At 47.2% G+C, this 68,779-nt stretch overlaps 6 protein-coding genes across 9 annotated transcripts in view; 4 read left to right on the top strand and 2 right to left on the bottom strand.

Annotated features, from left to right (window-relative positions):
• The window catches only part of RORC (RAR related orphan receptor C), a 22,347-nt gene extending 14,276 nt beyond the window's left edge, over positions 1-8,071 (top strand). Inside the window, exons 5-11 of one of the 2 annotated variants that reach the window (XM_032843676.1) lie at positions 994-1,506; positions 1,740-1,861; positions 2,771-2,903; positions 3,067-3,174; positions 3,360-3,470; positions 4,812-4,921; positions 7,793-8,071. In XM_032843676.1, coding sequence (XP_032699567.1) covers positions 994-1,506; positions 1,740-1,861; positions 2,771-2,903; positions 3,067-3,174; positions 3,360-3,470; positions 4,812-4,921; positions 7,793-7,954 — 1,259 coding nt within the window. In that variant the 3' untranslated portion in view covers positions 7,955-8,071. Of the gene's footprint in view, positions 1-993; positions 1,507-1,739; positions 1,862-2,770; positions 2,904-3,066; positions 3,175-3,359; positions 3,471-4,614; positions 4,695-4,811; positions 4,922-7,792 lie in introns of those variants that run through there. The other variant, XM_032843677.1, reaches the window with a different exon arrangement.
• Positions 8,072-9,995: 1,924 nt separating this feature from the next.
• On the top strand, positions 9,996-14,559 carry LINGO4 (leucine rich repeat and Ig domain containing 4). 2 transcript variants are annotated; one of them, XM_032843673.1, is made up of 2 exons: positions 9,996-10,148; positions 12,698-14,559. In XM_032843673.1, the coding sequence occupies exons 1-2, from the start codon at positions 10,084-10,086 to the stop codon at positions 14,490-14,492; spliced, it is 1,860 nt and encodes a 619-aa protein (XP_032699564.1). In that variant the 5' UTR covers positions 9,996-10,083; the 3' UTR covers positions 14,493-14,559. The 2 variants fall into 2 exon arrangements, with proteins under 2 accessions (XP_032699564.1, XP_032699563.1); XM_032843672.1 differs by having other exon boundaries at positions 12,623-14,559.
• Positions 14,560-22,470: 7,911 nt separating this feature from the next.
• TDRKH (tudor and KH domain containing) lies at positions 22,471-38,514 on the top strand. 2 transcript variants are annotated; one of them, XM_032843674.1, is made up of 17 exons: positions 22,471-22,593; positions 22,814-22,897; positions 23,116-23,196; positions 23,971-24,066; positions 31,207-31,355; positions 32,270-32,376; positions 32,989-33,178; positions 33,877-34,016; positions 34,117-34,441; positions 35,464-35,624; positions 35,811-35,983; positions 36,205-36,269; positions 36,531-36,682; positions 36,916-37,017; positions 37,283-37,379; positions 37,562-37,651; positions 37,815-38,514. In XM_032843674.1, the coding sequence occupies exons 5-16, from the start codon at positions 31,232-31,234 to the stop codon at positions 37,612-37,614; spliced, it is 1,689 nt and encodes a 562-aa protein (XP_032699565.1). In that variant the 5' UTR covers positions 22,471-22,593; positions 22,814-22,897; positions 23,116-23,196; positions 23,971-24,066; positions 31,207-31,231; the 3' UTR covers positions 37,615-37,651; positions 37,815-38,514. The 2 variants fall into 2 exon arrangements, with proteins under 2 accessions (XP_032699565.1, XP_032699566.1); XM_032843675.1 differs by lacking the exons at positions 22,471-22,593; positions 22,814-22,897; positions 23,116-23,196; positions 23,971-24,066; positions 31,207-31,355 and adding an exon at positions 23,298-23,443.
• Positions 38,515-40,223: 1,709 nt separating this feature from the next.
• On the bottom strand, positions 40,224-46,420 carry OAZ3 (ornithine decarboxylase antizyme 3). Its single transcript, XM_032843679.1, is given in 7 exon segments — positions 40,224-40,467; positions 41,204-41,289; positions 41,805-41,980; positions 42,709-42,783; positions 42,785-42,845; positions 43,133-43,285; positions 46,387-46,420. Coding segments are annotated over 6 exon segments (564 nt in total). The 5' UTR covers positions 43,156-43,285; positions 46,387-46,420; the 3' UTR covers positions 40,224-40,324.
• Positions 46,421-46,556: 136 nt separating this feature from the next.
• Positions 46,557-50,575, top strand: MRPL9 (mitochondrial ribosomal protein L9). The gene is made up of 7 exons (XM_032843678.1): positions 46,557-46,688; positions 46,851-47,007; positions 47,472-47,596; positions 47,809-47,859; positions 49,234-49,335; positions 49,845-49,928; positions 50,043-50,575. The coding sequence occupies exons 1-7, from the start codon at positions 46,572-46,574 to the stop codon at positions 50,175-50,177; spliced, it is 771 nt and encodes a 256-aa protein (XP_032699569.1). The 5' UTR covers positions 46,557-46,571; the 3' UTR covers positions 50,178-50,575.
• Positions 50,576-68,354: 17,779 nt separating this feature from the next.
• The window catches only part of RIIAD1 (regulatory subunit of type II PKA R-subunit domain containing 1), a 7,795-nt gene continuing 7,370 nt past the window's right edge, over positions 68,355-68,779 (bottom strand). The window contains exon 5 of the transcript XR_004381014.1: positions 68,355-68,477. The gene's annotated coding sequence lies outside the window, so the exon portion shown is untranslated. The remainder of the gene's footprint in view (positions 68,478-68,779) is intronic.

The following is a 68,779-nucleotide window of genomic DNA, read 5'->3' as shown; positions in this document are numbered from 1 at the left end:
CTAGGCTCCTCATTTCCTTCTTTCTGGGATGGATTCTCCTTACTTCCTTTGCCTGTGGCCCAGTTACCATCCAGCTTCCACACTCCCTCCTGCCCCATGGCTCCGGAACTAGCTCCATCCCCCCAGACCCCCATCCCCTTGCTAGGACACGACAGTGGCTAAAGACTGGAGCCAGAGTCAGCCTGAGAACCACCTGGAAGGCATGAGGGTGAGGGCTGTAGTTCCTGAGGCCTTTCTCCTCAGCCCTTGCCCACCACCTCAGTGCAGCCCCCCATCACCACCACAGAGGGAGCCCAGGGTGGGGTTGGGGGAGGCATGAGGTGAGGAGGAGCCAGAAAGAGGCTGTCAGCACTTTTCAGCGCCCAAAATAACAAAGTGAAAGGAAACACGCAGGGGTGCAAAGGGGCAGGCGGGGCGAGGGGCTGTGCCCCCACACCTGGGAGGGGTGTGGGGGGTAGTGAAAAGGCAGGAAAGAGAGAGCAGAAGAGGATGTTCAGAAACAAGCCGCGGAGCCTGGGTTGGGCTGTGGTGAGTATCTAGGTCACCAGGGAGCCTGCAGGCCTGACCACAGGGAGACCTGTGTTCTCAGCTCTCCTCTTCCTCCGACCCTCCTAGACAGGCGAGGTGACCCCAATACAGCTCGAGGCCCCCAACTCGACCACCCCCAGCCCCGACATCAGGAGGCCAGAGTCCTCAGTCCAGACTTGCTGCTTGAATTCTGCTACCAGCAGAAGCTGGTTTCCAGCTGGGAGAGTTTGCTTGGGAGACCGGGCTGGACACAGCCCGCGGCAAACACCTGCAAGAGGTGGAAGGGCTCTCAAGCAAAATTGGGGGTCCCCAGGGGAGGTTCTTAGGCCACACTGGAGAAGCTCTGCTTGGAGCCAGCTATTCAGGGACCAGCAAGTGAATTCTGTAATGATCAAAATGCCTGTCGATGCTGTCCTGTACCCCGAGCTCCTGCCTTGAGAACTCCTGATTCCCGACCTCTTTCAGCTGTCAAGTTCGGCCGCATGTCCAAGAAGCAGAGGGACAGCCTGCACGCCGAGGTGCAGAAACAGCTTCAGCGGCAGCAACAGCAGCAGCGGGGACAGGTGGCCAAGACCCCACCAGCGGGGGGCCAGGGGGCCGACCCCCTCGCCTGTCATATAGGGCTCCCTGATGGGCAGCTGCCCCTGGGCTCCTCACCTGACCTGCCTGAGGCCGCGGCCTGCCCCCCTGGCCTCCTGAGAGCCCCGGGCTCCGGGTCTTCCTACCCCAGCAGCTTGGCCAAGGCCGGGCCTGACGGGGCCTCATACCACCTGGAATACAGTCCTGAGCGGGGCAAGGCTGAGGCTGGCAAGGGCTTCTACAGCACAGGCAGCCAGCTGAGCCCTGACAGATGTGGACTTCGTTTTGAGGATGCTGGGCATCCTGGGCTTGAGGAACCTGGACGGGGCCTGGACAGCTACTGCAGCCTCAGTTTCCACAGCGCCCCAGAGGGGCCTTATGCCTCCCTGACAGAGACTGGTGAGCAATGGGGTGGCGGAGAGGGAAGGGATGATGAGGGAGGGGCTTCCAAGAGAGGGGCCCTAGTCAGCACCCTGTGTACACCAAACATGAGCCCCAGGGAGCTGAGGGACCGAGGGGTGGGAGGTAGAACAGGGGTGGGCCAGGCCAAGGATAGGCCAAGGTCATACCCAACGAGTATGGGTAGGGTCGCAGCTGGCTGAGATGAAGCCTGTGCCTTCCTCTGTCCCCAGAACACCTGGTGCAGAACGTTTGTAAGTCCTACCGAGAGACATGTCAGCTGCGGCTAGAGGACCTGCTACGGCAGCGCCCTAACATCTTCTCCCGGGAGGAGGTGGCCGGCTACCAGACGAAGGTGAGGCCAGGAGACCATGTGGGAGGGGTTGGGGGGAGGGTAAGAGATGGCTACTTGCACATGCAAGTGGACTGGGGCGAAGCAGACAGACACAAGTGTGTACCTGCTTTTAAGTCTGGGGTGTGTGTGTGCTTACGTGTCTATGTGTAGCAGATGGATAGATTTTCCTTTTCTCCTATTTATGTTTTGCCTGGACTTCATCCTACCTCTGCCAGCACCCAGACCTTGGTGTGTACAGCCCTCAGTACACTCTCCTTCCCCGTCCCCTCTGTGTGATAGCAGTAGTCAGAAACCTGATTCCCATTTGTTAAACACCCCTTCTCTGCCGGGCACTGTGCTAAATGCACGCTTCCCAGAAATGATCCTCCACCCTCACCACAGCAACCGAGGCTGGCATTTATTTCTGTATTTAACAGACTGGGAAACTGAGCTCGGGGAAGTCAACAGACTTACCGTAGGTCATAAAGTAGCAGAGCCACAGGCACACTGAGATCCACCGGGCTCCAAAGTTTATGCTCTTGCCTATCATACCTGTTCTAAAAAACACTCGTTGGGCATTCAGTTTTTCCTGCTCTACAGGTCTTTACGGGGAGAGGGGTCAGTATGTGCTTCTCACCTCAACAAAACACAAACCCTTTGAGGGCAAAGCTGCATCTCAGATTTTTTTTTCATTTCCCCACGACAGCTAACTTGGTGCCAGTGGCTGATGGGTGCTCAGTGAGTGGGACCAAATGACAGGAGTTGACCCGAGTGTGCATCTGTGCTGAGAATAGGCTGAAAATGCCAGAGTGGAGAGTGTGGGAGTTCTGAACCTCACGCCCGCAGTTTATCAGTCTGGGCTCCCAGGGGCGTGGGAGGGTGACAGGGTCATAAACGGGGCTACAGTGGGACCCTCCTCCTTCCTTGCAGTCCATGTGGGAGATGTGGGAACGCTGTGCCCACCGCCTCACCGAGGCCATTCAGTACGTGGTGGAGTTCGCTAAGAGGCTCTCGGGCTTTATGGAGCTCTGCCAGAATGACCAGATTGTGCTTCTCAAAGCAGGTGCCTGGAGACTGGGGGCAGGCTTGGAGGGAGGGGGAGAGAGCATGCAGTGGGGCTGGGCTGAGCAGAGGGAGGTGGCTTAGGGAAAGCAGGACCCTGGAGGGGCACCTAGCCAGCTCCCTGGCTCCGCCTGACTCCTGCCTGCCTGTCCCCCCCTCTCCAGGAGCAATGGAAGTGGTGCTGGTCAGGATGTGCCGGGCCTACAACGCTGACAACCACACGGTCTTTTTCGAAGGCAAATACGGTGGCATGGAGCTGTTCCGAGCCTTGGGTGAGGGGCAGGGGGAAATGAGAGAGACCAGAATTGGATAGCCAAGTCCATCTAAAGCTTCAAGACCCAGGCTCCCTCTTTTCAGGGCAAATCACCCCCCCTGCTCCCAACACCAAGAGGGCGGGTGTCCTCGGGTGCCATGGCCTCATCTACCTTGCTCATCCTTTGGTTTTTCCCTCTCTCAGGCTGCAGTGAGCTTATCAGCTCCATCTTCGACTTCTCCCGCTCCCTGAGCTCCTTGCGCTTTTCTGAGGACGAGATCGCTCTCTACACAGCACTAGTGCTCATCAATGCCAGTGAGTGTCGCTGGGCTTGCCTGAGGGACATGCAGGTGGCTGGAGCGAGACGGATGCTGAAGGGCCTGGACCTTCAAATGCGGTTAAATCTGGGAAATGGCTTTAAAGAGCAGAGAGTAGATTTCAGAGGAGCCTCAGGGAGGGAAACACCCTCCAAGATGGGCTTGGAGAAATGGGGAGCCGGGGAGCTGTTAGGAGGTGAGGAAGGGCGCCACTTCCCAGGGAGAGATTTGTCTGCTCCTGAGCTCTCATGTCAGTCAGTTCAGTGAGGCCACACACTGGAATGACCTGGAGATTTTAAAAAAGTGATTCTTCTCTGGGCTCCACTCCCAGAGACTCTGAGGTCATTGATCTGGGGAATAGCCAGAGCACCAGGATTTTTTATAGCCTCCCGCAGGAGATTGCCATATGCGTGGGGATCACTACTCTGTGTAAGCTGGGTTGAGGACTGTGCGCTGTCATGGCAGGACTCGGGGGGCCCACCCCCCGGAACAGAGCAGGCTGGGCTGAGCTGGGGAAGGCTAAGTATTTGGAGAACTCGGAGAAGTGGGTCGAGCTACTAACCTGAGTTTGCCCATCAAGATTATCTGTTGTCTGACTCTGCCAATGGGTAGAGACCTAAACACACCCTTCGAACTAGAGATAAAGACTTAAAAGATGACTTCTGGCCGTTTTATGAAGCCAGGGCAAAAGGTGGTTTGTCTGTTGAAATTAGCCCCAGATGGCTGCAGAGGCCCTGGTGCTGGCCTAGGGCTTCAGCAGGGCCACCTGCTGTCAGGCTCATCCTTAGCCAGGAGACAGGGCTCCCTCTCATTTTTCCCCCCATAGTGGAATCTGAGCATTGAATGGGCTATGTGAAATATCAGGGTACCAGGGAGAAGGCCGCTTGGAGTCAGGAGATTCAATGTCTTTACTTTTTTTTAAGGGTTTTATTTGAGAAAGAGAAGGCAAGAGAGAGAGAAGGAGCAGGGGGAGAGGCAGAGGGAGAGAGAGAACCAGGCTCCCCACTGAGCAGGGGGACAGATGCGTGGCCTGATCCCAGGACCTTGGATTATGACCTGAGCTGAAGGCAGATGCTTAACTGACTGAGCCACCCAGGCTCCCCAGGAGACTGGATGTCCTTATCCATTTCATCTCTCCCCAGCTTTCCCTGTAGACAGCTAGCCAAGCCCCAGGCTCCAGAGCTTCTCATGACCAAACCAGGATGCACATGCACGTGCGTACACATTCAGCCGAAAAGGCCACTATCCAGCACAGATGTCCAAACTGATACACCCTTCTGGGGGCCGTTAACGTCCGTGTTCTTTCTTGTTCTCACTATGGTCCCATGCCCTCCTTCAGACCGGCCAGGGCTCCAAGAGAAAAGGAAAGTAGAGCAGCTGCAGCACAACCTGGAGCTGGCTTTTCATCACCATCTCTGCAAGACTCACCGCCAAGGCATTCTGGCTAAGGTAGGAGCAGTCCCTGAGGTGGAGGAGGTCAGGTCCAGTGCAGGAGCAGGGCCCCCAGGACTGGCAAGGGCCAGGCTCCAAGGTTGTGGGTAGGAAGCCCTTGAGTGTCATGTTGTGTTAAGAGAGCTTGCAGCAGCTTGGGAACCAAGGGGATGAGACGTGCATACAGACGGAAGGTTAAGAGAACCTGGAATTGGGAGGGACTGCCAGGAAATAATTTGGTTTAATATAGCCAAGACTCACTCAGCACCTGTTTGTGTAAGGCACTGTGGAATGGCAAGATCCCAAGAGGCGGTCCTTGCCCTCACTGAGCATTTCTGGTCTGGTACAAAGAGGCTCGTGTACCAGTGACTCTAATATAGAGTAGCCTACGGTATGTGATACAGTAGTAATGCAATTAACAAGATGCTGCTGTCCCAGACGTGCAGTCATCCTAAGGGCAGCTTAGTCAATGGGACAGGTATTAAAACCTCCTTTTAGTGATGAAGAGACTTAAGCAACTAGTCCAAATTTGCACGATTGATAAGTAATAAATGTAAGATTTAATCCCAGGGCTCTCCTACCATATCCCTGCACCACTCATAGGTTACTTCAATAAGAGATAGTGGGGGAATGTTATTACAGCATAAAACAGGAATTAAAAATAATTCGGGGTAAAAGGAGTGGGTCATAAACGCTTCCTAGGAAGGTGGCATTTAAGGTTGGCAATGAAGTATGTCAGATTTTAACAGACATTCATGGGGGTAGGGCAAGCATTCCAGGCTGTGGGAACCATTGGCAAAAATAAGGAGGCAATATAGCACATATATGGGGAATAGCTCGTGGTACATTCTAACGTGTAAGATTGAGAGCTGGCATTGATGAGGGCAGGGAAGTAGCAGAAGACAGTCTTGAAATTAGGTCAGGTAACAAATCAGAGAGGACTTCCAGTGCCATATTAAAGAATGAAGGCTTTATTTCCAGGCAATGGAGAGCTCCGAAGGCTAGAGGAATGATATCATCAGAGCTATTATTTAGGCAATTTAATTTGGAACCCGCGTAGAGGAACCATTTATGTAATCGTTCAAGCAATGGGCCCTTGCTATGTGCCAGGCACAGTGAGTGCTAGGTGCTGAGGATAAAGAGATGACTTACACAACATTCTAAGTCCTAAAGAACTTCGAGTCCGGTCGGCTGGATTGGAAGGAGAGACTGAAGCCTGGGAGCGCAGCTGGAAAGCAGATCTGGTTGGCTCTACCTTCAGAATACAAACCCTCCACCATCACACTTAACCCCCAAGTGTTCTCTTGTGGCCTGTTAGGTCCCCCAGTCCTTGCTCGGCCATCCTGCAGGAGAGCCATTTAGCACAGGTTTCAGTCCTGCTGTAGCCACCCATCCTGCTGAGAGGCAACCCGAGAGTCTGTCATAGCTCACTGGCCTCATGCACGATATGACCCCAACTTCTTTTCTCACCTCCTCTCCTCCCACCGACCCCTCAGTCATCTGTTCCAGCAGCACTGGCCTCCTTGCCATTCCTTCAGCACATCACACACACGTGCCATCTCATGGCTTTTGTATCTGCTGTTCCCGCTGCCCGGAAAGTTCTTCCCCAGTCTTCCAAATGGCTCCATCTCTTCATTCTGGAGAGGTTTTCCCTGACCGCCTGAGGCAAAAAGCCCTCACCCGGCAGTACTGTTTTTTAAGAAATTCTCAAACTTATTATATATTTGTTTTCTGGATCCTTCATTAGAATATGCATTTAATAAAGCTAGATATTTTATTTTATTTTATTATACTTTATTTTATCCAGTGACCTATCACCGTAGCCCATCACAGTGCCTAGTTGAGTAGGTTCTCAACAGTTAGTGATGAACGGATGGCAGATGAAGCTACTGTGGCAATCCGGACAAACTCAGACTAAATCAGCAGAAATGAGAAGACAATGAATCCAAGAGATATCAAGAGATCTATGTGCCTGGTCTTCTCTGACTGCCCCTTTCCTAGGAAACTAAGTGGGGGGAAAAGGGAGCAGCTAGTGAGCGGTCTTTTCAAGCCCAGCTTAGTTATACAGGAAGCTGCAGAGGTTGAATGGTTTTTTCAGCCTTTCTCCAGCGAGGTCTCCCTGCCTGTGTCTCCTCATGGGTCTCTGGGCCTCTTTTGTTCCCCTCTGGCTGAGTATTGGTGGTGTTGGGTACCTGCTTGGAAACCATTTATAATTTAGAGAGGTATTGAGCATTTGTCATGTGCCAAGCATTATGACAGGAACAAAGGATACAGAGAGGGAAACGGAGAGAGGGAGACAAGGAGAGACCCTACCTAAGGAAATTAAACCTAGCTAGGGTGGGAAGGCAAACAAATTAGACCATTTTCCTAAAATGGGGTTTAAGTGCTACTACACAGAGGGAAGCCCAAAGGAAAGGCACCCCATGCAGGTTAGGGAAATATTCCCAGAGGAGGGGACACTTGAAAGTGAGGAATTATTAGCCAAGCAAAGAAGGATCGGAAAGGTATTCCAGGTGAGGAGAACAGCATCAAGGAAGGTCCCAGGGGCGTGTGACGGACTACAACAGAGCTGCAGGGCATCACTCTTCTAAGAGCAGAAAGTGCGAATTAGAGTACTCACCAGGGTGCATTTTAGGAATAGCAGGAATGTAATTGGGGGGGGGGGGGTTCACTCAGAAAACACACACCTGTCCTGCAGCAGCCCTCGTTTGCCTCCGGTTTCCTGAACACATAACCCCCCTGTGATGGACTCTTATCCAGCCCCTCTTCCAGTACCAAGTGCAGAGGGGAAAGCAAGGCAGGCTGCCCTAGCCCAGGAAGGAGAGGACATCTTTGCTCTGGGGAGAAGGCCAAAGTACTGACCCTCCTCCCCTGTTAACCCATCTCCAGCTGCCACCCAAGGGGAAACTTCGGAGCCTGTGTAGCCAGCATGTGGAAAAGCTGCAGACCTTCCAGCATCTCCACCCCATTGTGGTCCAAGCTGCTTTTCCTCCACTCTACAAGGAACTCTTCAGCACTGAAATTGAGTCACCTGAAGGCCTGTCTGAGTGACCTGGAGGAGGGACTCCTTTCCCTTCCCTACAGCCTACTGGCCTTCCTCCCCGGATCTCATCCCACCTTCACATATTTCTTACCTGTGCCCCCGGAGGGTGGTCCCTGCCTGTTCTTGAGGGGTGTGCAGTTGCTGAGACTGGTTTTCCCCCACAGGCTTGCCTGGCAGTGGGGCCAAGAGCCAGAGGGTGGCGATGAAGGAACACCATCTCCAGCCTCAGCTTTGTTGCATCTCCTTTCCCATGACCCTTCACCCCCAGCTTCTGAGAGGCCTTGGGTGGCACATAAGAACCTCTAGAAGGACCATGGTGTCCTCAGGACACTAGGCAGATCCAGGACACCCTGGATGAACAGAACTCACCTCTGGGCTCAGAAGCTAAGAATAGGACTTTAAAATACCTCATTGCATTTCCCCATGGGCTTTGGCTGGTGAAATATGTCAAGCTCAGAGACTGATGGCTGAAGCCCAGGAGAACCTGTACATAACATGAATCCAAATCTTTAGATTTTCTGTTTCCCCCTTCCTCTTAGCTCAGCAAGGAAATGGTTGGGCACCCTGCCCTTCTCCCAGGGTCTTTAAAACAAAAAACAAAAAATAACAACAAAATGGGATATGTGGAAAATATGGATGGAAGGGGGGTAAGGGGCTGGGATAATTTTTTTATGGCATTTGGGTACAGGGATAGGGTACAATTGGAGGCCAAGAACACCATAGATAGTTAGAACTCAAACCACTTCTGTGCACTTTAGAAATAGACTTCAGGCGTCAGCACAAATCTGAGGAGAGACACACATCCACATACAAGGAAAAACACACTCACAAACTCAAACTGCAATTCTGTACCTCTGTAGACACATTTAACCTAACATGATTTCTGTCTTCCTCGAGGTCACAGCTCAGAGGTACTTAGTGGCCTCAAGGAAAGAGTCCCAATCCTGAGGGACCCCAGAACATTCTCATGGTTTACCAGTCCACCAACCTTAGAGCTGGGGTGGCTCAAACTCAATCCCAGCCCCAGTTGTCAGCACAAGAAACCCCAAAAGAAGAAGAGATGATTGGATACTGGTCAGTCAGATGCCCACAGACGGACCCCTGGAAGAGTCATCCTTCATTGTGTGGAAAGGAAATAGACGTCATTTCATCCCGACTCCAGCAGGGTGGAGACCAGGGAACAGGACAGACACCTGTGTCTCTGGCTGTGATCATGCCCCAGAACTTCTCTTGGTTTTACAAATCACTGTGAGCCCTCTTCTGAGGGATAAACAGCCAGTGATGTGGGGGTGTTGTGTTCCTCTCAGGGGAGGGGTTTAGTCAGCTAAACATAAACCCCAACTTGTGCTATTCTTCATAAAACGACTTTAAAGCCCATAGGTATGTGTGGAAGGGACAGGGGCAGGGGTTCTTAAATCCGATTACAGACAAGCTGCTCTCCTGTCTCATTCCTGTGTGGAGACCCAGGTTTCTAACCCAGCGACCCATGAACATCATGAGGACTGCAGCCCCCACTCTGCACAGCCCTCCAGGGAGGCCTGGGAGCTGCTGCTCAGGAACCCCCACCGAAGGAGTCTCAAACAAAACCCCATGGGAGAGGTTCCAGACTGAGAACTTTCCCCACAAAAATGCTACCCCTGGGGGACATAAAGACTGAGAGGCTGCACAGACTCTCCCTGCATCTGGGAGACTAAAAGACAACCCTGAGGAGGGTGCTGAGCCTCAGAGCTCCCCAGGGGGGAGTCAGGATGTCCACAAGAGACCCTTTCGAGTTGTTGGCTGCCTCTACCTCCTGACCCCTACTAGACCCCAAAGTCTCCCTGTGCGTTCCCCTCCCCTTCACCTTCCTGTAGTGGCGCTTGCTGCAGCCCTCCTTGGTTGCTTTATTTATTTATTTTGCACCAACAGGGTTGCTGCAGACTCATTCTCGCCTGGTTTAAAAAGAGAGAGAGGAAAAAAAAAAAAAAGGAGAAATGCTTTCTGGCTCTTTTCTCTACCTCGGTCTTGGCAGCAGCGGCCGCAGCAGCAACAGCAGCCACAGTGGGCAGGCGGGCGGGCAGCGGGTGGCAGGCGGCGAGGAGTGAGACACACCCGGAGGTACAGCCAGCCCCCACCCCGGCCCTTGGGTGCAGCTTGAATGGGACGGCCCCCAGCCCCAGACAGATGCAGTGTCCAACTTGATGCCGCCCTCCAGCTTCTCCGGTAAGTGACCCTATCCCCTGTCCCAAGGCTGCAGCTGCCCTTCTCTATAGCATTCTCAGAGACATGGCTAGACCAACATGCCTGTCAGGCTGGAGGGTTTGTGCCCCTCTTGTCCCTCCCCACCAGCTGTCCCCAGCACCCCCTCCTGCCTCCCCTCCTGGCTCTGGCCAGCCATTGATCTTGGCCCCGCTGGACTTCAATGAAAACTAAAATGTCCCAGAGGCCCCTGTAGGGAAGGACTCTAAGGAGACCTCCGTCCATCTCCCCAGTGCTTCCTCTACCTCTGGGATGGGTTTTTCCCAGATTTCAGTGTGGAGATTCCAGAAATCTTTCCCCCAAGAGCCCTCTCCCCATGCAGGTCCCCACACCTCGGTCAGGTCTGCTTTAAAAGGGATAATCCAGGTTCAGATGTGTTTCTGGACTGCCACATAGACACAAGAAGAAAGCTTCCTGTTCCCTGAAGAGATGCTGCCCCAGACCCCACCCCATTTAGAGAAAGAAGTGGTTCTGACACCCATTTCTTCCTGCAAAAGTGGCTGGAAGCCAGTCCTGTAGCCATGGAGACTGGCAAGGGAAGTTTGTGATTAAATTAGCCACCTTAAAAATAAAGAAAAGGGGTTGTCCCCAGATCCCCCAGCCCCTGGCCCAGCAGGCTTTGGGGACCAAGAGGAAACTCACAGGAGTAGGAGAAAGGGAAGCTGGGTTACATGCTTCACTGCACTTTTGCTGAATGCACAGCGAAAAGGATGAGCAGGAACTGCAGCGGTTGTGATAAAGAGCTAGCTGTCGGGTGGACTTCCCAGAACAGGCACAGGGACAATGAGGGACACTGGGACACGTCTGTCCCATACCAGAAATACCTGCTAGGCTGGGCTGGGGACAAGAGGAGACTGAGCAGCAGCCTTGGCCTGCCCCGTGCCCTTCTCTCTCATCCCAAGCCTGGGGACGGTGTCCTGCCTCCCTCTGCCTCTCTGATCTTCAGTTTCCCACTACCACAGCAGGAGCGCCGCCAGAACAGCCATTCTAAAGGGGGGCTGTGGAGCCTCATTTCAATCAGGATCCAGGGATGTGATCCCCCCAAATGGGAAGAAGTCCTACCATCTCTTAAACTGCCTCTTCTAAGTTCCACATGGGAGAAAATGGGGCGTGTGGGAGAAAACTGACCCTGCAGGGCACAGACAGCCTGGAGCCCCAAAGGCCATCTGGATCCGCAGCTAGAAAGAAACCCAGGCAGCCTGACATCCAGGGAGCGTCCCTTGTCTCTAGTCCCATCTCTTTAGCCCTCACTTGCCAATTCCAATACCTCCCCTCCCTTGTTCAATGCCCTGTTGACATTGAACAGGGGAAGCTGAGGGTGAGTTCACCATCTACCAGGCCCCTTCTCCTCTAGCACCTTGATCACTCCCCAGTGGCCATTCTGCCCACCATCATCATGATTCTACCAAGGCCCTCGGTTCCCAGAAAACTCACTTGCAGTCCACAGGCTCTGCACACGGCCTCCCCCACAGAGATCGCTGTGCCAGCCAAGGGCTCTCATGCTCCCCACCCACAGCACCGAGCCGGGTGCTGTCTCTCACCTGTCTATGCATCCCTGGCTCACAGCCTGTCTCCTGTGTATCACTTGGACAGCTGAGCCCAAAGGGGACAAGAGAGCTCCCTCAGATTAACACCTTGGACTAAATCAAAAACACCATTGAGGAGGAATAGAAGAGAAGCCTGAGACTAAGGACTAAGCAACAACCTCAAAACTTGGGCATCCCTTGGGTCCCTCACATACCCCAGTGTCATCCACTAGGGGATCGCCCTTAGGGTTCTTGTGAGGGACTGCAACCTATACCCTGCAACCTATACCGTAGCTGAGGTGCTGGCTTGGCTGTTGTCCACATGGGCATTTCAGGGAGATTGGATCTTGCTCATTCAGGGCCCCAGGCCAGACTGGAGAAGGGCAGAGGGGCAGTAAGTGAAGCCTGGGGGAGCAGAGCTGAGCAGGTTTCCCAGCCTTGGAGGACTCAGTCAAGGTGAGGACCTCACTCCAATCTTAATCCAAGGATGTGATTCCCCCTGAGCTAGGGGGGAAAAGCTGGGGCAGATAACACAGGAGAACAAGGGTCAGCAGAGAGTGGGAGGGCAGGGCTTGGGAAGAACAAGTAGGGAGGAGGGAGAAGGGACAGAGGTATTCCTGGATCTCACAGATACAGGAAAAACCCAATACAGGAATACTCAGAGTTACTTCCTTGTTTCCTGTCCCATCCACAGGAAACTTTCCCCACTGGAGTCAGGCTCAACTAGGGTTCCATGAGCCAGTAAGCACTTGGCCTGGTGTCCAGGGCTAGGGGCAGGAAGAAAATAGAGATTCTCTGAAGAGGAGGCCCAGGAGGCGCCCAAGGAAGTGGTCCACCAGTGGTGCTTCCCAGGTCTCCACCCTACTCACTGGCAATGCTGAGACAGATAGCTCCATCTCTCTCTCCTCTAAGGAGGCCCAGGGAAGGCCGGGGTCACCATCACCTGAAGTCACTTTCCATAAAGGACCATGTCATCATCTATTCCAGGACTGAAGAGGGTATGGCCATGGCCACAGCTCCAAAGCGAGCCTGGCCCCCTTGGCCCCCTCTCCTGTTCCTGCTCCTTCTGCCCGGAGGGAGCTGTGGCGGGTGCCCTGCTGTCTGTGACTGCGCCTCACAGCCCCGGGCAGTGTTTTGTGCCCATCGGCGACTGGAGGCTGTGCCTGGAGGACTCCCACTGGACACTGAGCTCCTGGACCTGAGTGGGAATCGCCTGTGGGGGCTTCAGCGTGGCATGCTCTCCCGCCTGGGCCTGCTTCGGGAGCTGGACCTCAGCTACAACCAGCTGTCCAGCCTGGAACCCGGAGCCTTCCATGGCCTCCAAAGCCTACTCACCCTGAGGCTGCAGGGCAATCGGCTACGAATCATGGGGCCTGGGAGCTTCTCAGGCCTACCAGCCCTCAGGCTGCTGGACCTCCGCCTCAACCAGATTGTCCTATTCCTTGACGGAGCCTTTGGGGAGCTGGGCAGCCTTCAGCAGCTGGAGGTAGGGGACAACCACCTGGTGTTTGTGGCTCCAGGGGCCTTTGCAGGGCTGGCCAAGCTGAGCACCCTCACACTGGAGCGCTGTAACCTCAGCACGGTGCCCGGCCCAGCCCTGGCCCGCCTCCCGACACTGGTGGCTCTCAGGCTTCGAGAACTGGACATCGGGAGGCTGCCAGCCGGGGCACTCCGGGGCCTGGGGCAGCTCAAAGAGCTGGAGATCCACCAGTGGCCATCTCTAGAGGCCCTGGAGCCCGGGAGCCTGGCAGGGCTCAATCTTAGCAGCCTGGCCATCACCCGCTGCAATCTGAGCTCTGTGCCCTTCCAAGCACTCCATCACCTGAGCTTCCTGAAGGTCCTGGATCTATCTCAGAACCCCATCTCAGCCATCCCAGCCCGAAGGCTCAGTCCTCTGGTGCGGCTCCAGGAGCTCCGCATGTCTGGCGCATGCCTCACCTCCATCGCCGCCCACGCCTTCCACGGCCTGACCGCCTTCCACCTCCTGGATGTAGCAGATAACGCTCTTCAGACCCTAGAGGAGACAGCCTTCCCTGCTCCAGACAAACTGGTCACCCTGAGGCTGTCCGGCAACCCCCTGACCTGTGACTGTCGCCTCCTCTGGCTGCTACGGCTCCGCCGCCGCCTGGACTTTGGCGCATCGCCCCCAGCCTGTGCAGGGCCCCAGCATGTGCAGGGGAAGAGCCTGAGGGATTTTTCAGACATCCTACCTCCAGGGCACTTTACCTGCCAACCAGCCCTGATCCGAAAGTCCGGGCCGCGATGGGTCATCGCAGAGGAGGGGGGGCATGCTGTTTTCTCGTGCTCCGGAGACGGAGACCCAGCCCCGACTGTCTCCTGGATGAGGCCACAGGGGGCTTGGCTGGGAAGGGCTGGGAGAGTGAGGGTCCTAGAGGATGGGACGCTGGAGATCCGCTCAGTGCAGCTACAGGACAGGGGAGCCTACATCTGCGTGGTCAGCAATGTTGCTGGGAATGACTCCCTGAGGACCTGGCTAGAAGTAATCCAAGTGGAACCGCCAAACGGCACCCTCTCTGACCCCAATATCACCATGCCGTCTATCCCAGGGCCCTTCTTCCTAGACAGCAGGGGGGTCGCTATGGTGCTGGCAGTGGGATTCCTTCCCTTCCTCACCTCCGTGACCCTCTGCTTTGGCCTCATTGCCCTCTGGAGCAAGGGCAAAGGCCGGGTCAAACATCACATGACCTTTGACTTTGTGGCCCCTCGGCCCTCTGGGGATAAGAACTCTGGGGGTAACCGGGTCACTGCCAAGCTCTTCTGACCTTTCCTTCCATGGAATTCCAGCCAAGATATCAGAAGGGAAGAAAACCAAGGCTCCTTGGACCAGAAACTAGTCCCACACTCGTCTGCCTCTCCCTGCTTTTGCAGTTTGAGGGTCCCAGGGAGCAGAAGATACAGATCCACAGTCAGCCCAGCCCTCCCCAACCACCCTTCCCCCAACAAAGCAGGAAACATCCCCAAGGCTCCATCCAGTCTACTTGCTCGCACTTATGCCCTTAAACAATCACTACCAGCTGCCAACCACAGCTATAAGATTATTGCAGAGGTGGGGCTGGGAAGTGCCGCTTGCTTCTCAGTGTTTCTGCTCCTTAACCAGGCAGTCTCCCTCTTTTTTCTGCTCTGTCCCCTCCCCAGGCACAAGGAACTAGGGCCAAGGACCTCAGGGTAGGAAGATGTGAATGTGCGATAGCGGTGTGCAGGGGGTGGGGGGGCACACTACACATTGGCGCTATGTCTGCATGAGCCTCCAATACCTGTCCCATCTGTCACATCATTAAACTTGCTGCCAAATGGCCATGACAGTTGCAGCCTAAATGAAGTGTGATATCGGGAGTTTTATTTCACTCTTTTTCCCCCTTCATTGTTAGCAAATCTCTCCCTTCCGACCCTTTCTGCCTGCCCACTGAGCATGTATCCCAATGGGCTTGCCTGATATACAGGCTTGACACAGAAGGAGGCCCAGAGATGTTCTGGAGAGACTTCCATCTATTTCAGTTTCAGCTCTTTCCCTGTCCTCTGCATCTGTGCAGCTGGAGAAGGAGAGGTCCTCCACCTTCCAAGAGATCTGCTGCAGAAATACCAGCCTAAGACACCCAGCTCCTTCACTTCTTTCTCATTCTTATTGGGATCTCCTAATTATGATCTCCCAATCACAGATCCCTAGTGCCCTGGAGGAAAAGTATAAAGGGAACTCCTAGAAAATGCCCAAAGAAAGCAAGGATCTGCAGTTGTGCTAGGAGAGAGCCCATTGTGCTAGAAGAGAGTCCCAGAACCCAGCAGGACCAGGCTTGGAGAAAACAGGCAGGAAGGGGCACCACACACTGTAGTGAAAAGCAGAGGAAAGAGGCAGCAGCAGGTTCTGGCTGCCTAGTTAATTTCCACTACCTTTTTGCAGGTGCCCCTTGTTTTCCTGTTTAGTGCAGCCCCAGTGGGAAGCTGTCTCTGGATAGAGGTCACTACTGAATAGAGACCCCAGGTACAGAGGAGGGGTGGGAGGAGATGCTGACTGCCTTTGAGTGTGCTTCAAAGAGAAAGCAAGGCAGAACCAGAGAAAAGGAGAGATTCGAGAGGCAGCAGCACCAGCATCATCAGAAAGGGAGGAGTGAAGGGAGAGGAGGGGCAGGGAGGAGGGACTGAGAAGTGGGGAGTCATGTGGCCCTAAGGAGCCTCTCTCTGCAGCAGCATCTGCTCAGTGTCCTTAGCTCCCCTCTGCCCTCAAGAGCCCCCAACCACCCCACAATATGCAAGCATCATGAGCCTTCTAGCAATTCCTGCTGCTCGAGTCCTTGCTTCGAGGAGACTCCACTAATTAGAAGATTCCCAGCTCAAACTGTCCCTGACCAGAGAGGGGAGCAGGTGCCCTCCAGGAGGCAGCCAGACTTGACCGGCACGCAAGCTCTTCAGTAGGGCCCAATGAGGATATGAGAGTGGACCAGAGGTAAGAACCCAGCAGGCTGGGGAGTGAGGCTGGAAAATCCAACAATCTTGAGAAAACGGTAACCCTGAACTTCCAACCTCATCCCCCCAAACCCCAACCCAATTCTCTTACATCCTGGCAACTGCCCCTCTCCAGTTTGTAAGGCACCGGAAAGGTTTCCCTGGCACAGCCCTTTCCCCTCCGAAATCTTTCATGCACAGGTTAGTAGGTTGGGACTTGGGGGTCTAGTACTAGAGGTCCTCACTCTAGTTGCCCACTCTGCAATGCAAAAGAGGGCGGGAGCAGCATTGCTGCGCAGACAAATCTCTGGAAAGCTCCCAGAGGCAGTGGGGAACAGATGACATGCCCTAGAGCAGAGGATGCAGCTCCCCGGGTCCCACAGTCTCTACAACAGCACTGCCCAAAGGCAAGAGAATGTGAGTCACCCATGTAATTTCAGATGGTCTCGTATTACGTTGAAAAAGCAAAGAACCCAGAGATACCATAACATTTTGATACTATATTTTATTGAATCCAGGGCACCCAAACTATTATCATTTCAGCATGTTATCAATATGAAAATTAGTAATGAAATAGTTTACATTATTGTTTTCATATTACATGTTTGAAACTCAGTGTCTATTTTACACTTATAGCAAATCTCAATTCAATCACTAAATTTTCCCAGAAAGATGCGAGCTGTTCATAGGTTTCATAAAAATCATTGTTGAAAAAGGGGTTCCACACATCCACGTTGTTCCAAATATATTAAAAGTTTTCCAATAACTAAATCAAGTATCAGTTTTAATATTTAAATGTAGCCCTCGAGAAGCACATTCAGCCTAGGGAAAATGCCCGTGGAACTACCGCCCACTAACACCCCTTGTTTTCCCTACACAGTTTTTCCTAAAGCCCTTTGATGTGGCAAGGTCACTGTGATAAGCACTTCCACAGCTTGTCCAATCACCAGCAAGCCAGTTCCTTATCTTACCTGCCTAGGGAGGCTGCCCTCAGTCCAGGTGTGACTGTACAGGCTGTGTGTGTGTGTGTGTGTGTGTGTGTGTGTGTGTGTGAAGAAGCATGTAAATGCAACCAGGGACGCGTGCTAGTGGTGTGCGTGTATGTGCGGGGATGTTACTAAGGACCACATAGTCGGGGCAACCCAAAAGAGGCTCTCCGCAGGGTCAGATTGAGAAACTTGCTCAAGGACACACACTAGTTAGTGAGGCAGCTGTTTTTTAACTCGGGGTTGTTGGGAATCAAAACCCAAATGCTTCCCACCAAGTATGCTGCTTTAGTCATTGCCTGCTCCTTTGACCCCTCCCCAGGGCCTCTCCATGGAAGGGTCTGACCTGGCTCCTCTTCCACCCCACCACTCAGAACAAGTCCCTTAGGGGGACACAGCCAGCTGTTGGTCCTCCCCTGCCTTCAGGAACTAAGGCGCCTGACTCAAGAAGCTGGGGGTTATTTGGTTGGTTGTTACCCTTTCTTCTCAGTTCCCTCTCCAAATGTCCTTGCTGCCTCTGTTCCAGGGACTGGCAGACAGGGGCAGAAATTCCATGGATCAAATGGTCTGAACTGAAATCCTGGATGCCAGCAACAGAGCCTCTCACAATTTGGAGTCTTCAGACTTCCTCCTTTTCTGGGTTCTAATGTCAAAAACCTCTTAGGTTATAGAGAGGCTGCTCGGTAATTTCTAGTATGGTAGAACAACCAGAAGGCCTACCTTCTGCCCACCCCTGCTTGACAGAACCTTCCTGAGATTACCCCATCCTCCCACTCTCCTCTCCTCCATTTCAGACATGGTCTCACCTAAGCTGAGAGAAACTTGGGCCCCTAAATACTCGGGCAGCATTTGGGCACTCCCCATTTTGTCCCTGACAGATTCCAATTTCTCTATTTCCTATGCTATGCTGGATCCCGGATTCAAGGATGAAAGCCCTGCAAGGCAATGATCCACAGCTTTTTTGGAGTCACAGACCCCTCTGAGAATGCCTGGAGTGAGCTATGAACAAAAATGCTTATAGATTGTCCTCAGTCACCCTGAAACCATCACAGGCTCCATGGAAGGCAGGTGAAGAAGCTCTGCCATCAGAAGCAGGGGCGGGGAAGGCTGAGGACAAGCCTGTACTCTCTGGGGTCCATCATAGGCAAGGAGAAAAGGCTGGGAAGGACTATGGCACAGAATGGATGTTAGCACAGGTCAGAGCAGCTTCTCCCCTCCTTTGTTCCCCTCCTTCCACCAGCTTCCATCTCTCAGTGGGAGGCAAGAGAGTTCAGGGTGGGGAGGGAATTTTGCCCAAAGAAGAGAGTGTGGTGGTGATTCAGGATGGAGAGCATTTGATATCAGGGACTCCTGAGTCCTCTTTCTCCAAATTGCTCTGTAAGGAGAATTAAGTAGGAAGACGTAGAGCTGAGTGGTGGAGACCAGAGAAGTAGAGGACACCTGCCACAATCCATCCATCTGCTCTAAAGACTAAAGAGCAGCACAGCATAATTGGGGATACTTAGGCCCGCCCTCTGGGTTGCTGGTTTCGGATTCAGAGCCTTGAGTCATGGGGGAGGATAGGGTAACTCCTACAAAAGACAAAGGGAGAAATGAATGCTGTTTTCTAAAAACCCAGATGGCTGAATATTGTATGCCTGGATTATTTGCCTGTTGTCCAAGAGGGGAACTCTGTAAGCAGGAAAGGCTCTGGAACCAGGCTACTGCCTTTGAGAACCTCTCACTGCCCAGCCTTCTAGCTAAAGTCCACTTTCCTGCTTAGCTTATTGAATGGAAACACCTGCTCACTGAATGCTCTGGAAAACCCAGACCTTACGTTAATTGGTATCACCTACTCCTGCACCCTTCAAGGGAATACCCTTGAAGGGAAGAGGACAGACTCTTCAAAACTGAAGATAAGGACACAGAAATTGCAATTCATTCAATCCCAGCCTCATAACCCAATCTTTCAATCCTGACTCGGGCTCTTGGAGGGGTGCGTGAGATGACAAATCCCAAAAAGGATTTGAGAGTTTGGAATCCTCTCACCTAAACCTGTCCCTTCTACTGCCAACCTCTCTGTTCAGCCAATTAAAAGTTAATTAGAAGTCAACACTCCTTCAAAAAATTTCTGTGAAAACGGATTACACCTGGTTTTCTGCTGTTCTGATTAAGAAATTCCTCCTGTGGTTAATTTGTAATCCTCGTTTTTGGACTTCCACTTCATATCCTTTTTGCCTACGAACTAGAAGATAATGGGTCCATAAAGCAGGCCTGTACTTTTTATAGCAACAATGGTTATTCTTGCTTAGGTCTGAACTACTGGTTTACCTTTTAAAAAGTAAACGTGGCTACTGCAATCAAGGCAGTCAAATACTGAGGAATAATCTTAACAAGAAATATGTAAAGTCTGTATGACAAATACTTTGAAATGCTGCTGACAGAACACCAATGGCTTAGATGGGTATGTAGGAAGATTCTGTATGACAAATACAATTCTCCCTTGGGTAAACTAACAATATGTGGTTCCAATCAAAATAAAACTAACAGTACAATCACAAAGTATCTTGGGGTATATTCTCACAATATACTACACAGTAATGAGAATGAATGGACTAAAACTATACACAACAATATAGCTGAATCTCACAAAAATAATGCCAAACAAAAAAATCTAGACACAAATAAGTACATACTGTTTGATTCTCTTCACACAAAAAAACAAAAAGAGGCAAAACTAGTTTGTGCTATTAGAAATCAAAAGAGCCTTTTACTCTTGAGGGGAGTAGTGACTGAGAAGGAACACAAGGGTGGCTTTGAGTGGTAATGTTCTGTTTCTTGATCTGGTGTTGGTTACACAAATGTGTTACATTTTTGAAAATTCATCAAGATGTATTCTTTTCAGGGTGCCTGGGTGGCTCAGCTTTCAAGAGTCTGCCTTCGGCTCAGGTCATGATCCCAGCGTCCTGGGATCGAGCCCCATATCGGGCTCCTCCTTCTCCAGCTCCCCCATGCTGGTGTTCCCTCTCGCTATCTCTCTCTGCCATAAATAAAAATCTTAAAAAAAAAAATGTGTTCTTTTCATCTGTGCACTTTTCTATATGTATATTATACATCAATTTTTAAAATTTTGATGAGAAAATGCATAATGTACATTAATTTTAAAAAACCAGTATGGTGGGCGCCTGGGTGGCTCAGTGGGTTAAGCCGCTGCCTTCGGCTCAGGTCATGATCTCAGGGTCCTGGGATCGAGTCCCGCATCGGGCTCTCTGCTCAGCAGGGAGCCTGCTTCCCTCTCTCTCTCTCTCTCTGCCTGCCTCTCCATCTACTTGTGATCTCTGTCTGTCAAATAAATAAATAAACTCTTTAAAAAAAAAAAAAAACCAGTATGGTACTAGAATTGAAAAGAGATCAACAGAACACAAAAAATCCAGAAACAGACTTGAATATGTATGGCAATTTGGGTCTTATAAAGGTAGAATTCAAAAAAAAAAGGAGGAAATACGGGTTCATTCAGTAAGTAGAGACGAATAAAACAAAACTAAGTTGGTTATCTATCTCACACTTTTACACCAAAATAAATTCCAGGAGAATATTTACATACAAAAAAAGACACGATTAAAGTATTTTTTAAAAACACTGGAGAATTTCTTAATAATCTTGGTAGAAGGCTTTTCTAAATATTATAGGAAACTCAGAAGTTATTTAAAAATAGTGATAAATTCAAATACATAAAAATATTTGCCTAGCAAAAATACCACCATAAGCAAAGTAAAAAGACATAGGACAAACTGAGAAAAGGGAAAACTATTTTTAACTTATATATGAACAAAGAGCAAATAAGACCAATATAAATATGAAAAAAGCATATGAACAATTTAGAAAAAAAAATACAACTGCCACTTAAATGTACTAAAAGATGCTCAACCTGACTTAAAAGAAATGAAAATTAGGGGCTCTAGGGTAGCTCAGTCAGTTGAGTGTCCTACTCTTGATTTCAGCTTAAGTCATGATCTCAGGGTCCCAATGGAGCCCCACTGGGGCTCTACTCTCAGGGAGGTGTCTGCTTGAGATTTTCTCTCTCTCCCTCCGTCCCTCCCCCCTTTGCTCTCTCTCACATTCTCTCTAAAATAAATCTTTAAAGAAAATAAGAAATGGAAATTAAGATTACAATAAGAAACCATTTACACTATGAGACTGTCAAAAATTAGAAAGCATAAGTATGTTACCAAACGGGTCCTTTTCATACACTATTGATGGGAGAGAGAATTTAAAGCTTCAGTGGAAGGCAATTTGGCAATACATACTTTCTTTACCAAATTTTTTTCAAATTTCATTGCTGATGGAATGAAAATGAGAAAGGTCTTTGGGAATTTGCAAAATTATATCTATCCAAATGAAAAACAATGCACACACTTCTTTGACCTAGTATTCTGCTGTCCTGAGGATTTATTATACAGATAAATATCAGCCAGATGAAACCTACTTGGGTATCAATATAATGTGAAAGGACTGGTTAAGTATATCTTAATACATCCCTCAGTCTTACTGTGAAACTTACTATGAAGCACGTACATATGCTGTGCTGGTAAGCTATCTAGGCTATATAATGGCAAGAACAGTACAGATAATAAATTATCGACTGAGAAAAATATATATATATATGAATATATGTACATGTTTACTATAGAATTTCTTGTGGGGGCGCCTAGGTGGCTCAGGGGGTTCAAGCCTCTGCCTTCCACTCACAGGTCATGGTCCCAGGGTCCTGGGATAGAGCCCCGCATTGGGCTCCCTGCTTGGGAGCCTGCTTCCCCCCCCCGCCCCCGCCCCCCCGCCTGCCTCTCTGCCTACTTGTGATCTCTCTCTGTCAAATAAATAAATACAATCTTAAAAAAAAAAAAAAAGAGAGAGAGTATCTTGTGAAAAAAAAATTACAAGAATGTAGTAAAACTGGTTGCCTCCTGAGGGAAGAGAGACCTTATTCACCGTAAGAACCTTTAAAGTCTATGAATTTTGTAGAATTTGTATGTATTACTTACTCAAAATGTACATCTTAAAAATTAATACAAAGCAAAAACCGGAGGCCCAGAGGCATCGCTCTAGTTGACCAAAGATACCATCTGGCGTTCCTTCAACACGCACGGAGTGCTCATCGTGAGCCAGAGCGACAGAAGATAGTGCCAAAGACCTCCACGTTACAGGAGCGCCCAGCCCCGCGTCCCCCCGGGTGAGCCCGGGGGAGTGCGGGGTCCGGCTCGCGAGGCTCCCAGCCCTCCCGACGGCGGTAGCAGGGCCCAACTGTCCTTAACGGTCCACGGTCCGGAACGGCGCCTGGAATGCCCTCTCCCCAAGGAAACCGCCGCCTGGGAAAGCCCACCCCCTTTGCCGCGCTGCACAGAACGGGGCCCCCAGCTGTGCCTTTGCTCCGGTCGCCAACACGCTCCCCTCGATCCCTAGGTAAGGGCGAGCCCCTGACGCCCGCACTACCCGTAGCTCCCTTACCACGGGGCGCTCCAACTCGGATCCCTCTCCATCTCCCCAGCTGCCGTGGCCGTCTTCATCGTCTGTTCACTCCGAGCATCTTTTTCCCCTCAACCTCTCCATCTCTACCGAGCCTGTTTTACGTTTAAAAAAAAAAAAAAAATTTGTTTTCCATGCCTCCTGAGTCCTGCCACAGTATTAGGACTAATCAAGGCAAAAGATCACAGAGGAAAAGTGGCGGAGCATCGCCATCGCCGGTCAGGAGGCTGCTCTCCCCACGGTAACTGGGGTGTCGGTGACACTAGCTTTGTACAAAGGCACTAATTTTTTGCGAACGGTGACAAGCATGAGTGATTCCACGCCCTCGCAGCTTGGTCCCAGACTCAGGAGCGCTGATTTTTCCCCCAGATTAGGGAACGTTGAAGCTTCCTCGGTAATTGGACTAGAGGTGGGCGGGCAGGACTCCGCGAAGCCTCTAATTGGCTGTTTAATTCTCAGCAGGTGCAGTCTCAATTAACAACGTCTGATTTCCCTGGCTCCTATTGGGTGACGTGGTGGCCGGCTTTGAATTCCATCCGGGTAATTGGGTATCAGCACGCAGCAGCCCCGTCGCTCAGGGGCAGCCCGCGGAAGGATTGGTTGTGGCTAGACAGGCGATTGGTCGGACTGCGAGCCGGGCGTTGATTGGTGCAGGCGGGTTGCGGGGGCGGGGAAGAGGCGGCTGAAGCGAGGCAGGCGGGGCTCGAGTTGCTGTGCGAGAGGGAGGAGGTGACGGCAGCTGGGGTGAGGTGCGAGGCGGAGCGCGCGACGGCTGACTGGAGGAGCGGTAAAGGCTGGGACCGGACGCGGAAACAGGGGGTGCGAGAGGCCGGGCCGGGGGCAACAAGCAGGCGGGACTATGGGGCTGAGAGAAGGGAGGCGTCCGGAGCGTATGGGGCAGCGGAACGGCGGGCTACCAACCGAATCCGGAGGACGTGCTCTGGTCCCACAACGGACCCGGGTCCGGAGTGTTTGCCCCAAGCTTCTTTGGACTCCTCGAGAGATCTTTTTTGAGATTGAGAACCGCCATCAGTTTGCCTTTTATTTTCTCCAGCTTTTTCTTTAATTATTCTAATAGGATGACTACAGTCAGTCGTCTGAATAGTAAATTGAAGGGTTTTTTTTTTTCCCAGTTTCCCTCCTTGAGGTTTTGTCTGAAGATTCCCCGTCAAAGCGACGTTTTTATTCTATTCTCACTCTGAACGGGTTGACTTTCTTCACTCATTGGTTAAAAATAAATGTAGCAAGGATGAGAAAATTGAACAAGCTGCTTCAATTCAACAGGCCTGTCACTGTGTTTTAGCTACTTTGTAGGTTCTGGTTATTTGGAGATAAGGGAGTGAGAGGTTTCTTGCCTCATGGAGCTTACGATGATTTGACTCCTAACGATGTTTTTGAAATAACATAAAAGTAAGCCTTATTTATGCATATCAAATAGCAACTGTTTCGTATAAATATCAAGAAATTTCAAAAATTGGTTTTTACTGAAAACCATTATCTGCTTCTCTCACCTTGAAATGATCCACGTGTCTCTTTACTCAGTTTCCCCTAGAATGATGGTCTTAAATGCCAACCTCCTTTTCACATTCAATTTGAAGTAATAAAATTAAATACAAGTTGGCATTCAGTACTATACAGTTATATCCCTGTTGCTATATTTCCCACTTATTTTAAAAGAAACCATATGAAATGATATGCATATTATAGTAAAATCATACTTGATTAATCAAGTAGATATGCATTCTTTGAGACCCAAGGTAGCTCCACAAACTTCATTTGTAATATGTGAAAAGGAGTTAAGTGAAATTTAGCTTTCAATTCAAATAGAATATTTGAATAAATAATAAGTTTATCCTCGTCGTGGACATTCACCTTTCCACCACATTTCGTCCACCACCAAATCATTAATATTGTGTCTCAGACACCCATCTACTGCATGTTCAAATGAGAAACCTGATAGCTAGCTCTTTGGCTCACCCTTGAACCTTTCCATGAATCAATTGTTAGATCTTGTGTGTATTCTACCTACTAAAACTCTCCTCTCCATCTCCGTCATTGGCACCTGAACTATCCTCTGAATTTGTCTTCCTACCCGACACTTGCTACCTTCCATTCTTCTCAGTACAGACCCAGCCATTAGTAAAGAATTACAAGCAATGCTATGTGTTATGAAGGGATATTTGGAGTACTATGGAAGCCCATAGTGATGAAACCCAACCGAGCATGAGAAGTTGGGATTGGGGGTAGCGGGCATTGGCAGCAGAGCAGGAGGAATATCCGATATTTTTTTGCCTTGATCCTTACAGTTTCTGAACTGGGGTGAAAATTCTCTTAGTTTTTTTTCTCCTTAAAGAGGTACCTTTGTGACTGGTCTTCAAACCACACTGCATACCGCATTGTATGGAAATTACTAATTAGCTGTGTAACCTTAGGGAAATCCCTATATTTCCCTGTGCTTCAGTTTCCCCAGTTGGAACATTATTAGTGGAATCAGATCATTTCTTTGGTCCTCCCAATTCTAAAATTCTATGGTTTCTTAGGCATGAATTGTGGCCAGAAATGTGGTGTTAAAATGCAGACAGCATTATAGCATGGATTCAGTTACCACTCTTGTTCACAGACCTAGATTTGTTTCCCAAAACCTTTAACACCTACAGACTCTTGCCTGTCGAGATAAGACCTTCCTTGCCAGTTAGGAAGCCCCATGAAGGCAGCTACTAAGTCTGTCTGGACTGCTGTATCCTCTAGGGCCAATCACATAATGGATACTAAATATTTATTGGTTTGGGTGCAGAAAAATTATTTTTATTTTAAAGAGTTTTCAACTCTGCCATCTAAAAAAATAAATCTTTTAAGTTCTAGCTCCCCCCAGCTGTTGCTTTTTTTGTTTTTTGGGTTTTTTTTTAATTTTATTTATTTGACAGAGAAAGCAAGCGCACAAGCAGAGGGAACAGCAGAGAGGGAAAAGCAGCCCCCTGCCTCCACTGAGCAGGGAGCCCCAGTGTGGGGCTAAATCCCAGGACCCTGGGATCAAGACCTGAGTGGAAGGCAGACACCTAACCAACTGAGCCACCCAGGTGTCCCCAGTTGTTGCTTTAACCAAGAATTTATAATGTCTTTGCATTGTCTGTAGCTAGTTGTTTTGGTGTTTTATCTTTCCTCCTAGATTGTATTTCAGGGTGAGAATTCTTATTCCTCCTTGTGTCCCCAGCATATTCAGCCCATAACAAAGAGCAGTATTTAAATGAGGCACTATAATAGTGAAGATGAGCTTTGGACTTTAGAGACCATATAAAAAAATACATGAAGTAACCACTAGATAAAAGAAGTGAACTCTCTTCTGAATACCCAGAATAAAAAATAAGAAAAAAGTGGTTTGAGGTTCAAAAATTCAAGACTTTAAGCAAAAGTCTTTATGGGACAGAGCTTATTTCCTTTCCTTTGGTATATGCAAACATGATACCACCCAAACTTTCACAGAGATCAGTGAAATATTTTATTTACAGCCTAGAAAAAAGAGAAACTGATTTTTTTTTTATCCAGTTAGGAAAGGAACCTCATAACTCAAATGCACATTAAACTCAAGCCTTTTCTTCCTCCCTACTAAAAAAGAAAAAAAAGCAGCCACATTTCTCCATGTTTATACTAAATCTCCAAAAGTGATATACTGTATATATTGGATCTTCTTACTAAATAACAAATTGTCTGAAGTAACAAGAAACTTGAAAAGCGTCCCTCACCCAGGTAATAAAAGGTTTTTCTCTTTTGGGCCTGAGTGGGCAAGACAGTGAATGAAATTTGTTTAAAATTATCATCTAAAAACACAAGTTTTAAAAATATAGGCAAACTTCTGGTGGTTCTCTAAAGAACTTTATTCATTTCTGCTGGTCAGTAAAGCTCTAGAGGCCAGATGCAAAATTTAGTCTTCTGTCTGAATATAGTAAGAAATCCACCTGCAGTCTTACCATGATTTTTATCTGCTTCTTAGAATTAGTTGTGTGGTTTTTTTTTTGTTTTGTTTTGTTTTTTTTTTACTAAGATTTTATTTATTGGAGAGCGTGGGGGACGGGGGTCGGGAAGGAGCAGAAGGAGAGGGAGACTCAGGGCTCAATCCCAGTACCTCTCTGAGATCATGACCTGAGCTGAAGGCAGACACTTAGCCAACTAAGCCTGCCAAGTGTCCCTGGAATGAGTTATCTGTGCTAGGTCTCCTCCTTTCCTTCATCACCCTTCCTGAAAGGCTTTTAGGGAAAGCACTATTTTTTCTTTCTTTCCGCCTCAGGAAAAGCATTTAGAATCAAAGTTTTATTCCTGAATAGGTCCTATATTAATGAGTATGTTTTTAGCCTTCCTAGAACCAGTTTTTTTTAAAGGTTAAAAAAAATGTTTTTCTTGGATATCAAATCATCTGGGTAAATTTTTGTACCTGGAGGCAAATCATAGCGTAAATTATATTTCCTCATTCATTTTAAAGCAAATTTTGTTAAAAGCCATACTGTTTTATTCTACTAGATTGTACTATCTGAAAGTAGACTGTTTGTTTTTTTTTTTTTTTACCAGCTACAGTGTTTTCCACTAGTGTTAATTTTGAATTTCCTAAATAAAGACACCAAGTACTGTTCTGCTCAGTTTATGTAAAAGAAAGGAGGGAGGGGCTCCTAAAGTCACTTTGTAAGGTTTCTAATATCCAAATAATAACCCAGACTCTGGGTAAGAGGTAACCTCTCTAAGAAGGTATATTCCTCTATAAAATTGGTGTTAACATTTCTTACCTTACAGGATTACATGAAGATCAACCAAAATAATGGAGGTAAAGTGCCTGGTAGCAGAGTAGCTACTCAGTACATTTATCTTTTCATCCTTAATGTCACAATAACACCTAGCACCTAGAAGTGTTGAATAGATGTGGTTGACCTAGCCTGCTTGAAGCCACTCTCCAGGACACAGGCATAACAGATACACAGTTGCATACAGTGTGAGCAGGTACTATCATGGAAGTCTCATTCATAGGGCAGCAGGAGCTAAGGAGAAACTCACCTTAAGTCAGCCAGGGGAAATCACACTGGCCTCAGCAGAAGTGTAGCAATAGAACTGAGATGTGAGGAAGGAGTAGGATTTTGCAAGGGAGACCAGCTGGGCTAAGGAGTATGACCAGGAAGACAGAAGGGACACAGGAGAGCATGTCCTGTTCCCCTGATAGCAGTGGGCTTCAAGTATAAGGCTGTGAAAGCAGTAGGCAAGCAGATTATAAAGACCCTTTTATGCCATTAATGATTTTTCACATAGGCAACAGAGTTGCTCAAGAAGTTTATTTATTCAGCAAATGTTTATTGACTGGCTACTGTGTGCACTGAGGAACAAAACAAAAATTCCTGCCCTGTGGAGTTTGCATTCCATTGAGGTTAAAATCAAAATGAAGACCTCATGGGTTAATATAATGATTTGGGCTTATAATCATAGTGAGATTGAAAACCACTGGGAGGTTTGGAGTGGCTGAGTAATGTTTTTAACTTCAGCTGTTGAGAATAAACTGAATAGACAATGGCAAATGCTGGAATATAATTGATTGCAATGATCTAGACAAGAGATAATGATGGTTTAGGGCAAATGGTCATCTTAGAAATGGAAAGATAAAAAGTGGTCAAATTCTGGATAATTTGAAGGTAGAATGAATAGGATTTGCTGACAGACTAAAGGTGCTATTTGAGGGAGAGGATGAGTAAGATTTTTACCTGAGGAACTAAAAAAATGGACTTGCCATTTACTGAGTCAGCTAAGACTACAGGCAGGGGGTGAGATCAGGAGCTCAGTGTGGTACCTGTTAAGTTTGAGGGGCCTATTAGATCTCCAACAGAGAGGTCTCCTAGGTAGTTGGGTATACAAACCTGATGTTCAGGAGAATGACCCTCAATGGATGGATGAATTTGGGAGCTATTAGCATACAGATGGGATTTAAAGCCAAGCTATGAATCAAACTCTGTGAGATCACTAAGGAAGTGAGGTAGAACCCACAAGAGGGCAAAGGACAGAGGCCTGGGGGCAGTGTGGTTTTAAGAAGTTACCAGTGCCAGAGAAGGAAACGGACTGATGGGTCAGCCAGAAAGGGGGAAGGAAAACCAGAAGAGTGCTGCTGTGGAAGCCAAGTGAAGAAAGGGTCTCAGAGCAGGGGGAGTCCCCAGTTGTGCCAGATATGTGGCCGAGGGCAGGTAGAGTGAAGACAGAATTGACCATTGGACTTAGCCATGTGAAGTCACTGGTGACCTTGGCAAGAACAGTGGGAGTAGATTGAAGAAGAGAAATTGAGCACTGAAGTATTGGCACTTGTGAGTTTTCCTGTAAAAGGGAGGAAAGAAATGAGAAGTATCTGGAGGAGTAAGTGGAATCAAGAAACAATTTAAGAAACAAGAAACCATGGCGTGTTTGCTGATGGAAAGAGGAAGATCCAGGAGAGAGGAAAACATTAAGAATGCATGAGAAGGAAGGAGAGCAATACTTTTATGAGAGCCTTCAGTGCCAGAAGAGACAGTTCATCCATGGCCACAGGAGGTAGGTATTTGGGCATAGATAGAGGTAGGTGTTAACTGTGGTAGAGCTCAGTTAATATCTTCTCTGAATGCTGTGCTTTCTCAGTTGCATAGGAGGTAAGACAACAGTTGAGAGTGAGGATGGAGGAGGTGCTAGAGACTTGAGAAGAGACAATGTGAGTTGTCTGGGAGGGTGTGAAAGGTTATGGAATAAGGAAATACAGTGATGATGTTAAGGTTAGCTTGGCAGAGGGGCGCCTGTGTGGCTCAGTCGTTTAAGTGTCTGCCTTCGGATCAAAGAAAGACAATTATCATATGATCTCACTGATGTAAGGAATTTGAGAAACAAGACAGAGGATCATAGGGGGAGAGGAAAAAATGAAACAAGATGAAACCAGAGAGGGAGACAAACCACATGAGATTCTTAATCTCCAGAAACAAACTGAAGGTTGCTTGGGGGTGGGGGAGGGCAGTGGAAGGGATGGGGTGGCTGGGGGATGGACACTGGGGAGGGTATGTGCTATGGTGAGTGCTGTGAATTGTGTTAACAATGATGATTCACAGACCTGTACCTGTGAAACAAATAATACATTATATGTTAATTAAAAAAAAAAGGTGTCTGCCTTTAGCTCAGCTCAGGATCCCAAGGCCAGGCATCTGGCTCCCTGCTCAGAGGGAAGTTTGTTTTAACCCTCTCCCTCTGGCCCTCTGCCTGCTTGTGCTCGCTCCCTCTCTTGCTCTCAAACAAAATCTTAAAAATTAGCTTGGCAGGGACACCCGGATGGCTCAGTCGTCTGCCTTTGGCTCAGGTCATGAATCTGGGGTCCTGGGATCAGGCTCCCTGACTCAGCGGGGAGCCTACTTCTCCCTCTGCCTGCTGTTCTCCCTGCTTGTGCTCACTTGCTCTTTCTCTCTCTCTGACAAATAAATAAAATCTTAGAAAAAAAATTAGCTTGGCAGCAAAATGAAGATACAGTGACAAAGAGCAGCAAGGTCAGTGGTCTAAATGAGATTTGATGAGCTTCTGAATCAGTCAGGGGCAGTGTTGTTAGAGTCATTAACATATAGGTAGTAGTTGAAGGTGCAGGTGTGGATGAAATTGCCCCAAGACAGCGGAGTAACAGTAGCAGTGGATAGAGGCCACAGAGAGATAGGCCCAAAACTACAAAGGCACTTCCAGGGAAAGAGGAGGAGAAACCCAAATACAGAAGGTGCAGAGGTGAGATTAGATAGGGCTTATACATGCCAGCTAGTTTGACTGTCTGGGAAGTTGTAATTTTAGTGAAGGAACAGGGCAGACCTTTCAGTGTTAGCCGAGGAATAAATAGAAATCAGGAATAGAGGTAAGGAAGTAGAAGGAGCAGAGCCTAAAACTAGGGCTGAAGGGGCACCTGGGTGGCTCCGTTGGTTAAGCATCTGCCTTTGGCTCAGGTCCTGATCCCGGAATCCCAGGGTCGAGCCCCTTGTCAGGCTCCCCACTCAGCAGGGAATCTGTTTCTCCCTCTGCCCTTCCCCCTGCTCATGCATTCGCTCTTTCTCTCTGTCATATAAATAAATAAAATATTTTAAAATAAGTAAATAAAACTAGGCCTGGAAAGCCATTCTTGCAGAGACAACAGCTTCTGGAAAGGCCTAGAGGCATGGAAGGGCACAGATAAGCAATTTTAAGTAGTCTGATGTGAAATCTAAAAATACATTTTTGTACTGTTTTATTCATTTAACAATTTTTTTGTTCTTCCATCTTATAAAATTGTGACCAATGTATGGTTTTCCTTGGGAGGGTATGGGGAATGAAGTTTGCCTCTTTAGGTATGTCCCTTAGCAACTTAGAAAAAATACCCTGAGACCTTTTACATGAAATAGATTTGGTGGGGGGTGGGGGAGATTTTGAGACTGCTTAGGCTCTTAATATGGAAAGGTTGATAGTCATATTCTTTTTAATAATACTGTAATCTGTTTCCGTGCCTCTCTGCCAGTCATAAAGGTACAGGATGAAAGCTTCTTTTCCCTCATTTACTTATTTCAGGATGTAAGTCTGAATACAGCAGAAAATGTCCACTGAACGAACTTCTTGGACAAGTTTGTCCACTATTCAGAAAATAGCTCTGGGCCTCGGGATCCCAGCCAGTGCAACGGTTGCCTATATCCTATACCGCAGATACAGGGAAAGTAGAGGTACGTGAGCCCCACAGCTGTGCATATGGCAATGTTCAGAACGTGCTCTGGCCTTGTTAAATTGAAATGAAAATTCTCCTTGCTGGACTGGGTATGTCTGTTGGGATGTAATTGGCTTTCTGTGAGGGGTCTTTGAAACTATTTTGTTTCTTCTCTTCTATGTCCTTAATGTGCAGCTAGTCTATGAAATGATAAACTCATTTTATAATTCTCTTGATTTGTTCCATTCAACAGCAGCACCACAATGGGTTCTTTTTCATCTATTTTTTTTTTTTTTTTACGCATCTATACTCTTTATCTTTTTTATATGCTTCTTGTATTTAGTTGTTAGAAAGCTAACCATGGGATCCAGTTTATCCATAGGCTGGACCTAGAGAAAGGATTTAGGTACGAATGGAAGTTCTGAGCCCAGTGAACTCCTTGGGCAACTTTTAAATCTTTATTATTATTTTTTTTTAATATTTTATTTATTTGACCGAGTCAGAGTGAGAGAGGAAAAACAAGCACGGGGAGTGGGAGCAGGAGAAGCAGGCTTCTTGCTGAGCAGGGAGCCTGATGTGGGGCTCAATCCCAGGATCCCGGGATCATGACCTGAGTCAAAGGCAGACACTTAATGACTGAGCTACCCAAGTGCCCCAACCTTCATTCTTCTCCAGGAGTAATCTCCTGGGAGATCCAGTTTGCACAAAAGCCAGCACCCCTTCCTTGCAGATCCAAATCTGAAGTAGTATCCCAGAGATAATGTTCTGGTCTTCTGGACCCTATCATGCCTACTCAGATGCTACTTCTTGTCATTATGGTTGAGATTCTGGGTCTATCTCCTGGATAGTTCTCTTTGATGCCTGGATTTAGGGGAGGGCTGGGGTACCTTGGATGCTATCTAAGTCTGATCTGATGAGCCATGATCTGTGCAGAAGAGCGGTTGACGTTTGTTGGGGAGGACGACATTGAGATAGAGATGCGAGTTCCCCAGGAGGCCGTGAAGCTCATCATTGGCCGGCAAGGAGCCAATATTAAACAGGTAAGTGGCACGCAGGCAGTTGGCTTCCCCAGGGATTGATTCTGCTTAATCTTGCTTCCCTCCTCTGCCCCCATCCCATACTATGTATGTCTTCAAAAGAAAAAAAATACAGGAACTTTTAGCTAACTATGCTCTTTTCTTTCTAGAGAGGCATACTTCTCCCTAGAGAATAAATGACTCAGCTTGAAATGGGGACTTTTGATTGCATGATTCTCAACTTGGTGTAGCTTGAACCATTCCTTTCTACTATGGAATTAATGGGCTCTCGTTAATTGTTAGTAAATGTTGAGTTGCTATTTAATTCTTCTATTATTCGTTTGGAATGTCAAAAAAAAAAAAACCCAAATATTTGATTGTCTGATCCAGAAAAAATTAGGGGGAAAAAGGGTTCTAAACACTAAGAGAAACTGTTTTGAATCAACTGCTAGTTGAGGTTCGCTTTGTCACTAATCTCCTTTCATAACTACAGGTAATTGAGGACTGTTTATAGCATCCTAATTTAGCTGATTACTTCCAGTTCTGTCTACCTCCATGGTTAGGTTGAGAGTGTACCTCGCTGACCTGAATGGGAGCTATTCTAGATCATACTGCCATATATCCTTTTCTCTGCAGCTGCGGAAACAGACAGGTGCTCGGATTGATGTGGACACAGAGGATGTAGGCGATGAACGGGTGCTGCTTATCAGTGGGTTTCCTGTTCAGGTGTGCAAGGCCAAAGCAGCCATCCATCAGATCCTGACAGAGAATACCCCCGTGTCTGAGCAGCTCTCAGTTCCCCAGAGATCCGTGGGCAGGATCATAGGTACCACTGGACAGCTTCCTCTGTTGTTCCCTTTTTTCTTCACCTTTGCCTTCTTTCACACCTTCCCAAGGGTTTTTCCTGGCCTATCTCCCTTCACCTTGCTGGGGGCGTGGGGAGACAGGGATATTGAGACCAGAGCTTTACTTTTTTTATAGAACCAGTGGTAAAGCAAACCCATTACCTCAAGAAGTTTTATGATCTGAACCTTACAAGTAGGTTCCAGAGGGTTCAGGTAAATGTGTTTACCTCATAATAGGTATTTAAAAGAAAGCTAATCCTGCTCATGTTATCCCAGATCTTTCAAGATAGTGCTCTTGTAGAGAGCATCTATTATGCCTTCCCCAAGAGCATTCCTTACACTACTATTAGAGGTAGAGAAATGTCCATCATTGGCCCAGTGTTTCACAGTGTGGGATATCTTCTGAAGTGCAGGTGTAAAGTATGCTGAATGGTCAAAAAATGGAAATGACATGAACTTATACTGATCAAGAGTTTAAGCAGAAAGAGAAGACTGTGCCTAGTCCCCTTCTCACAGTAAGGATTACAGTAGCTTCTGCTTTCTGTTCAATATCTTACATTCTGTTCACTTGGGACATGAGAACTGACTCTTCTCTCCCAGTATATACAAAATAGTGATTTCTCTAATAGTTAAGTTTGGCCAGGAGGAAAGGACAGGTTTTTACATTTTTTCAATGCAGGGAGAGGTGGGGAGACTATTCGTTCAATCTGTAAGGCCTCTGGAGCCAAAATTACCTGTGACAAAGAATCAGAGGGGACATTGCTACTATCAAGGCTTATAAAAATCTCAGGAACACAGAAGGAAGTGGCAGCAGCTAAGGCAAGTAGCTAATAGATTTGAATTGTGTCTAAGAATGAGAACCCTTTATTCTGTCCTGGGTGAAAATATCTGGCCACAGAGATCTCATCTCTTACCACAGCATTTGATACTGGAGAAAGTTTCAGAAGATGAAGAACTTCGGAAGAGAATTGCTCATTCTGCAGAAACCAGAGTCCCACGCAAGCAGCCAATCAGTGTGAGAAGAGAGGAAGTGACAGAGTCTGGTGGAGCTGGCGAGCCAGCTTTGTGGAAAAATGCTGGTACTGGCACAGTGCCAGAGCCAGCAACCCTACCAGGAGCTCCTCCCCGAAAAGGAGGCGGTGATGCGGCTGTTGTAGGGCCAGAAAGTGCTTGGGAGAAACCTAATGGTGACAGCTTTCAGAAATCTGGAGCCCAGACCAGTCCAGAGATGTCCATGTTTGAAAGTATGTAACAAAGTGGGAACCCATTTGCCATATGGAATATAGAAATACTGGCTTAGATAACCCAAAATAGGAAGCAGTAAAAACAATTTGTTTTTTGGATTGCATTTAGAAGTCTCTTCACAGATGTACCTTTATGTGGTAATATTTTACTTGGGGTTAGTACTAAACACAAATAATAATTTTCTGAACACAGACCAGTTAGTGTTGGAGAATGATATAGAAATATGCTAGTTCACAGGGCCCCTTACTGGCTCAGTCAGTAGAGCATGTGACTCTTGATCTCAGGGTTGTAGGTTTGAGCCCCATATTAGGTATAAAGATTACTTAAAAATAAAATCTTAAAATATGCTAGTTCACAGGAAACTAGTACTATTGAATATATCAAATAATTGAATTTACATGATATTCTTTCACAGATTTATTAAATAAGTAAAATACTCAACCTTGGGGTTTCTTTTGTTTTTGTTTTGTTTTTGGCCTACCTCATTACTGTTTTTAAAAATCATCACCAATGAAAAAAAATCATCACCATTAAGAAGAATGAAAAGACAGTGAGCATTCTCTTCTGTGCATAGGTTGTGGGATGGGGACAGGGAAGACCAGGGCCCCTAAGAGGTTCTCAGACTTGTCCAGGGTCACATAATGAGTCAGTGATAGAATGAGATCTGGAATAAGCCCACATCTTTCCACTGGTCCCTGCTGCAGCTAGCATATGGAGGATTTGCCTTCGTTGTAATTGGTGTCTGATTTGAATATATGGCAGATGACTAGGAATGTAAACTCCATGTATTACTCAGTTACATAGAAAGGTACACAAATCAACTTAGGATGTGTCTTCAGGATGTTCTTGTGTGATTCATCCAGTTTTCCCTCCAGCCATTTTTTAAATGGTCATAGCCATTTGGTGTTTGTACCTTCACCTCTGAGACAGTCTCCCCATTTCAAACAGAGGGGATTCTGAAATGGTCACCAGTTTAGAAAGTGAGGATTCTATAGCTTAACTTGTTTATCCCTGTGTTTAGTCCCCAGTCCTGACTTCAGTTTCCATGCCGATGAGTTCCTGGAAGTCTATGTCTCTGCCTCTGAACATCCCAACCACTTCTGGATCCAAATCATCGGCTCTCGCAGCTTGCAGCTGGATAAGCTTGTCAGTGAGATGACCCAGCACTATGAGAATAGTCTAGTGAGTGCCATAGGGACTGGGCTGGGTTTGATTTTAAAAAAAAGGGGGGGGGCTTTTTTCATTGTAGTATGTTCTCTTTTCCTGGGAAGCAGCTACTTGTTCTTCCTTTTGGTACTTTCCGCTTAACTGTTTTTTAGCCTGCCCATCCTAACTCTTCCCCATTCTGATCCTCACTCCCGTGTGCAGCCTGAAGACTTGACTGTGCACGTGGGAGACATTGTAGCAGCACCTTTACCTACAAATGGTTCCTGGTATCGAGCTCGAGTCCTTGGCACCTTGGAGAATGGGAACCTGGACCTTTACTTTGTTGACTTTGGAGATAACGGAGATTGCCCACTGAAGGACCTCCGGGCTCTCAGGTCAGTATGGAGGCCATGGTGGAGTCCCAGTTGTTAACTCTGCCTTGGCCATAGCTGGTGGTGTGCTCTTGGCACTCATGTAGGGGGATTGGGAAGAGAACTTGTTTACAGAGAGCAGATGATTATCTTCTCCAGCTGGGTTAATTGGTGATCTCTAGAAACAAGGACTGTAAGAGACCCTTCTGGCACTGGGATTCTAATTTCAGTTTCTTTCACTTTAGGAGTGATTTCCTGAGCCTCCCATTTCAAGCAATAGAGTGTAGTCTGGCACGGATTGCCCCCTCAGGTAAATTGGTCATGTGGCCTATTGACCTTGCCTCCACATAGAAAAACTTTTGTACAGCACATGGAAGAAATTCTCACATTCCCAAGCTTTATGAGTTCTGGGGACTCAGATGTCTTTCCTCCCCAGCAGTAGAAAGCAGCAAGCAGGCAGACATAGGTGCCTTGTGGAGTAGAAAGGGGTGGTTCCAATTTCCCTCCAGGGCATAATCTCACCCCATCAGCAGGGATCCCTTCATAGGTTCTCCCTGCAATCTTTTACCAGGTGAACAGTGGGAAGAGGAAGCTTTGGATGAGTTTGACAGACTAACTCACTGTGCTGACTGGAAGCCCCTGGTGGCCAAGATCTCCAGCTATGTCCAGACTGGGATCTCAACTTGGCCCAAGATTTACTTATATGATACTAGCAATGGGAAGGTATGACTGGGGTCCACTCGTTGCTCACTATCTCCTCAGTATATTTATAGTCTCATTCACTTTCTTTCCTAGAAACCCTTATCTGATACTACTCCTACCTCATAAGATCCTGCTTACTTCCCACTAAAGGAATGTCTTTGAAGTATCAATCCTAATCTAACTCTTCTGTCCTAGTTCCTCAGATATTCCTATCCCTAGAGAGAACATCATTCCCTTTTCATTTTTCTTCTCAGAAACTCGATATTGGGTTAGAATTAGTTCGTAAAGGATACGCAATTGAGCTTCCAGAAGACATGGAAGAAAGCAGAGCTGTCCCAGACACGTTGCACAATGTGGTGAGTGAGCCATTGTGGCTATGTGTAGGATGCTGCTTCGGGGCAGATCTGGTGCCTAGAGAGAGGGGAGGGCTTCTAGTCCTGCATGCATTCCATGGAGGGCTTTCCTAAGGAGTAGCTCCACAGGTTACTCAAAGCAAGCACGGTGTCCCTCTTGGCAGCCAAACCCAACTGCCTTAATCAGATCCTGTGGGCATAAAGCTGGGATGGCCTCTCCTTTCCCACCAGCCAACACTACATTTTTTTCCTCTCTTCATCCCTACAGGCCACAGAAACAGATGTGTCTCTCGACAGCATGCTCACTGAGACCAAGAAGAGCCCTGGAGAGATAGCAAATACTCTGTCCTGCCTCAGCTTATCAGGTACAGGCTGCATTTCCTCCCTAGAGCATCTTTCGAAGTTACTGTTTTTCAGTAGGTCTCTCCAAAGCGGGGGTGATGTGAAAGCTGGGCTCTTAACCAAAAGCATCCTGAGCACCAAGTAGCCCATTTTCCCCTGAGTCTCAGTGGCCGTGCCTAACTTCCTCTCCATTCCTGCTACGCAGAAGCTGCCTCCATGTCTGGTGACGATAACCTGGACGATGACTACTTACTGTGAAGTTGGCTTCAGCCACCTCAGCTGCCTGTTTTGCCGCGTGAGTACAGCTCTCCTCTGTCTGAAGCCACCAGAGAGTAACAAGGGTGACAACAGGGGCTAGCCTGTCTGAACACTGCTCTGCAGCTGAGTTCCTGCAGCTTCACTCTCAGGTTGAGCCCTTTCAAGCTTTTTGTGTCTCTGTGTGTTTGTGTCTTTGGCAGGTTTGGCACAGGATTTGGTACGTGGAAAGAGGAGCCTATGATAAAGAGATCTGTGCAGTCCTTCCTCTGTTACATACACAATCTGGCTTGCTGCGGACTGAATGCCTTCTCTCCTTCTGTCGGACTACCAGAAAGAGCGTGTGGTAGAGGGAGACAAGTACACGTCCCCACTTCACCTGCCTGACCCCGTATTCTTCCAGAGTTTGCTTCCAGGCTGCTCAACATCTGGCTCACTGTTTTCTGCCAGGCATTGATCTATGCTTCTGCAAGGCTGTGTCCTTTTTGGGGCTGGGAAGCAGCCAGGGTTTGGTCACTGGAAGTGATGATTCTGCAGACTTCTGACTCACCTCATCAGGTGACTTTAGTTAAAGGTTTTTGAGTGGTGAACTCAAAGACTGCAGTTGAGTCAGGCAGTTTCAGAAATCAGCAGAATTATTATTAAAAAAGCCTCAGGAAAGGGGAAGAGAACATTGCCTCCCAGCCTTAACTGCTGATATGTTATTGGAGATAGGTTTTTCCCTGTAAACTTTGGTTAAAATACAAGTAGACAAGGAGAGCAGCAGCTCAGGAAATGTTCTGAAGTGCTAGTGTAGTATCTTTGTGTATATACACATTCATAGAGTGAAAGAGAACTTACATAGCTGTTTGAATCATTTGGGGGATTCTTTGCTGAATAAAGTTCTCACAAAATTATCTAAAACTAAATGTTGGTTGAATCAGGTGGAAGCAGGCCTGTGGGTATCTTCCGAACCTAAACCTGGTAGAGAATTTGTCACATGCCTCACAGAGATGGCCCATTTTTGAAACAAGGGCCCTTCCCATGCACAGATCCTGTCCTTTCCCTAAAGTTACTTCAGAATTAACCAATTACTAAGAACCAGAGCAATTTAGGCTCAGATTATATAAATAAGAACCACAAGGGTGTCTGGGTGGTGCAGTCGGTAAAGCATCTGACTCTTGATTTCAGCTCAGGTCATGATCTCAGCGTCTTGAGATCAAGCCCTGCCTCAGCCTTCTTGCTCAGCTGGGATTCTGCTTGAGATTCTCTCCCTCTGCCCCTCCCCCTGCCACACTACACTGTTCCCTCTGCCCCACTCACATGCACGTGTACTCTCTCAAGTAAAATCTTTAAAAAAAAAAAAAAAAAAGACCCTACCCAAACTAGATATTTGGAAGAAGAGGCCTAGGTTCTGGTGGATCTCCACCATGTGAACTTACTGTAAGACCTTTGGGAGCCATGTCCTTGTGTCTCCCTGAATTGTAGGCAGTATTGTACGGCCAGTGGGAGCCATGAAGGGCTTGGAAGCAGACACTGTAAGCAGCAATGTGGGTGGTGGATTAATGGCCAATGAACAGGGAGGGCTTTTTAAGGTTCAGTAAGGGGAACTGCAGAACTTTAGTACATAAGGATGCCTTATGCAGGGTTTTAAATCTAGGAATTAGGCCTACTCATACACAGCATGGCAACCATGTTTTCTCATAGCCACAGTTTTCAAAATACATTTTCTCAGAAAAATCTCAGTACCATCTAGCAGAAAGGCTCCAGTGAAGGAGCAACTGTGATGAGTTGCTTGTGGGGTCTTAGAAGAATCAGTAAGGACAGCCATTGACCTGGCAAAGTTTCAGATATTGGCTGCAGTGAACCCACCCCTGAAGCAGCGATGGCCCTGGGGTTGGTGCTGCTCCACAACCAGGTCATGAGGCCAGCTAGTCACCAGGCTCCTTGGTCCCTTGGCAATCACCCTTAAGTAGAGCAGTCCCTGATCTAAATCATTTGTAGAACTCGGTGCTCAGAAAAATGAATGGTATGTCATTCCTGGCTGCAGTCTGTTACTGTAAATTCAAGTCTGTCCCTTTAATGCGGCTTTTAAGTCTTGCCAATCAGGTGGGTTCCTTATTCTTTCAACACAACCCTGTACTTTTCTTGCTGTGTGGAATGTCTTCTCCTATGCTTACTTCTTGAATTTGTCTGTTGAAATCCTTCCCTTGAGTCACAGCTGTGGGATCCAGGTACCTTCTTGGATTTCCTCCACAACCAAAGAGAAGGAATTAGTATTTCTCTAACTTTACTGAAATATATGGATAAAAATCTCCCGTCAAGGCTTAAGTCTTTTTGAATTCCATAGTGCCCGGTTTTTTCTCTTAGCAAGTGCTCAATAAATGGTTAGGATAATTAAAAGTAAAAGACAAAGGAAACTAAGATTCTTAGTTTCTCCATTCCCTCTCTGGTGCAGGTCCCTCTTAATTTTTCCATCATTAAATGCTTATCCTGTAGTGAATTCAGCTCTTTAGGGCTCCTGTTCCACTTCAGCCAACCCACTTTTCCCCCAAGAAATAGTGAACACTTGAGGATTGCATAACCAACCCTGCCTTCCCCCCGCAGCCCACCATCCCCAGAAAAGTTAACACTTGAGGATTGCACTACCCTTTATTCCTAAAATGGAAGGTGTCCTGAATCACATCCTGGTTCCCATTTATCAGGTTCCCATTATCCGCAGGAATAAGTATGTTCAGGGAGGTTCACTGGAGAGGTGGCCAAGGTCCCTTTCAAGGGGATACACCATAAAGATGACATTGTCCCAGGGAGGGAGGGCAGGGTGATCTGGCCTGACCAACTCAAACCCCATGTAGCTGAAGGCCCGTAGCAGGGCACCTGTGAAAAGAGAAAAACAGAAAACACTTCAAGGCTCCATACAGCTATTCCCCCAGATTTGGCTTCTTTCACCGGGGAGTGGCTGGGGGAAAGCCATGTAGTGTTGGCATTAGGGTGACGTGTTGTGGACTAGCTGATTTAGACTCCAAACGTAGCTCTAACATTTACTTAGCTTTGTAACATACAAGTTAACCTTTCTAAACTTCAGTTTTCTCATTTGTAAGATGGGGATCATAGAACCTTCCTCACAATTTAAATGAGCTGAGGTTTATGAAGCCCAACGCAATGATAGGGTAATAAGCTCTTGACCATCTTCCAACAGTACGAGGGAAGAAGTGGTTTCTGCAACATGTGCTCCAAGCATCTGGTTAAAAATATTCCTATCCCCCTGGCCCTATGCTCAACCCCTTCGCACTGTAGGTGCTTAATATGTTTGAGGTTCTTTCCGTCCTACCAGCCTTGAATGGTTCTGTGTTAATTTCATTAGTGCTTCTTCAGTCTGGCTTCTGACATCTACCTGCAGGGCCTTCCTCATAATCCCAGTATAATTTGAAGGCACAGCGTGCTGGATGCCTTCATTTCCTTGTGTGTGGGGGTAGGGGGAGAGGTGGTTAAATCGTTGAAATGCCTATGGCACATTCTCTTCTAAAGAGTAGGGGAAGAGGGTCTCCTACAAAGGGAAAGTTGCTGTCAGCTGCTTCAGCACCATGGGTCAGGAAGGACAACCAATACCCACCTTTGTCATTCCGGTTGTTTTGGAAGTTTACAAACACGGAGTCCACATTGGTCTTCTCCTCTACATACTCCAGTGTTGCAGTCAAACTAGGGGCCAGAGAGAAGAATTACAGTTAATGTTTAGTGAACTAAAAATCCAGACCCCTACTACTTGGAGTAGAAGAAACCTTACAGCTCCCTTTTTCCTGACCTAAGCCAGGAAGTTAAAGTTGATGAACTTGCATTGATAGATTTTTCTCTGAAGGCCAGGGATTGCACACAATAGGACTGACATCCAAAGGGGCTGGGGAGAAGGAACTGCTCTATAAACACAAACAGCTGGAAGGCACGTCCTATCACTCAACTATTTATGGATCCTCACTTCTATGTTTCTGAATCTGAGCCCAGCAGCCTCCTGTGGGCTGTGATTCCTTGAATCCCAGATTCTGGCTCAGCTCACAGGCTTGTTTGCCTGCCAGTTCAGTGGTGCGAGAGTATCTAGCTTCTGAATCAACCCTCACCGGTTAGCATCCCCACTCCCTGATTATGACATAAAAGAAGGAAACCCTCTGCCCCTTCCCCTCTCACTCCTCTTTCCTGCTTTCCCATCTGGGTTCAGTCACCTTTCCCGGTTGCCTTGATCCAAGGCCTGATATGGGATATCCAGAAAGAGTCGATGGTCACAAAGAAGGCCGTGCCAATGGGCAGAGGTCTGGGGGGTGAGGCGGAAATGGAAGTCTAACTGCACTGGGTCCTGATGGAGCAGGGGGTCAGTAGCCAGCACCGTCAGGTTCCCAGCCTGGAAGAGGAATAAAAGAGTAATAGTTTTCTGTTCTCATCTCGACCTCAGATCAGATCGCAGGCCGATTTGGCTGTGTCTGAGAGAGCTAATTATGTGCTAACAGGGAGCCTGGGAGAATTGGAGCCAAAGTCTTACTCTATCCCTTAGTCCTAGGACCTAATTCTCTACCATGGAGTTTTCCTTGATATCAAACAATCTAGAAAGGGGTCGATGCAGTTGCAGGTTTACTGCCTGCTGACCTCACCTGAGAGGCACACCAGCCCTTTGGAAACTTACATCAGAGGTCTTACTCCATTTGTTTACTGTCTCACTGGTAATGCTTTATCACTTTTTTCCATGATAGGTGTTTTCTCTGAATTCTATTTCTCATTTAAAATACAGAGGTCACCCACAGGCATGTTACTGCAGTAGGGTATAGGGGCAAGTTGAGGCTTTCTGGTTTCTAGACCCTGCTTAGCATCTAAACAACTTTATTTCCCTGAAGTCTTACTACGTTCTGCTCTTTGTTCCCACCTCCTCTTTTCCCATTCTGCTTTTCACCACCAGCTCTATGATCTTGACTTAATATCTCTGGGCCAGAATCCTTGTTTCTAAAGCAACTAGCTGTTGTACATGAGCTCCAAGATCTACAGACTCTTTTCCAACTAGCTAATGCTCCTTCTTCACAAAGTATCACAGCAAGCTAGGGACTTCCCTGGCACGGCGCCAGCACAGAGGCCACTTACCGAGTATAATTCTTTAAGCTGGTTGTGATCACCCTGTTTGGTGCTTCTGACCACCTGGAGGCCTGCTAGGGACTCAGGAGCACTGAAGGCAGGAACGGGGCCGGAGTGTCAAGTCCTCCCGTTCCTTATAAGTGATGCTGGTTGGGAAAAGGGGCCCAAATTAGTTCCCTCTGTGTCTGAGAAGGGGAGAGGCTCCTAACTTCCAGGTACATAAGACTGGGCTCTGGCACTACCTTCTGTATCTTCTGTTGCCCAGCCTGTTTCCATTCTCCCAGGCTAGCCAGATGGAAAAATTTTAAAGTTCCACGCCAGCATTCCACCCTCTTTTGCTATTATCACTTACCACTTGGGAATTTCCTTCAAATTCTTTTATTTTTCCTGACAGTTTATATGAACAACTACAAGTAGAGATGAAAACAATTACCTTTTATAACAACAAGGCAGCATCTTCTCCCGGAGGGTGATCCGGTATTTGTAACAGTAAAGGTAAAAGGCGTATGGTGACCAGATCGGGTAGAGGTAGTTCCGTGTTTTTCCCCTCTTGATATAAGAAAGGGAGAAGGCAGAGGGTTGCAACCTGTAACAAGGCAGTTTCTCAGTTCAGTGCCTCCCTGCGGCAAAGTGAGGTTCAGAGAGGGTGGCAGAGGTTCACACAACCTGGTGTCATTGTGACCCGGTGGGTACTATGACATGGGCAAGGGGTCAGCCCTTATGTCACTTCAGGACTCCACTCTGCTGATCCCCTACCCCACCCCACCAACCCCCTTAACTATGGCTCCTATTCATCTAGTAAGTACTTCTTAGCAGTTCCAGTTATTAGAATACTTAAGTTTCTGTACTGATTGGTAAACAGGCTCACTGAGCACCTGTCCAGTGCATGCAACCTGGCTCCTTATTCTGGCATATGCACGCATGCGTGTGCATACTCTCCTGTAACACACACACATACACATCGCACTTAAGCCACTAACTGGTTGGTGTCTTTAGCACTGAAGGCTTCGGAGGCCCTAACGCAATGTCTGACCTAATACGTTGGTTCCCAGTTCCTATCAATTCAATGTTTTTATTATATCCCTACCTTTAATAATCCAGGGGTAGTACACATGGTTGAATTATCTCATTGCGTTGTAGGGTAGAAATTGCAAACAGCCTCCAGGAGCCAGGACAGCTAATGGAATTAGCTGCTGGGTGGGGCTGTAGCAAAGTGGAAAGCTCAACACAGCTCTGCCCAGTTGTAGAAATGCAGACTCAGTGGTCCCAGATCTATGATTTTTCTTTTTTTTTTTTACTCTGTGTATGTGTATGTGTGTGTGTGTGTGTGTGTGTGTAAAATATTTTATTTGACAGAGAGAGACAGTAAGAGAGGGAATACAAAAGAAGGAATGGGAGAGGGAGAAGCAGGTCCCCTGCCGAGCAGGGAGCCCAGTGCGGTGCTCAATGCAGGGCTGGATCCCAGGACCCCGGGACCATGACCAGAACTGAAAGCAGACCCTTAACAACTGAGCCACCCAGGTGCCCCCGTATGATTTTTCAACATAAAATGGAAAGATAGATTTTTGTGTTAAATTCCTCCACATTTTAACTAGGGGCTATACCTCAAAAAAGAATAACTGTTAATGAAAAAAAAGGCAACACTGTGAGCAAAATTTGATTCTGGGGCCACCAGTTTGAAACCTCTGCATATTCATTCACTCACCCATTCAACAAATATTGATTGAGGGCCTACTGAAAGCCAGGCAATATTCTAGGCACTTGGGATACACCAGTAAACAAAACAAAGATCCCTGCTTAATGGAACTTAGCTTCTAACAGTGAGAAGACAGGGGCGCATGGGTGGCTCAGTTAAGTGCTCTGACTCTTGATTTCGTGGGGCTCCCCCAATCAGCAGGAAGTCTGTCTCCCTCTCCCTTTCTCCCTGTTGCACTCTCTCTCTCTCTCTAATAAATCTGAAACAATGAGAAGACAAACTATAAACATAAAATTTAGTATGTTAGATGATAAGTGCTATGGAGAAAAGAGGATAAAGGAAAATTATGAGTGTGAAGGGGGTAGGCAGCCTGGAGAAATAAGTAGGGTGATCCACATGGGCCTCAATGAAAAGGTAACATTTTATCAAAGACTTAAAGGTGGGGGAGTTAGCCAAGCCAACATCTGGGGGTGAGAGCATTCCATGCCTAAGCTACAGCTAGGGCAAATGCCCTGAGGAGAAAGTGCCTGAGTGTTTTCAAGAAACTGGGAGGCCATGGTGTAAGCTGTGAGGAAAGGAGGGGATGAAGTCAAACAGCTAACGGGGCAAATTAGGGAGGCGCTGTAGACAACTGTATGGCCCTTTCCTTTTATTCTGAGTAAAGGGGGAAGTCACTGCAAAGTTTTGAGTACGGGGAGGACATGATCTGATGTATTTTTTTTTTTTTTTAAAGATCCTGACTGTTGTGTTGTAAATAAATTGCAGAGCACTAAGGCAGATTTGCCAACAAACTACTGCAGTGATCCAGAAGAAAGATTGTGTCTTACTCCAGGCTGAAGCATTAGAGATGGTGGGAAGTGGTTGGATTCTGGAAACAGTTTAAAGATAGAACCCCCAGAATTTCTGGGAGTCTGAGAAAAATAAGTTGAGTCCAAGAACTGAAAGAACAGTTTCCATCAACTGAGATGGGGGAGGCTGCAGGTGAGGCAGTTTGAGGCAGGGTAGAGATGGGTTTGATTTGAAGCACGTTAACTTTGAATTGTCCATTAGATAAATAAGGAGAAGACAAATAACCAGTGGGCTATTCAAGTCTGAGTTTAGGAGAAGTCTAGGAGAGAGAAAGAACTTTGGAAATCACAAAGATTGAATGAGATCAAAGCAGGGGTGTATATTGAAAAGAGTCAAGATCCAAAGACTGTCCTAGGGGCACTCCAAGTAAAGTTCGGAGAAAAGGAGAAATCAGCAAAGCAAACTGTGAAGAAAATTGGTGAAGTTGGAAGACAACAGAAACAAAACTGGTGTCCCAGAAGCTAAGTGAGGCAAGTGTAATTAGGAGAAATGAGGACGTTTAAGGGTCAAATAACAGGATGCATAGAACACCTTTACGCAATCTCCGATGCCAAACAGACCCTATTCACTCCATGTATGTGGTCTTCTCTCCGGTAGGAAGATCCTCCACAGAACAGTCTGGACCCTGCTGCTAAGGGAGCAGAAGGCAAGCTGGGGACAAAGCACAAGCTGGGGTGGGGGTGGGGGTTGTGGGTTGTCAGCTTGTGCTTTGTCCTTTGTGCCTTCTGCTCCCTCACCACTGCCATGCTTTCCTTTTCTGTGGCTTATCTCCCTTGCAATTTAGAATTCTTTAAATACTAGCTGGAGTACCACAGTTGTAAAGATTAAGGGTAGGCCTCCTCCTGGCTGGCCATAGTCTTCCAGAGGATCCCATCTCTCCCCCATTTTAGGAAGATCTCAAGTAAGGAAAAATGAGCGCAGCAACCCTCTTCCCTTGGCATCCAGTTATCACAGAATGCCACAGCCGCAAGTGACCTCAGAGCCACAAGAAATAAACCAAAGCCCCCATTTTAAAGATAAAGTGAAGTCAAGAGGGAGACGGTGTCTTTCTCCGGTTCATGCCATGATCTGTCAGGGCGTCCCTGCTCGGAGAAGAAACAGGGAGGAGGGAGTGAGGAAAACGCCGAATCACGGATCATTGCCTTAGCTCCCCCAGCTCCCGACAGCCAGGAGGCTGCTAGGAGGCCACCCTCGGACAGGGGCCGGGTCTGCCCCTAGGCTTCGCCAGCCGGAGAGGCGGAAGCTCAGGCGCGCCGCGGGCAGCCGCTAGGGCCTTTCCTGCGCCTGACGCTGGGGGCCTCTTCAACTCTCCCTCGGCGCTGGGAACATGGCGGCGGCCGCGGGGAGAGCGTTGATTAGAGGAACAGTGCGGGGGCTGCTACTCCCGCGACTCGCAGGGGGCACCCCCGGCCCGGAGCGCGACTTCAGTCTCTCTCACAATCGGGTGAGGGCCACCTCTGAGCTCAGGGGGTCCTCGCCTCTGGTGGGGCTCTTTACGCCCAAATACCGTTCTGGGGGGCCGCGGCTTGGCAGGGGCTGTTCCGGCGGCTGAGGGCGGCAGGGGGTTCTCCGGGAGACTCTCTCACCCTCCGTCCCCGGCTGCCAGGGCACGGTCATCGTGGAGCGCTGGTGGAAGGTGCCGCTGGCCGGAGAGGGCCGGAAGCCTCGCCTACGCCGGCGACACCGGGTCTATAAGCTGGTAGAGGACACGAAACACGGGCCCAAAGGCAGCCTGGAGCTCATCCTCACGCAGTCCGTGGAAGGTGAGGCCCGGCAAAGATACTTCCTATCTTAGGCTGGCTCTGTTTGGCATCAGCTTTTCCCTGCCGTCCTCCCTTAGCTGTTTTCGTCCTTACTCTACTTTGTAGAAATGAGCTGCTGTATATTTGAGAAGAAGCCATAACAAGGACTATGATTGTGCCCTTGCGTTCCTGCATAGAGAAAGGCACATGAAACAGTGCGAGGAGGAAAAAGGAGGCCTAACAGCATGTGCTACAGTTACTGAGATCCTGTGATGGGACAGCTCTCACTTTGTACAGGGAATATTAAATTTCTAAATCAGGCCGAGAGAAACTAATTAGAAGTTTCTAAGTGTTCTTAGTGAATATTAACATTTTTTCTAGAATAAGCGCTATGAGGGAATGATAGCTGCTTCTTTCTTTGATTCTCTGCTCCTGTTTAGGGACTCCAAACAGGAGTCTGATCCAGTATCTGTTCTCATTGGTAGGACTTGGAGTCCGGGGTGACCTGGTCTCAGTGAAGAAATCTTTGGGCCGGAATCAACTACTGCCTCAAGGTCTGGCTGTATATGCCTCCCCTGAAAACAAGAAACTGTTTGAGGAGGAGAAATGGGTGAGCGTGCAAGGAAGGCAGAGGGCCTTGGAGGAATAAAAATCATAAGATTTCTTCTTGCAACTTTCTTTCCTTTGCAATCTAACTTAAAAATGAAATAGAGATTAGAAGTACAGGAATCCAGAAACTCAGCCTGTCCAGCATAGTAAGTTCAATATTTATCATGGACTCCTATTTCTTTTCTTTTTCTCATCTTTAACTTTCTTTTCCAGCTGAGACAAGAAGGAAAATTAGAGAAGATCCAGACCAGGGCAGGTGAGATGGTGAGTAAAAACATAGAAAGTTGTTACTTGTCACCTAAGGAGTCACCATTTTCTTCCTGAGAGGCTCCTTGATTTCCTTGAAATCTCCTGATTGCAGAGACAAGTGTAGGAGAAAGGGGAAATGTTTGGCTGCCATAACTGGTATTGAGACCTCCTGGGAGATGCTCACTTGTTGGGTGATGTGCCCTTATTGAGGAGGGCCCCAGCCCGATTACGAGGGGACCCATGGAAAAATGGGAGATGAGGATTCTGCCTCCAAGGATATTTACAGACAAGTCGCAGAGAACATAGGCACATGAGAAGGTGATCAGTAACCTCAAGGCAGTAGATTATAAGAATGACATGGATCAAAAAGGGTTAGGGTGACTGGAGAGGGCTTTTCTTCAGATGGGATTGAATTGGGCCTTGTGGGATTAGTAGGCTTTGGATAGAACAGGACAGTGGGAAAGGTATTAAGGGAAAAAAAGTATAGGTGGTTCAGGCATTTTTTTAACATGGAAAGTAGAACCAGTCTAGCAAAACCAGAGGACTTACATAGGGTAATATTACAAAACATATGGCTGGAAAGGAGGTTGGGGTGAGATTTGTAAAACATTTTGAATCCTCAGCTAATGAATTTATACTTCATTCTGGAAGCAGGAAGAAATTGTTAATGGGGTAGGGGTAGGACTGAAGGGCTAGAAGTATTGGGTTAATATGGTCTATGAAAGTCATTCTATCCTGGGGCGCCTGGGTGGTTTGGTTGGTTAAGCGTCCGACTTGATTTCCTCTTAGGTCATGATTTCAGGGTTGTTAAACCCCATGTCAGGCTTTTTGTTCTACGTCGAACCTGCTTAATATTCTCTCCTTATACCCCTCCTCACTCATGCATGATCTTTCTCTCTCTCAAAAAGAAAAGAAAAAGTCAGTCTCTTCTGAGATACACCACTGGTCCCCATTGATAGGTCTAACTTTGACATGGCCTGTTTCTCCTTGCTTAGGAACAACCAGGTATAGGTGGCCTTCTCCTCCAAAGTTTCACTAAAACATCTTCCTACAAAATCAGCCTAGAGACAATGGCTCAGTCAATTGGGTGTCTGCCTTCAGCTCAGGTTGTGGTCTTGGGGTCCTGGGATTGAGCCCCACGTTGGGTTCCCTGCTGGGCAGGGAGCCTGCTTCTCCCTCTCTCTCTGCCTGCCATTCCCCCTGCTTGTGCTGTCAAATAAATAGATTTTAAAAAAAGAAGAAGACGATTCCTCCCAGTCACCTTCCCTGTATGCATGTGAGGCAGAAATTGTGCCCTTTTCCTGAACTCAGACCTTATGCTTCTTGCTAACGTGTTTCTTCTCCTTTGATTGCAACTCTAACCTATCTCTTGTTTATAATTCCTATCAGACAGTGAAATTTCTGAGAAGCTGTCATCTGGAGGTGGGGATGAAGAATAATGTCAAATGGGAACTAAACCCTGAAATAGTTGCCCGCCATTTCTTCAAAAATGTGAGTGTTCCCAAATACCGCTGTACCTCTGAGGGTAGAAGCTTCCCCGGGAATGAGGCCCAACGATTGATCTGTTAGGGAAGGGTGTGATCGTACAGCTGGAGTTAGGGAAGGTGTTGTTGGTTGGTTGCAGGGGTTGTGGGAGGGAAATGGCTAAGGACTAAGTGTGGCTAGAATTTGAAGGCAGATAGGAAGAGATGGTGGTTTCATTTATTTCCTCTCTAGGTAGGGAAAACCTAGGAAATGTGACTCACTGGAGAGTTTGTACTTTTGTGAAGTGATTTTCAGTCTCCAGACCTGTTTTTCCTTAGTGAATCCTCCTCCTTTTCTGAGAAATTGGGACTGAGTTTCTCTGCTCTTATCTCTGGAGGTCTGTGCCCTCCCAAGGCATCAACCAGGGTAAACTCAGTTTTTTTCATTCCTTTACAGGAAACTCCAGAACCTCCTTTGAGGTTGCCTACAGTTGCATCAATGTAAACAGATCTCTTTTTGGTTGTGACTTTTTGCAGCTTGGTGTTGTGGTCGCCCCACATGCATTAAAGTTACCAGAAGAGCCCATTACGCAGTGGGGGGAGTACTGGTGTGAGGTGACGGTGAGTGTGTCACATATGGTCTCCTCTTTCTGGCTGGTGAAAAGGTGGGATTGTATGGTAGTAGCTCTTATCTGCCCAACTGACCTCTCAGGATTCCTGTCGTTTTGTGTACAGGTAAACGGACTTGACAGTGTGAGGATACCTATGTCTGTGGTGAACTTTGAGAGGCCTAAGACCAAAAGATACAAGTACTGGTTAGCCCGGCAGGCTGCCAAGGAAATGGCCCCCACCAGCTCCCAGACGATCTAACCCTTCTGTCCCTCAGAAGCAGAAGAGCAGAATCAGAGGAGCAGGGAGCAACAATGGGCCAGCACCCTGATACCACTCCCAGCTCTGACCAAATAATGGAATTTAGAGAGCATGTGGGGACATGGGCCTAAACTGCACGTACACATTGAATCCACCGTATCTCCTACCTCCGTGCTTGCCTGTTACTACATCCGGCCTTACCGGGCAGTCCTGCTCGCGGGCTACCAGGCTGTAGATTTGATGAGCCAAATATTAACAGATGGAAACAGTCTAGATCCTGTTTGGCCTCGAATTTGTTGGAACAAGTGGAAGAGCTAGCCACGGTCTCCAGGACTGGTCCCACATACAAACTGAGCATTTGTATCTCAAGAGGAAATAAAGAGGTTTTGCTCTTTTTATTTTTTGGTGTTTTTACAACAGTGATACAATATGCACAACAGTTACTTTTATGCAGTTAGGATTGAACACCACCGCACCTTTATGTTTACATTTCTGTCTGCTACAAATGGGGCTGTGTACGGTCTTTAAGTGTTTGTGTGCATGTTTTGATAAATTTTAACTTCCTAATTTTCCCTTTTTTCTTGATTGTAGCATATTTGACACACCATGTTATGTTAGTCTTAGGTGTATGGCATAACGATTGGATAATTCTGTATGTTCTCCTGTGCCTACCCAAGTCTGGTTGCCATTTGTCACCATGCAGTGCTATTACAATACCACTGACTATAAGTTTGTGTTCTTTTTAGATGTTGTTTACCAGGCTGGAGTAGACTGGGGATAGGACCACCAAGTAGGTTGTCCTCTGGAGCTACTGGGGTTTAGAGCTAAAAAGGAAGGAAGAAGTATTAGGGTCTGTAATCAAAGGAATGAGACTGATAGAAAGCGAAGGTCAAACAAAGCTTTATTTCGCGCCAAGCATCGAGAATCAAACTGACCCGTCAGGGCCGTCTCTTGCAAAGAGGCGACCCCTCCCAGCCTCACAGACTTACTTTTTCATTTATTTATTTATTTATTTATTTATTTGACAGAGATCACAGGCAGAGAGGCAGGTAGAGAGAGAGGAGGAAGCAGGCTCCCCACTGAGCAGAGAGCCCGACGCAGGGCTCGATCCCAGGACCCCGAGATCATGACCCGAGCCTAAGGCAGAGGCTTAACCCACTGAGCCACCCAGGCGCCCCCAGACTTACTTTTATAGAGGTAGTTTAGCCGGGCTATACACAGGTGGCCAGTGAGATTGCAATACACAGAGAAAACTGTGCGGTCATGCTAGGTCTGCCACACACACAAAAAAGCTGCTAGGTTACACATGGGTGGCCAATTGAATTTTAATTTACCCTAGTAGATAGATGCACACCCCACTGATTGGATGTCTTTACCTGGCCTGACCTGCCCTTGTATCTAGGCTTTGCAAGTAAGTTCCTCTGGGAGGGGCAGGGTCAATCTAAGTTTACTGCATAAACAACAAAATGGCTCCCTCTGATTAAGTAGGCCCTTACATTTGAAGAGGATGCATTTGTAGGCTACATCCCATGGGTGCTGTGGGCAAAGGACTTAAGCAAACAGGCATCGGTTTTAAGAGTTATTTTTGTTAGGTATATTGATAAAGTCAAGAATATGAATAAGCACAATGGATTCTACTTTTTTTTTCTTTTTAAAGCTTTTATTTATTTGACAGAGATCATAAGTAGGCAGAGAGGGGGAAGCAGGCTCCCCACCAAGCAGAGTGCCCGACGTGGGGCTCGATCCCAGGACCCTGAGATCATGAACCAAGCTGAAGGCAGAGGCTTTATCCACTTGAGCCACACAGGTGCCCTGGATTTTGCTTTTCTAAAGGGATCCAAATAAGGCCTAAGGATAATTGCTGGGAGAAAATGAAGCTGAGATGAAAGAAATTTAAGGAGAACTTTTGTTTCTATAACCAGCCCCTGAAATTATGAAAAAGATGGTATCTTGGTTTCTAGACCAGGGTTACGATATAGGGCTAGTCATTGGGTAATTATGGAATAGGGATCTTGATGGGAGATAAGGGAGGTAGATAGTTCTGCATAAATTCAAGGTCCATGAGTGGAAAAAAGACCCAACAATTGACAAATGGATTATGCTAGTCACTCAAATATACTGCGAGGTCACACAATTTAGGAAGGGTAAAGAAGAAACCATTGACTCTGCTATCCTTACTAGAAGCACAGAGACTTGTTTCTATCCCAGTGTTCGAGCTCATCTACCACTCTGAGTCAGGTAAGTAACTTTCATTCACATGAGGCTATCCCAACTAATAGAGGTCATCAGTTGCACTGATAACTGTAGCCAGCCTCACACTGGTCAGACTCCATACTCAAGTGTGCCACTGGTGTTGTTGGAAATTTGCCATTTCAGTGATTTCCATCCCTATGGTAAAGATGAAAAGCTCATTTAACAACATCTTTCCATACCACCACCATCAGCAACGTGAAGCTCTCTGAAATTGCCTGAGCAACAGGCACAACATTCCACACAGCTAATCCTGAAGTGTTTCTATTTTAATTTGCTATAATGTGAGTTCCTGGTGAAACAGACTGAATTGGAAATTTGTTTGCAGGAAGTGTATGGTGGGGGAGTCAAGGAAGCAGGACTGTGTAGAGGGGGAGGGGTTGCTGAGTGGTCTCAACAAAGACCTTGGTCAGTCTCTCACACTCAAGCTAGGATCGCTGTGCAGAAATGTGTAACCTATTGAGGCAAGTGGCCAGACATGTACCCCCACATGGACCCGGAAAGGGCCATGTGCTCAGGTGAGGTGACTGACTACAGGTGAAGGTAGTTCCCAGGAGGAACTCTGATAAGAGCTTTCAGCATTCTCAGCAGCTTCAGTCCTGGAGCGGGAAATTGGGGCCCACTGTAAGTCTCCACTACAGTCCACCTTTTGTGCCTTTCAGATCCATTTACTTCATAAGTTCTGAAATGATCTCTTTGGGATTCTGATAGGCCCCTTTTCCTGGGAAAACACAGAGGAAGGTCTGGGACAGCTCACAGTCCCTGCTGCTACAGCTTGTCCTATCTGCAGGGGTATTTATCCTCTCCCCACTCTACTCCCCATTTAGATTCCTAGCTACACCCCCTCAACTTGTACTTCTAGTCCAAAGAGGTTACCTGATAAAGTACCTGGTCATTGTGCCCTTTACAGGCCATGACTACACCTGTCCGTGTATGATCAAAATTGATAGCAGTATCAGAACATTATTCCCAGAACACTGTGAAATATGCTGTCTGTAGACCCCAAAGAGGTTTACCAGGCAGTGTGTTCCCTTCCTAGTAGTGAGATGGGAGATGTAAAATTTCTCCTTTACTTTGGAGGGAATGTCCTGGCATGGTCCAGACCACTGGACCTCTAAAAACATCATTGAATATTCACAGGTTTATGTACCTCCAGTCTCTAATGTACTTGCATTTTTTTTTTATTTTATTTATTTGACAGAGATCACAAGTAGAAAGGCAGGCAGAGAGAGAGAAGGAAGCAGGCTCCCTGCTGAGCAGAGAGAACCCGATGTGGGGCTCGATCCCAGGACCCTGAGACCATGACCTGAGCCGAAGGCAGAGGCTTTAACCCACTGAGCCACCCAGGTGCCCCTGTACTTGCATTTCTTGCTTGTCCTGTACAATGACCATGATGACATCAGTGTGATAAGGTGATACTTTGTGGAATGCCCAGATGGTCTAGGTCACAGGATGACGGGGTGGGAGGGTTTACATGGTCCAGGTGCAAGACTAAATCTATATTACTGCTCGTCCCGCTAGTGAAAGCAAACTTTTTATGATCCTCCTTTCCTATACAGATGGAAAGGAATATATTGCTCAGAATAATGGCTGCCTGTTGTATACCTGAGGCTGTGTTAATCTACTCTAGCAAAGACACCACATTTAGCACAGAAGATTACTTGTTGAAAATTACTTGGTTGAGGTGGTCAAAATCCAGGAACAATCTGGTTTTACCAGGGACCAGGCTAGTGAATCAAATAGCCTTATGATGGGACCACCATCTCTGCATCTTTTAGGTCTTCAAGACCACTGATGTGATAGTTTTGATTTATTATCTTGGCCTGAAATGGTAGAGACAGCTTCAAGAGCTTCATGATGGTCTTCTTCACTATGAGAGCTCTTACCCTGTCATGGTTAATGTAGGTCTGCCAACTATCAAATATGTCCATCTCAGTTACCCATCAAAGACCAGTGAAATGACCGCTAGGTGGATCTATGAACCCAGCAGAACCACTGAGAGCCAGACCTGGGTCTGGAATATTTGACACCCTGTCTCCATACACTGCCACTCTAAAGGGGCCATAAGATGCTTTAGATCTGTGGACATCAATATCAGATAGGGTTCTGTAGCAGATGCTTCTTCAAATGGTCAAATATTCCTCTTTTTCCAGTATGTACTGTGCAAACAAATCATCATGAGTCCTTATGGGAGAAGACTGGGGGAATTACTATCTTACACACTTGTCACGCTGTTTCAAGGTCCTATCTCCTAGGGCCTTAGCCTCTTACATCAGTTGTTCCCCCTGAAAATCTGGCTCAGGGAGACTTCCACTTCTACCCATGAAATGATCACAGCTACAGAAATCACCTTCCCAATATAAATAACCAAAGACTCAGACAAAATTAGACATGTTTGTGGATGTTGAAAAGCAGGTAGTGCAGAACTCCATTAAATGAGAAGAGGAAAATAAATGAGGTGAGCTGAGCCGTCCAATTGCCTCGGTTTATTGCATAGAGGTAGTTTCCTGCACTGCAGTGAGGGAGCAATGCACAGGGGGGATCCTAAATAAAGCCAGAGATTAGAGCTGGTGGAGGGTCATGAAGTCCCCACCTTTCCCTCCCATGCCAAAGCAGTTCACAGAAAGTTAAAACAGAAGTTTAATAAATATTGTGAAAATGTCTATGCTACCTAAAGCAATCTACACATTTAATGCAATCCCTATCAAAATCCCATCCATTTTTTTCAAAGAAATGGAACAAATAATCCTAAAATTTATATGGAACCAGAAAAGACCTTGAATAGCCAAAGGAATATTAAAAAAGAAAGCCAAAGTTGGTGGCATCACAATTCCAGACTTCAAGCTCTATTACAAAGCTGTCGTCATCAAGACAGTATAGTACTGGCACAAAAACAGACACCTTAGACACAGAATAGAGAGCCCAGAAATAGACCCTCAACTCTATGGTCAACTAATCTTCGACAAAGCAGGAAAGAATGTCCAATGGAAAAAAGACAGCCTCTTCAACAAATGGTGTTGGGAAAATTGGACAGCCACATGCAGAAAAATGAAATTGGACCATTTCCTTACACCACACATGAAAATAGACTCAAAATGGATGAAGGACCTCAGTGTGAGAAAGGAATCCATCAAAATCCTCGAGGAGAACACAGGCAGCAACCTCTTCTACCTCAACTGCAGCAACTTCTTCCTAGGAACATCACCAAAGGCAAGGGAAGCAAGGGCAAACATGAACTATTGGGACTTCATCAAGATCAAAAGCTTTTGCACAGCAAAGATAACAGTTAATAAAACCAAAAGACAACTGACAGAATGGGAGAAGATATTTGCAAACGACATATCGGATAAGGACTAGTATCCAAAATCTATAAAGAGCTTAGCAAACTCAACACCCAAAGAACAAATAATCCAATCAAGAAATAGGCAGAGGACATGAATAGACATTTCTGTAAAGAAGACATCCAGATGGCCAACAGACACATGAAAAAGTGCTCCACATCACTCGGCATTAGGGAAATACAAATCAAAACCACACCAGTCAGAATGGCAAAAATGAACAAGTCAGGAAATGACAGATGCTGGCAAGGATGTGGAGAAAGGGGAACCCTCCTACACTGTTGGTGGGAATGCAAGCTGGTGCAACCACTCTGGAAAACCTCATGGAGGTTCCTCAAAAAGTTGAAAATAGAGCTACCCTATGACCCAGCAATTGCACTACTGGGTATTTACCCTAAAGATACAAACACAGTGATCCGAAGGGGCACGTGTACCCGAATGTTTATAGCAGCAATGTCCACAATAGCCAAACTATGGAAAGAGCCTAGATGCCCATCAACAGATGAATGGATAAAGAAGATCTGGTGTATATACACAATAGAATACGATGCAGCCATCAAAAGAAATGAAATCTTGCCATTTACAACAACGTGGATGGAACTAGAGGGTATTGTGCTTAGCAAAATAAGTCAATCGGAAAAAGACAACAATCATATGATCTCCTTGATAAGAGGAAGTGGAGATGCAACATGGGGGGGTTGGGGGATAGGAAAAGAATAAATGAAACAAGATGGGATCGGGAGGGAAACAAACCATAAGAGACTCTTAATGTCACAAAACAAACTGAGGGTTGCCAGGGGAAGGGGGGTAGGGAGAGGGTGGTGGGGTTATGGACATTGGGGAAGGGATGTGCTATGGTGAGTGCTATGAAGTGTGTAAACCTGGTGATTCACAGACCTGTACCTCTGGGGCTAATATATGTTTATTTAAAAATTATTTTAAAAAAACAGAAGTTTAAATTTTTATTCAATCTCATAATACAAATTTTCCAGGTTCCAATAAAAAGTCTCATCATGCAGTGCCTGGCTGGCTCAGTTGGGAGAGCGTGTGACTCTTGTTCTTGGGGTGGTGAGTTCAAACCCCACATTGGACATAAAGATTACTTTTTTAAAAAATTGTTACATATTAGAAAACAAAAGTCTCTCATCATACCAAGAACCAGGAAGATCTCAAACTGAATGAAAAAAGATAGTAGATGCTGATAACTGAAACGACAACTCCAACAAGATCTCATCAACATTTATGGAACACCACCGGACAACAGCAGTTTATGCTCCCACAGAACATACACCAAGACAGACCATAACCCGGACAAAAAGACAAATCTCGACCAATTTAAAAATGGAATAATACAGAATGTGTTCTCTGATTACCATGCACTCAAAATAGAAATCAACAATAGAAAGCTAGGAAAATCTTAAAATACTTCGAAACTAAACACACTTCTACATAATCCATGGGTCAGTGAGAAATTCCAAAGGAAAGACAATTTAAATGCATTGAACTGAATAAAAATGAAAACATCAAAATTTGTGGCACACAGCTAAGGCGGTGCTGAGGGAGCATTCAAGCACTAAATGCATACATTAGGAAAGAGGAAAAGCCTAAAATCAATCATCTTAAGCCCCACTTTAAGGACCTAGAAAAGGAAGAGCAAAGTAAACCCTAAGCAAGCATGAGTAAGGAAATAAAAATAAAAGGAATCGGAAAGCAATGTGACAGAAATAAAGAAAAATCAGTGAAACAAAGAGGTAGTATTCTGAAAAACATCAATAAAATTGACAAACCACTAGCAAGACTAAGAAAGCAAACTACAAGGATCAGGAATGAAACACAGCATAGAGACTTTACAGATCCCAAAAAGATGATAAGGGAACGCTACAAACTCCATATGCATAAATTTGACAACTTAGACAAAATCCTTGAAAAACACAAACTACCATAAATGATCCAGTGTGAAATAGATCATTTGACTAGTCCTATAATAATTAAGGAGAATTAATTCATTATTTGAGGCTCTCCTTTTCTCCCCCAAAAGAACTCTCAGGCCCAAATGGTTTCTATGGAGAATTCTACCAAATGTTTAAAGAGGAAGTAACACTAATAATTCTACATAATTTCTTCCACAAAATAGGATGGAATACTTCCCAATTCATTTTATGAGTCTAGTATTACCATGAAAACAAACAGACAAACCCCCAACAGTACAAAAAAAAGTACAGTCCAATAGCTCTCATGAATTTAACAAAGTATCGGCAAATAGATTTTATCAAATTATGGTAAGATTTATATACCATGCTCGAGTAGGATTTATTCCAGGCATGCTGATCTGGTTCAATATTAAAAAATCAATCCATGTAATCTACCATATTAACACTGTAAAGAAGAAAAACATGATCATATCAATTGATGGAGAAGAATCATTAGACAAAAGTCTACACCCATTCATGGTTTTTTGTTTTTTTGTTTTTTTACCATTCCTGGCTTTTGTTTAAAAAATTCTCAGAAAAATAGGAATATAGGGAAACTTCTTCAACTTGACAAGAAAAACTACGAAATGTCTACAGTTAATATTATACTTAATGGTGAAAGTCTGAGTGCTTTTCTCCTAAGATCAGAACAAGGCAAGTATATCTTCTTTCATACCCTTCTTCTTCAACATAATGCTAGCTGTTCTAGACAGTGCAAAAGGCAAGAAAGGAAAGTAAAAAGCATACAGGTGAAAAAGAAAAAATAAAACTGTCCCCATTTACTGATGACCTGATTGTCTAGAAAATCTCAAGGAATCTACAAAAAAAACTAAAAATAAATTCACACTCACATGTCACATGCATACACACAAACACACACACCACGTGGACACCAAAATTAAAAATACAATACTCTTTAAAGTTGCTCAAAAATACGTAGGTATAACTAATAAAACACAAGATTTATATGCTGAAAATTACACATTGATGAAAAAATCAAAGATCTAAATAAATGGAGAGACATACAGTATTCATGGATCAAAAGACTCAATATAGTAAAGATGTTACTTCCTTCCCAAGTAGACATGCAGGTTTAATGTAATTACTATCAAAATCCTGAACTTTTTGTAAACATTTACAAGATTGTCATAAAATTTATGTGGAAGGCAAAGGGACTAGCTTAAAGAATTTTGAAAAAAGTGTGAGAAATCACTCTACCCAATTTTTAGATTATACAGTTAAAATAATCAATGCTGTGTATAACTATAAGTGGAGGGATAGACACATAGATTAGTAGAACAGGATACAGAGCTCAGTAACAGACTCATAAATATGCCCCCAATTTTTTTTTTTTTTGACAGTTACCAAAGCAATTCAGTGGAGGAAAGACAGCCTTTTCAACAAATGCTAGAGCAACTGGACAACCGTAGGCACAAAATGAAACTTAACCTACATCTAACACCTCAGACCAAAATTAACTCAGAATGGCCATTGACCTAAAAATAAACTAAAACTATAAAACTTTTTTTTAATGGAAAAATTTCAAGATTTATGAAGAAACAGTTATTTCTGCTTCACTTAATGTGGGCCGTGGCTTCCTCCAAGTGATTAAGAGCCATCCCATCAGAATGTTAACAGTATCTCTCGGGGCACTTGTCAGAATATTAAGTCCTGTATCATGGGAAGGGGCTTCTGTATCCATCTACTCACCCTTACATCCCACCCTCCTTAGTGCAACACCCTCAGAATGCAGCCTGACACATCTCCAACCATTTCCAGCCAGTATATGCTGGCCAGCCCCATGGGGCCTCCAGGCCTTTTTCCTAAGGGGGCACCCAGCTGGTGAGGCACGGCCTTTAACAGGAAGCAGTGGGTACTCTTGCAGTCCCAAGGGATGCAGGAGAATGCAGGATTCAACATTTTTTAAAGCACCAACCCAGGGCCTCACTCCTTCCCAACAGACCTGCCAGATTTAAGAATTCAAACCTCACCGGAATTTTCCCACTCTTACAAGTAAATCCGGGTCCTTCTGAGGTTTTTGGGTTCTCTAGATGCAAGAGACAAGTCTCTCCTTAAGCTGCCAAGGAGAGCCTCAATTGCACTGAGCCAGCGTGTCAGGGCCATACGAGCTCCACCTACCCCCAGTGATGGGGTCCCTCACGGCCAGCTGGCCAACAGGTGATTCAGCTTTAAAATTCCAGTTCAGTCTTGCTGCCTCCAGCGGCTGCGGCAGTGAGAGCAGCAGCTGCCCTGTCCACCTGACTGCAGTGGATGGTGGTGCAGAAGACAGAAAAGAGAAACACCACAGAGCCCAGTAACCTGAAGTCTCACAGGCAACAACAGGCTTATCCACCGCCAGACTGCGGGCATGGCACCTGCATCCTACAGCAAAGGTATAGCAGTGGTCAGGAAGCCAAGATCCCAGATCCGGCCAGAGAAGCCACCACCTCCTACGTAGGGGCCACCATCAAGATCGCCCCAGGGCCCCCCTCAGCCCCATCAGACACAGGATCACGAGAACAAGAGCCACCCAGATCTGCACACGGCTGCCAGAAGCCTGTGGTGATGAAGAGGATGTGCCTGCCCCACCAAGAGCTCCTGAGCACCTGCTCCCCGCCCTCCAACTCCAAAGCAATAAAAATGTCAACCATCTCAAATAAATATATAAATAAAATAAAATCTCAATTTAGAATCTGCTTTCCTCAGTAGTCTTGGCACCAATTCTTGCCAGGTGGAGTTCCCTGGGAAACATTCCTTGAGATGGAAATCTGGGTAAAGGTTTAGGAAGGTGTATGTCAGGACCAACACATCTGTGAGAGCAAGAAGCCACAACATGGACAGAGGACCCTTCAGGGTTGTCCCCCACAGAGGCAAGGGAATCAGACCTCTGTACTCCCACACTGATCCTCAGGAATGGGCATGAACTTTGGTGATTTTTCAATGGAGGACCCTAGAGGGGTCTCAGCTGAGACCCGTTAGCCACCAACATTCCCAGCAGTGCAGGCAGGAGAGAGAGCACAGGGGTGCTTCAGTCCTGGAGAGGGGTGTTTGGATGGCACACCATGGCATCCACTACAGCACCTTTCCTTTAAGTATGAGGAGTGCAATGGCTAGGACAGCTATAGACAACTCCTCTCCTTCGTGGTTCGGTGTAGGCGGGTCTCACGGTCTGTTGTTTTACTACTGGAAGGGTCATCAGCTGAAGGGAAAAAATGAGAAAGTGGCATATTCCAAACACTGCTATGACCTATTGAATACATGTGAGCAAGAACGCACTGGGCAGCTTGCCTGCCCCAAGGGGAGGACTACCTTTCCTTACACTCAGTAGACGTCCCCATAGCATCTTGTTCAAGACGATGTATAGAACAGTGAATTCATGAAACTCATGGAGCTGGAAATGACCCTGAGTGAGATATAGCAGGCATTCACATGTTAGCTGAATGAATGACTCAATTTCGTCCTCAGCTACAGTTAGAAGGCTAGGTTAAATACCCAGAGGTATAATACTTCCACGTTCCTGAACTGTCACCTATCCCCATTTTGCTCTCCAAACTTAGTAATTCTAGGTATTTTTTTTCTAGCATGAAATACTAGAATCACATTAGATTGGAAATCAGGAGAGTGCCAGCTCCTCGACCACTCTGTCATCTGTGGGCAGGTTTCTTCAACTATCACTAAGATCTAAGGCAATTTCCACTTGGAGAAATTCTACGGTTCAATCCTCTTTAGCATTTGGTTTTCTTTTCTCTAATCATAAAGTGTGGAAATGAAATATAGTAATCGACTGAGCCTCTTCCCATCCAGTTTTGTTTCCAGGTACTTGTTAATTGGACAATAATCAAACCTACAACTATCAGGCAACTCCTGGCACTTTGTTCTCCCAGCCACCAGAGAGTCTCTCATCACTATAATTCTCTAAGGAATCTGTGCTGTCACTTCTCCGCCCTGATGACCAAAGAATAGGGTACTTTGTAAAGTCCTGCTTCTGAAGGACCGCAGATTCCAGTCCACGTGGGGCCTGTGAGAGACGGGGTCAAAAGTGTGACTGTGGGGCACCTGGGTGGTTCAGTCAGTTAAGCATCTACCTTCAGCTCAGGTCATGATCCCAGAATTGATTCCAGAATTGAGTCCTACGTCGGACTCCTTGCTCAGCAGGGAGTCTGTTCCTTCTTTTCCTTTGCTTCTCCCCCTTTTTGTCCTTGTTCTGTCAAATAAATAAAATCTTAAAAAGAAGAAGAAGAAGGAGGAGGAGGAGGAGGAAGAAGAGGAAGAAGAAGGAGAAGGAGGAGAAGAAGAAGGAGGAGGAGGAGGAGGAGAAGAAGAAGGAGAAGAAGAAGTGTGACTACTGAAGCACTGGGTTGCACCCTGAAAAAGCTTTCTTGAGAAGTTCTAATTCTTCAGTCCTACACTCCAACATGTCAACTTGCATTTCATTTTCGCTTACTCCCTCCTCTCACCAGGGTGCCCACACCTGTGACCTCCCCTAAGGAACTGCTCCTGGCTCTGGGGAAATGACGCACTGAGTTCTGCTACTTCACTGAAATAGTAGCTGCTATCTACGGCAGCCTACCACAGGCCAGACATGGGTATGGATGTCAGGCTGTGCAATGCCAAGCCTCACAACAAAATCCACAGGGGACGTGTTATCGCTCTGTAGAAATAAAGAAACTCAGCCACCCAAGGGACCAACACGGATGGTTTAAGAATGCTGAGAATTTGTTTTTCAGCAAGCATTTAGGGCGAGGCAACTGTACACAAGGTACATTTGGTTCCTCTGGATTAAAGCTGAATTTTCCCAAGGATGGCCATATGCACCTGCCAACCTGTTCTCGGGGAGATGTTTTAACTCATCAAATGTCAGCATTCATAGAGTTCGGTCAGGTCAATGATGCTCAAATGTAACATCCAGTAACACACTCCTCTTTTTATAGCTGTGAAAACAAGGCCCTAACAGACTGTATTAAACACAGAGATAAAACTGAGGGAAGAGTTCAGGAAGAACTTTCCTGGGAGGAAATGATAATCGCCCCTCAGAGCTGACAATGGGGAGACACGGTATCAGACAGGGGCCCACAGTCCCAATCCATTTGTCAGCATTCTGCTCCCACACTGGGAGACATTGCCTGGCCATCTCCTTTGCATGCCCATCATACCTTGTATGTTTCTCTTACTTCACCTTTGAAACTGTATTGTAATTATCTATGTACCTGTCTTCAGTCACTAGGCAGTGAGTTCCTTGAGGAAAGAGAATCTTATTCCCAAAACTTTGTATTGTGGGTACATAATGTCTAATAATATCTGTTGAATACATGAATGGGCAAGTAAGTGAATGAATGAATCAATCTTGCAAGGTTTCCTTTTTCCCTCACTTTAAAGAAGGAAACATCTAGTGAGCTCATGGAGCAGGACTGCCAGAGACAAGGCACTGGATGTTGTAACTTCTGAAGCAACTTCCTTCTACAAGAATCTATGAATCTGTGACTCCTTCCCCATTCCTAAGCCCTGTTTCTCTTCCCCTGCTGATGGTTTCACTCTGGCCTGGAACAGGTAGTCTCCTGAGGCGGCTTCAGCTCTGTAGCCATGCCCAGGAGAGGGCAGTAGAGGCCTGTTTGGCTAGGAGAGCACCTCACTTTCTAAACGCTGTCCTTCCTCCTCGCCACCCTGTGCTACAAGACTGGGGCGATCCTTACCGCGGCCCCAAAGAGCCACTGCCCCAACTGTGAGGAGGAGGAGCAGCTGACACAGGTCACTCTAGGTGACACAGAGTCACAGTTAGGCCAGCCTGTTAGTCCCCATTACCTCCAATATCAGGTCCTATCTGTGCAACATTTTTAAGAAGCTTCTAACATTTTTAGCCTGAAAGGAAAACAGATCTCAAGAGATGAAAAATGCCAGATCCCTGACTGCTCAAGCAGCTCCCCTTCCAAAAGCCCATGAGTGACCCAACTCCCCCTTCTAACTACTGCCCTTCCTCCATCTCCTTACAGGACCATGCTCCTAGAAAGACATGTGTATCCATACTACATCCTCATCTCACGACAACTAAGAAGTCCACTCAGTCCAACTCCCATTGACCCCACTGCAGTGATTCACGCTAATTTCACCCACACCCCACTTACAAACCCAGCAGACACCTTTGGGTCTAAATCTATCACTTCTGTGTTAGTGAATGATCCCATCATGTATGTCTCCCTCTGCCCCTGCAAGAAACCTCAAAGTCATTATATCTCTCCCTGCCCCCCCCCATTCAAACCACAATCCTGCCTGCTCTCCTCCCAAATATGAGACTCCATCTCCTGTCCCCATGCCCCTTCACAGACTGGGCCCAGGCACATGGCTCAGCCTTCACTCAGCAAGGGCACTCTGGGCAGCTGTAGGTGCCGGGCCACCAGTGACCAACATGGCTGGCCAGGCCAGCTCTCACCACAGCTCAAGTCCAGATACAGACAGTCACAGAAAAACAAGCAAACAAGATCACATTAGACAGCGACAGGTATTGTGAAAAAGACAGAATGATATAAGAGAAGATGGCAGAGGCAGAGCGTGGATGTTTAAATATTAAAAATGTCTGGAACTCTAGGAAAGGACTCCGAGGAAGTGACAAGAAGCTCTCTACGGCACTGTTGGCTGGCTAAATACTCATCTTCCCAGCCTCCCTTAAAGGCGGCCATGCACACAGGTCTGGCCAAAGAGGTGTTAGTGGGAGTTGGCAGAGGTAGAGGGGTTTACTGGGGGAAGATCTGCTTTCCAGAAAAGAAAGACAAGTATCGCTGGTACAGTCCCTTCCTGCTCAGCCTTCGACCACAAGGGAAAAGGAAGAAACCGCAGAGGAAGGCCCTAAACTGACACTACAGACTTGCCGTTTGAGAAAAGTAAGTCCTGCTCCCTTAGCAAGAGGCTTCCTTTCAGACAAGAGCATCCCAGCTGGGCCCCCTAGGCTTGTGAAGACCTGGGGAAGAACAATGCAGGCAGAGTTCGAAGACCCTAACTCTGGAACTCCAAACTCCGCTGGCATGTCTGAGGAAGGAAGAAAAGATCTGTGTGTCTGGAACGCAGGCAGGTGGGAGGCAGGGGGCAGAAAACGTCTGAGAGATGGAGGGGGTCTTGCAAAGCTCTGAGGCCCCTAGAAAGCCATCTGGATTTAAGTGCCTGGAAGACCATGGAACGGTTTTTGGCAGGAGAGTGACATACTCTGATTTAGTTTCCTTCCTTCCTTTCTTTCTCTTTTTCTTTCCTTTTTTTAAAGATTTATTTACTGGAGAGAGCAAAAGGGGGCACACCAATTGGGGGAGGGGGAGGAGAGAATCTTCTAGCAGATTCCCGGCCAAGGGTGGAGCCCGACAGACACAGCCCATCCCAGGACCCGTAAGATCACGAACTGAGCCAAAATCCAGAGTTGGACACAACCGACCAAGCCACCCAGGCACCCCTCTGGTTTAGGTTTCTTAAAAGGTCATTCTTTTGGGGGAATGGCAGGGACAGGCAGGGACAGGCAGGGGCAGGTAGAAGGAACTGGTGAGCACAGACGCTGCTTTGGGGCTAACCCAACAGCAATTCCCACTCTTCTCCGGACACCGCCTTCTCTAGAAGCTAGAGTTAAATGTTCCTTTTCCCCATCCCTGGAACACTTAGGTGGATCCCAAGTCTGTCCTGTGAGATGCAGGTGGAGAGAACATTTGGGGAAACTTGGCTTTCCTGACAAAAAGGGACAGAATTGGCTGGTGCAGCTCTGCCACCTTCTCCCCACTGGAGAACAGAAGCAGCACCTCACAATAGTGGGGCCACATGCTACAGCCGGATGAGTGGAAGGGATGGAAGCCTGGTCTGGGTCCTTGTGTTCACCACTGAACCTCTGAATCTTGCCTATAGCCAGACACTCTATCGGGTGAGAAAAACAACCCTCTATTTGCGTCAGCTGCCATAAACTGGGTTTTCTGTTCCCAGGTGCAGTGGGCTCTCCGCTGACAGCGGGCAGGCCTGGGCACAGGCCTGCTAAGATGGGAGTTCGGAGGGGCCTTGCAGAGGGGCCGGGAGAGACGGTGCGGGCTGGGGCCACAGGTCTTTCCACATCTAGTCGGAGCTTCCTCTAGTTTTTCTTCCACACTCTGGCACTTTCTGAATCTCTTCATGAACTCTTCTTGGCTTAAAAGTTTTTGCTGGCTCTCTGTTGCCCAGATGGTGAAGATCAGCCTCTTGGGTCTCATGTGTGATGCTCCTTGTGGCGGGTCCATCTTCCTCCTGTCGGGTCTCTCATCCCTGCGTTGTTCTCACCTCCAGTCAGACCCTCCTATGAACACTGCCCACGTGCCTGGCACTGTCCCTTCTTTATTCCTAACCCAGCAGCCCCAGGAGCTGCTAATTACATGTCTCGGTTTCTAGACTGAGAAACCTGACCTCAAAAAAGTTAAGCAGCTTTGCCAAGGCCGCACAACTGGTAAGTGGTGGGTCAGGATTAAACTCTTGGTGTGCTTTTAAAACAAATGAGAGATGTATTTTTCTCACTTGTCAGGAAGTCTGAAGGCAGGCGTTTGCTTGGTTGTTCAAGTGCTCAAAGATGCCACCAGGCCCTCAGTCTTTTGATCTTTGCTCCCTGCCACTCTGGAGGACTGGCTCAGCCACCCTACTTGTCCCTTCATGGCCTTACTACGGCCACTCGGCTCTAGACCTCACTTTCAGGCTTAAAACAGGAAGAAAGGTGGGAAAAGGGAAGGTTCCACCGAAGGTTCCAAGCTTTTCTAGAAACCCACAGTGCACCTTGACCCGTGTTGCCCCTTGCTGCAAGGCAGGCTGGGAAACCAGGGAATGTGGTTGCCACGCTTGGCTTAGGATAAATACCATCTACCACTTGGGGCTGAGCCCAGTGCTGCCCTCAACAAAGCTCGTGTATGGTCAGCAGGGAAGAAAGGGGTAAGAAGGATGAGCCGGTGACATACACGGTCTGCTACCACCCCCCTGCTAAGCAAAGTGGAGAACCTGCAGTACCCTGGCCCCCCATGCCACCCTCCACATCCATCTGGCAAACCCTTTCCCATCCATCCCATGCCAGTTTCTCTGGGGCCGCCCTCACTCCTGAAGGTAGAGCCGGTATCCTTTCTTCCTCCTCCTCTAGATGTACCTACACCCATCACAGCTCTGTGATTTTATAAGTCTTTGTAGCGGCTGATGCAACATGATCGCTTGCTCCATTACATAAGCATTCATTCCCTCCACAGATGCTTACTGAGCACTTACTACATGCCAGACATAAGCCCGATTTTTAGATTTGGTCCCTGCTCTGATGGTGCTTTCCATCTACAAGGTGAGCTATCAGGACAGTTCACGCTTGGGGAGAAAGGTGCACATCTCCTCCCAGACCGTCAAGCAGCTCGTGGCAGGATGACCTCCACACCTGACCCTCTGGCCCCAGTGTGCAATGTCGAACAGAGCAGATGCTCTAGGACCACATGCTAAATACAAGCTTTCCTTGGCTTTTAAATTTATTCTAGTCAAAATGTATTTCTTAGTTCTGCCAGGAAACCTTCCAAGAATGAACCACTGTCCTCCTGCGGTATCACATCATGCACACGAGCATCTGGAAAACACTGCCCTCTCCCCACCTTGATGCAGGCCTCCCTTCCCGGGAAAGCTTTCAAGAGATTCTAATTTAACACTTCACATCAGAGGTCCTTACTACACATGGGTTTTCCGCTGACAGCTTCATCTTGATTTTCTAAGCAGGGGTAGCTCACTGCCAGAGCCATAGCTGCTGAAGTGTGACTCTGAAAGCACTTGAAATAACTCTTCAGTTTCCTGCTGCATAGCTTATTAGGTATCGCTTTACTAGTCCTCTCCAGGCCCGGCTCTGTGGCCCTTCCACCATGGAGGGGCTGGTAGCCGGGGACGAGATGGACAGAGACAAGGGGCAGAGAGAGAAAGCACAGCCCCTGCTTTGGGCTGTGCCTCCATTGCCTTGGTGACGTGGACTGGAGAGGTGTGAGAGGTCCTTCACACAGCGGGTTGTGGAGACCAGAGAGGTAGGGCACAAGCACAGAAGACATTCATGCCTTCCAGGACTGGAAAGGATGTCAAAGGCCAACTGGCCCCCTCCCCTGCCCGTTAGCTGCAAACAACAGATGGGCAGCTTGTTGGTAAAAATCCTCAAGAACAAAGCCCACCACCTCTGAGTCACCCGTTAGATTTATAATTCACAAAATGCAGGACCCCAAATGGGTTTTCTTTGTCCAGTCTCATTTTCTCGCAGTCCCTCCAGCCCCATTGCTATTATCGCTGATAGAAAAGTTAAACCACTGCTTGTACACGCCATACGGTAAATGGGAGGGAAGATTGGGCGGGGGGGCACCGTGCTAAAACGTGGACTCGGCTTCAGGGCCGCCCCAATCAGCTGTGGGCCTCACAGAGTCCCCACCCCTGTTCTCTCCTCCAGCCTCAGCTCTGGGAGCAAGTGGCCTGGAGGGGCAGGGAGGACACAGTGTGAGGCACACGTGGGAGCAGCCTGCTGCCCTAGTGGAGGCCCACAGGCTGCGGCAGATGGAGAGACGGCCCTGCTGCCCAGCAGGTCCAAGGAGGGGCGCAGCAGCCCTCCCTACTGGATGGCTTCCTCCTCTGAGTGAAACACAGCAGAGAGACTAGAAAGGTCTGTTTTTAATGAATATCTTTAAAAGCCTTTGCAACAGCAGATATGGCCCAAGGTAGCTTGGGACCCCACTCTGATGGCAACACGGCTCCCTTGCTTCCAGGTGACCCTGCAAAATACAAACGGTGCGGTGACACCAGGAACGTGGCTTCTTCCCACCTCGTAAGATTTTTTTCAGAAATCATCCTGCCTGAAAAATGGGAGACGACCCTCCTGGGCAGAGCCTGGTTTGAAAAGGACGGGTAACAGGAAAGTCCCTCGTCCAAGGTGCTGCGAGGGAAACTGTTCCCACCCCTTCCAGAAGCAATGGGAACCCCCTCTGCTCCCCGCACCAGCGACAGAAGGAAAAGGCCATCTGCGAGAGTGCTCGCTATTCCAGTATTCCACAGTCTGACAGTGGGGTCTGGATAC

The sequence above is a fragment of the Lontra canadensis genome, unplaced genomic scaffold (assembly GCF_010015895.1).
Source record: "Lontra canadensis isolate GAN:19392208 unplaced genomic scaffold, GSC_riverotter_1.0 scaffold142, whole genome shotgun sequence".
NCBI classification, from domain to species: Eukaryota; Metazoa; Chordata; class Mammalia; order Carnivora; family Mustelidae; genus Lontra; species Lontra canadensis.
This window is presented reverse-complemented; position numbering and strand designations above follow the sequence as displayed.

Coding starts and splice junctions, on each gene's coding strand:
- LINGO4 (XM_032843672.1), top strand. CDS start 10,084: ATGGGACGGCCCCCAGCCCCAGACAGATGCAGTGTCCAACTTGATGCC. Junction 10,149..12,622: donor GCCGCCCTCCAGCTTCTCCG/GTAAGTGACCCT, acceptor CTCTCCTCTAAG/GAGGCCCAGGGAAGGCCGGG.
- TDRKH (XM_032843674.1), top strand. CDS start 31,232: ATGTCCACTGAACGAACTTCTTGGACAAGTTTGTCCACTATTCAGAAA. Junction 33,179..33,876: donor ATCCGTGGGCAGGATCATAG/GTACCACTGGAC, acceptor TTTTCAATGCAG/GGAGAGGTGGGGAGACTATT. Junction 35,984..36,204: donor AAGGACCTCCGGGCTCTCAG/GTCAGTATGGAG, acceptor CTTTCACTTTAG/GAGTGATTTCCTGAGCCTCC.
- MRPL9 (XM_032843678.1), top strand. CDS start 46,572: ATGGCGGCGGCCGCGGGGAGAGCGTTGATTAGAGGAACAGTGCGGGGG. Junction 47,008..47,471: donor CCTCACGCAGTCCGTGGAAG/GTGAGGCCCGGC, acceptor TCTCATTGGTAG/GACTTGGAGTCCGGGGTGAC. Junction 47,860..49,233: donor AGACCAGGGCAGGTGAGATG/GTGAGTAAAAAC, acceptor AATTCCTATCAG/ACAGTGAAATTTCTGAGAAG.